The sequence below is a fragment of the Electrona antarctica genome (assembly GCF_951216825.1).
Source record: "Electrona antarctica genome assembly, chromosome: 5".
Lineage (NCBI taxonomy): Eukaryota > Metazoa > Chordata > Actinopteri > Myctophiformes > Myctophidae > Electrona > Electrona antarctica.
Genome location: NC_136810.1, coordinates 23,737,395 through 23,800,094, shown reverse-complemented (window position 1 = coordinate 23,800,094; position 62,700 = coordinate 23,737,395). Strand labels below are relative to the sequence as shown.

Below are 62,700 nucleotides of genomic sequence, written 5' to 3'. Positions count from 1 at the left end.
AATGGCAATAGCACAAATTTGGCATGCTACTATAGTCCTACATACTTACACCTAGAAACCCCATTCAAACCTATTTAGGTTCATCTTACGGTGGACATGTTTGCCTGAAAAGGAATCTTTGAAATGTTTCATAGTTTTAGAAATATAGTGCTTTCAAATTTGAGAAATGTATAATGGGGCTCAATGGTAGCTCTATGGCACGTCAAAAAATCACTTTCACCTAGAAACTCCATTCACACATTTTATAATTCAGCTTACTGTGGAGACATATGCTGGAACTTTTTACTTTGAAATGATTTGTAGTTTCTGAGTTATTTAACTTAAACGCCCAATGCATTCTCAATGGCAATAGCACAAACTTTGGCATGCTACTAGTCCTACAATGTAGGACTAGTAGAGCAAATGCGTTGCGTGGAGACCATTAAAAAAAATTAAATCTGCAATAGTGAGATAAACATGTAGCATGGTATAGCCTACAGAAATGAGCTTGTATGTATGACATGTACCACACATAGTCTTCATTCTCTCGAATCTGTCGCACAGCACCTGATAACCGCATGCATGTAGTCTCACCATGGCTGGAAACATTATTGTACCGATCCATTCCTCTCGAAAGATGGATACTGAAAATGACACTATTCATTCTCCAATTATAATAACTAATTATTACTATTTCAAAAGATTGGGTTGGGTTCAAAATAATTTCCTAAATAAATTAAGAAGGGGGAGGGGACTTTTAAGATGTCCAATGCATTGTGGGCTTATAGATCTGCTATTTTCACTAGTTTGGGTCCCAGGGTGACATAAACCAATTCTCTTTTGGGTCTCAAGCTAAAAGGTTTGGTAAATCCTGCCCTAGTCCCATGTGCGAGCACTGACGTGACATTTCTACTGTTGCGCTTTAGCACACAGCCCGTTTGGGTAGAGGATGAATTCATGCAATATCAACCAGTGGTGGTCCTGAGTCCTGCACTCCTGTTGACTACTACAGGATATCAGTGGTGGAAAAAGTACTCAATTGTTTTACTTAAGTAAAAGTACCAATACTGCAATTTAGAACTACTTAGTTACAAGTAAAAGTATGGAATTGAAAATGTACTTGAGTAAAAGTACAAAAGTATCGGCATCAAAATGTACTTAAAGTACTAAAAGTTAAAGCACTCATTGTGCAGATTCAGAATGTGCCATTTCACATGTTCAAAATGTGTACAAAATCTACTGAGAATAGCAGATCTACAAGCTCACAATGCGTCACGTTGCAACGCATTGTGAGCTTTTAGATCGGCTATTTTCAAATGGCCGAAATGTATAGGATTGGTTTTCTAATCAAAATTTAAATCTCCAAAGTAACTAGTAACTAAGGTTTTCACATAATTGTAGTGGAGTAAAAGTAAAAATGTTGGCTCTGAGATGTAGTGGAGTAGAAGTAAAAGTACTGAAAATTGGAAATACTCAAGTAAAGTACAAATACCTCAAAATTACAATAGATCATACAAAGAAAAATAGTACAATAGTATCAAAAGTAGCAGAATTTGCAGAATTCGAAACGCGTTTGAGCTTGTAGATCTACTACTTTTGCCATTTTTGAATTTGAATCCTGAAACATAACATAATGGACATAATGAGGTTTCCATGATATAAATGTCTCAATAGCAGAGCATGGATACCATTAACTACAGTTAAGTTAGTTATATTGTATTACAGATTGGTCAAAATAACATTTCATTCATACAAAGATACGTTATGGATAATCATAATGCCTGTTCTAGTTAGTGATGGTGTGAAATGGATCCCCATTGTCTACACATCCTCACTGTAGCTATATTAATGGTCAAACTTAATTTTAACGAATAACACCCATGTCTAATGAATTCGCTATCACTAAATGAAGCATTGAGGTAATGTTGAGAATAGGTAAAGTTGTCCCTCCCCATGTCACAATGTGCCCACTCTGTTAACCACTTTATATATGGCTACTTTTCTCCTATTTATGTTCATTGAAAAATATTTATGTTCATTCATTCATTATCTTTAGTGAATCGTTATTGTCACTGCTTATTGTAGTGGCAATAAAGTGAAAAATATTAAGACTCTTGTAGCTGAACCTACATAACCTAACTGTGATTAATTTATGTGACTGACTGGTCCATGGGCAGAGGCCATATGGCTAATGATGTATCGATTATTGACTACCATGGCCACGCAATAATTATGTAAATAAAATAAACATTGGAGACATATTAAGAGTAAATATAAATTTATTATCATCCTATAAAATCAACAGACACTCATAAATACAGAACTATGCACAAGCCACATATAATAAATTATTTAAAATAGTTTACATTACTATGTACAAATCTTTAGTGCATTGACTCCAATACCTCGGAGCAGAGGTGCGATACTGTAAGTGAGCCACAGATGGCAGCAGAGGGTATCTTTGTCTGAGTCCAGCTCTTCCTATTATACCCTGAATCTCCACTCTAATCTAGTTCACAAATAAACTGACCACCAAAGTCCACAACATGCTCATATCTAATCATCTTCTTGACTTTTGACTCAAGTCCATTGTTGTGTGACTCTGTCACTTCACAACATGTGCAGATTCACAGCTTCTTAATCTTTTGTCATTACTACTCCATTCAGCATCTATGGTGCCTCCATTTCCTGGTGGCCACAGTGATGTTGGCGTCCTTCTTGTGCCAAGGGAACAGGCGGGTGAGAACCACGCTGCCGTCATGCTGCACGCTGCCGGTGAGCAGGTAGAGCTGTGTCCGTCCGGGGCGCACCAGGGTGTCGGCACAGCGCAGGTTGATGAGCAGCCACTGCTGCAGGAGATGCCGAGTGTCGTAGGGGAGCAGGGGACCCTGGCGGATGAACTCCACACGGCCGTCGATCTCAAACTCCGGGTCTCCCATTGGCTGGCGACGGCGATACAGCTTGGCGCTCACCGCTGCAGAGAGAAAAGAGGAGTGAGTGACTTGATCGAGGATGTTATTTCATACATCAAATATATTCATAAATACATGCGCAAAAAAATAGCATTGTTATAAATCATAGATTGCAGTGGGGCTTACCGAAGTCATGCTGACACAAGGCATCCAGAACAGTTTTCTTTGCAGGGGAATTAACCACCTCTGGGCAATTTTGACATGCAGGTTTTGGTAAATCTGTAAAAGAGAGAAAGCATAAGATAACTTTAGTGGAGGTGATAATTATGAGCAGAATATGGTGTTCATCTTAAATATCGTCTTGAAAATCTTAAATTAAATGTACATGTCACAAACATACCTTTGGGAAAATGGCTGAGTTTTGGATGGGGGGATAGACACGTATCTTCCTGGGCAGGGAAGCGGTCACAGTTGAGGACCTCAGGCCAGGCGTGACCCTGGCAGGCCAGCACAGGGGCACAGCTGTCCCTCACTGCCACACACAAATTGCGGCATGGCTGGATAAACCTGGAATGAGATAATTGTGCAACCGTCAGACATCGAGTAACGGATAATTAAAGTGCACAAACTTAAATGAAATGGCAGGCTTGGATTTCAGCTCCCCACCAGTTTGGAGGGAAGCTGGAATCCACAGTGATGAGATAAGAAATAAAAGGAACAGAGCAAACAAATGCAAGGGTAGAACTAGAAATGTCCTTACGTGTCAAGGCAGACCGGAGCGATGAGGGAGCATATGAATTCCTGAGCCTGGGGGTGACAGCCGCTCTGCAGAAGGGGCCTCCAGTCCTCTGAGCGGGGGACCACCTCGAGCTCCACATTGCTGTGGCCCAGCAAGTTGGGCAGCCGCATCTCAGAGTAGCCCACGTCCTTACAGATCTTCATCTGGTCCGGGATGGGGACGCAGCGGGTCGACTGGCCCATGTCAAAGGCCATCGACGGGCATGCCAGTGCCAAGAGAGCCACCACGGTGAAGGAGAACACAGTCATTCTAATGGTCAAAGTCCTGGTAGTGCTGGAGGTAGTTCTGCTGAGGCTGTTGCTTGCAGGGGAATGAATGAATACTCTCACTCTGGCTGTCTTGGCCCTTTATATAGGGCAAGGCCAGCCAGCCCCATCAGAGGCCAGCCAGCCCCATCAGTCAGTTAGTCTGTTATCAAGTACCTATCAAAGACGCTGAGACGGCTTTGTTTTGTGATGACTGCAGACAGGGGGGGGGGGGGGGGCATGGTGTATATTATGCAGGGTGGGTGGAGGGACAATGGGCAAGCCACCAGCTTTCACTAGATTACAGTGCAGCCCAACCATGAGAATTTACATTTTCATGCATTTATGTCAGGCTCCAGAGTGACTGCAGTGATACTTTGTTATATGGTTTACACAAATCTTTAAAAAGAAAGGTGAGTTCATTCTTTGCCAAAGAATATTTGCACCATAATTGTATTCAATCAATTCAATTCAAAGGAGCTTTATTGGCATGAGAAAACATACGTTTACATTGCCAGAGCGATGTCAAAGTGTCAAAATATAATTAAAAAATGGGGGAAGTATATATATGCAGTTGGTGGGGGTACAGCATTTTGTAAATGAGAGCACAAATGGAAAGAATTCCTATCCAAACTCAAAAATGTCAAGCCATAGTTTGACTTGTTCTGACTCTTTAGGTGTGAATAAAATCTCAGAATGACTTAGAGAGGCAAAAGTAAAAACAACTCCTGCAGTGAGATTAGGAGAATAGAAAATCAATGATATGGTATGTCTTTTCTAGATCAACATAGGCTTTGGAGAAAAGGTGTGTTTAGACAGCCAGTCTCCTCCATATCGCTCAGCTCTTTCATGTCCCTACTTACAAATTGGAGGGGGGTTCTTCAAAAGAGAACTCATCAGAGCCCCTCGCTCTCATTAGCAGAGCAGTGTGTCTCCTGGCTTTGATATGCCAATAACACACTCAGATCCACATGCTAAATGTTACAGGCTCAGCTTGTTCAAAATAAACATTATTGTAAACTTGGATTGGCAGATATGCAGCACTGAAGCCGGCAGCTCCTTCCTTTGTGTCCCAAAAGTATCTGTATTAAGGGCAGCTCACACTGAGCATTATAACTATAACCGTTTCTATTTGTACTTTTTGTAGTCTTTGTTTCTTGTATGTTTTTTATATTTTGTATAAAATGTGTTCGAATCCGTTGAATAAACAAATAAAGTAATGTAAATAACGTTAAGTATTATATTTCTTTAATAGTTGGTGTGAACTTTGCCATCCACTTATTTAACGATTTTTAAAAGTATATAAGTATAACATTTATAGTTAGTGCTCAGTGTGAACGGTCCTTTATGCTGGCACACCAAATAGAAAGGTAGGCATCGTCAGCCATATTTAGTTATTCAGTAGGTTGAAATCAACTGCTGGTAATGCATCAACTGCACGTCACTATGTTTCTCCTATGTACAACAAATACAAAGTGGCAATAGCAATTCGGATTCAGATTTATTTAAAAAAAAAATCCACTCATTAATTTCCTTAGTGTCACTATAACTATATTTAATTTAACAGACTAATCATATTAAAACGTGTAAATCCAGGCATTGGTAAAGTGTGTAAGAAGCAGTCAGACACTCTTACAAGGGGAGGTTGTAGTGTCTCCAGGCAGAGATGTGTATCTTGGGGCTTGTGCCTGAGGGCTCTCTCACAAATTGAATCAGGTCTCTATTCCAGCCGCCAGCCTAGCTGTTGGTTTGGCTGGAGCCCAGTCTGACTGGCCCCTCTCATCATATCCTCCCTTCTAACTCCCAGCCCGTGTCTCCAATACTATCACTCAGCCAGCCAACCAACAAGGACCCTCCAATGTTTTACAGCCTAGTTATGATGAGTAGAGGCTGGCTCTGGCCAGGACAGACGAGGGACAGCCAGATAGGCTAGGGGTCTAACTGAGCAATTAGTGTCACAGACCAATTTGGGAGAACAATGGGGCCCCACACATATAACAAGCTCCCCCTGCCGGCAACCCAGTGGGGGGCTTTTGCTGGGCTTAATGCCGCCTTGTAGACGTTGTGTTTGTCTTGGTAATGTATGGTCTGCCCGAACCCTACCTATAAAACTTGATGCATTGAGCTTAGTGTGTGCGTGTCTGGGGGATCGAAGTGGTTTTCAATTGTATTGATGCAATGCCAATAATGGTGTTGTTACAAAATCCCACAGGACGGCCAGACTTTTTTCACAGCAAACCAGAGGTTTGCACCGCTTGGGAACCACTCATCTCTAAAAAGGACCTGCAATGATGACCTATGAACTTGATGAAAAATGTGTACTACATTAGTGATTATGATGGCAAACTGTGCAGTGTACAATTCTACACTGTACATGGGATGACAACTGTGTGCTAAAAAAAAGCTCTTAATGCTGTAAATGCATTGGGCTTATCTTCAAAAACACAAAGAACATGCAATTGAGCTAAATGCCATGTAATGAGGACAATTCAATTCATACTGAGACATAGACCGTCTCCACCAACAGAAATTGGGACAAGTGTAACGCTGGTTCTCAGCAGTGTGGGATTTAGGACAGGGACCCTCAGGGTTTCCTTGAAGTGGTTCCAAATGGAGCCTTACAGGGTATTTAACTGGTTTCAAATGGAGCCTTACAGGGTATTTAACTCGATAACATCTGTACACTCAGAGTTATCGGGGCCTGTGAAATTAAAATGATGAGAACCACTGGTATAAACACATACAGAGTGAGTGTGTGTTGGGGGGGGGGGGGGGGGGGGGTCGATGGCCTACCTGGCAGCATAACATACAGATAAAAGCTGTCTCCTCCGTGCCCATTAGACGGTCATTGACTTCTACAGATTGGACCCCCCCCCTGCAGGGCTCCAGCAGGGCTGACTGTCCCACTCAATTGTCACATGGGCCGTGTTAGGCAGACGGTGCCTCCACACAGAGGAGTGTAGACACTGGCTGGGCATCAGTCACTCATGATTTGATGAGTGACTGAGAACGTTTGAGAACGACCGCACCATGATATATCTATAGCCAACGTATAACATGGATAAAGTGGTTAAAATTAGTGAGATGCTGTATTAACACATCTATCTATGGGGACACACGCAAGGACCCGTGGTGCTCCCCGGATCCCACTTTGAGAACCACTGATGTAATGAATCAACTCCCTGGCTATGAATCAGACAGATTGTGTGGCAGTTTGATTACTTGCTATAGTTCCAGGAATTTTTATATTTTTAGCCAAATAATTTCAACATCATTACCTACCCTTCTTGACAAATGAACAGTGTAACTGCTCTGGCATAATATATCGTTGCAGTCAGGTGGAAACCTCATGTTTAAAACTGTTACTTTTCAAATAGCAAGAACAGCAGATCTACAAGCTCAAAACACAGGACATCGTGGCACGTTTTAGATCTGCTATTTTTGCTACTTCAGTGTTGTACAGGAACATGTATTGGTCTTAAAAAAGTATCTGTGTAGCCAAGCACATCAGTTTAATAACATGATGTAATCAAATGATTGTGCAGTAAGCATCGTTGTCTTTATTTAGCCGCAGTTGGTCCATGCAGAGGAAAAAACAATATTACAAGACTGCTGCAACTCAGAGAGGGGAGACAAGTATGCGGAGACAGCAAAGAAAATAAATAACTTTTAGTTAAATACAAACTAGTTGGAAGGTGGAATGGAGGCAGATGCATGTTGAGGAATGTCCGCTTTTGGGTTCCCTTGCCCCTCTGGTTCCCTGCGTCAGCGCAGAAAAAACTAAATTAGTCAAATAGTAGAATACTGTATGTAGTCTTTGATTTTAACCTGCTTGGATAATCATTTGAATCAGGTCTCTTAACCACATTAACCCGAAAAAAATAATCTATATATACTATTCATATAATATATTGTATTTTTATATACATTTCTTTATTTTCCCCCACATTTTCAAGAGATATATTAATTAATTTAGAGGCAACTCAGTCTCTACCTGCGTGACTCCCTGAGAAAGGCCGGAGGGTCACAGCCCATGAAGGCCCCGTTGTCAAAGCTGTACTGCAGCAGAGCTCTGAAGCACGGATCCTGAAGGAAAACCAAAGTCAAAATGAAAATCAATTAAAAAGAATAACATGATGTACTAGTTGCATTAGGGCGTCAGCCTAGTGTTCTGAGGTTGTGTTTAGGCATAGTTTCTGTGAGGTTAAGGTTATGGTTAGCCAGAGCCATCTAATAGAACAGTTACGATATAAATAGAGGGGGCAGAAACAGAGCGCTCGAGCGCTGTTCATGCAGCCTGAACTGAGACAAGCTGGAGTTGGAAATGGATTGTTTTCAACGAGGGCGGCGCAAATAAGAGCAATTTTAAGCATGTGTGCAACATGACAACTGTTTTAAAGTATTGTACAGTAACAACTAAAGTCTCTTTAATGTTTATGTTGTAGTACTACTACAACACAATCTAAAATAAAGGGATTTAAGATCATTAAAGCTGGGCTGTTGCCTGAGTCCAATGCATTTCTGCCTACTTCCGGTCCAGGACATGTCCCAGTTGGTTGTCCCCATGCTCAATAGAAGTCTATGTAGGAGAGCAGCCATTGGACTGGCTCCATGAAGTGAACGCAGTTTGCGTAACTGTCTATATCTAAGGCTCTGGGGTTAGCCAACTGGACGACACACCAAAGAAAGAGCGAGTTCCGTGGTCACTTACCCTAATGAGAATATGGGGGTTTCCAACAATGATGAGCAGGGCTTTGGGTCGGGTGATGGCCACGTTGAAGCGCTTGGGGTTGGCTAGAAAGCCAAGGGCATTCTGTATGTCATTAGCAGGTAACGACTCGTTTGAACGCACCTGTGTGTTGATGGGACAACAAGGAAAATGTCTCAGTACTGTAATGTACAGCCCCTAGGAGTACATGCAATGACAATTATCACCTTATCATAGATAAGTGTAAATTAACAGCTTTTGTGGCCAAGACATCCCCATCCCCACATGTCTTTATAAGTTTTAACAGTCTTGTCAAAACTTGACTATTGTAACTCCCTCCTCACTGGCCTACCGGCATGTGCACTTAAGCCTCTCCAACTGATCCAAAATGCCGCAGCTCGCTTGGTCTTCAACCAGCCAAAATTCTCACATGTCTCCCCCCTGCTCCGCTCCCTGCACTGGCTCCCGGTCGCTGCCCGCACAGAATACAAAACTGCTGGCATTTAAAGCAACCAAAGGTATGGCTCCCCCATATCTTGCAAGCATGATTGAACCCTACAAACCCTCCCGAGCACTCAGATCAGCCAACGCAGGGAAGCTGGAAGTACCCTCACTAAAAACGCCGGGACAACGCTCCACACGTCCCAAACTCTTCTCCCTTCTGGCCCCAAAACTGTGGAACGCACTTCCCGTTGCAATCAGAACTGCAGCATCACTCCCGATCTTCCGCCGTAGTTTGAAAACTCACCTTTTCAGACTCCACCATGGCCCATAGCACTTACCCTACCCCCTTAGACAGCACTTTTTTAGACTTAGATAGCATTTGAAACAGACTTATAGCATGTCATGTAGACAGCACAATAACAGTACAGCATAGTATAATATATATGTATAGCTTATATGTATAGTGTCATTATATATAGATATGTTCTAGTTACGTTCTTAGCTTACGCATGTTTCTTGATAAATGCTGTTTATATATGTGATGTTTTCCCATGCTTTTTGTTCTTGCTTAATGTAAGTCGCTCTGGATTAAGAGCGTCTGCTAAATGCCTAAATTGTAAATTGTAATTACACCCGTAGAAGGCCCATGACATGTGGAGACATCTTTAGGTCTTTTTTTAATGGTATAAAACTGGATCCCTAAAATCTATTTTTTGACAGGGCCGTTGCTAGTCAATGCCTTGTGCAGCGCTCTCGTACATGTTTTGCGCAGCATGCGCGCAGCCGTTCACTTCCTTGTTTACGGCCCGACAAAACTGTCCATTTGCTCTAAATCTACGTCGCTCTCCATGGTTTCGATCAGAACGGCAATGTTGTCCTCATTTCTGACTTAATCAAGTATCTTGTTTGGAATATTAACGCAATTGTGAACAATAGCCAAGTAAGATAAGATACATATCCATTGGCCAATCAAATGGTTCACTGCAGCTCAACAGTCAGTGTGAGGGCTGGTCAGGAGATGTCTATGAACTCTGCGTTTAAAGGCTTGAAGGCCATTGTCTGTGATGGAGTCCACTACATGCTCTGGTAGGGTGTTCCACACCTGGACAGCAGTGTGGAGAAAAGTTCTGTCCATTGTGCGTGTTTTGGAGCCTGGGGGGGTCGAGAGCATGTTCTGGTGTGGCTGTGCATATCCTGGAGGTCCCTAGGGCAGTGGGGGTGTGCATTTTGTATAGGACTGAGGTAGCACGAGGTAGTAATGGAAAATTATACCTCCCGGTTTTGGGGGGAAATGGAAGGCAGGGCTTTTCAGGGTAAAATCAGCTTTATCTGCTGGGCACTCTAGCGCCTTTATTCTGAAAGATTCCTGGGCAAAAAAAAAGTGTTAAAACCGCACTTGATCATCCTACAGCGTCACAAAAGCATTTAAAGTAATAGATTGAGGTGTTTTGAGCTTGTAGATCTCCTACTTTTGAATTTGAAACCTGAAAAGTAACAGTTTTGGACATATGCGGTTTTCCACCCGACAGTAAAAGCGTACTGTCGAACAAGGTTAATCCAATGGTTATGCAACCTTTTTGATATGAAAGGTTCTCTTCAGTAGGTGCATGTATCCCCCATGATGTACAATACATTACTGTGGCAGGGCTCAGATTGCATTCATGATCAAATCCACAAGGTGGAGCCAGAGACAACATGTCAGAATCCAATGGTATCACATTTATTCAAGTATCTGTACTTTACTCGAGTACTCTATATATTTTGTTACTTATGACTTTCACTCCACTACATTTCAAGACACATTCTATAGTTTTAACCATAACAGCCAAAGCTTTGAATAGGCCAACGCACAAAAAATATAGCGTCACAATCATTTTAACCACTTTATCAATTTATACTGTGGCTGTGTCTGCTATTTTGAACACATTTAAAAATCTAGCATTTTAATCTAGTAAGTATTTTAATTTATTTTGTAAGTTTAACACAAATCTTCTCTTCTGGAGGTCCCTGCAAAATATTTTCAATTTGGAGGTCCTTGACATGAAACCAATGACTTACAGTGCTCAGGATGATGACCAGGTACTCCTGTCCCTGGAACTCCTCCACAGAGCCCACTTTGATGTCTGACAAGCCCACCTTGCTCAGCAGCAGACGGATCTTCTCAGACTGAGAAGAGAGAGAAAAACTCATTGAGGATAGAAGATGCATGCATGTGTAATAAGACTGCACATTTATTGACGGAATGTACATATCGTCACTGTCAGGCTAGCCTCGGAAACTGCAGGCGTTTAGTTTTCAAAGGAGAAAAAAAAAAAGCCTGGGTGAGCGAAGCGGCATAGGAGGGAAGAGGCATAGGAGTTGGAGTGAACCAGCCTTGTATTTCACTACCAATAAGAGTGCAGAGGATCGTCGCTCCAAATTTGGTGACTTCAGTGTTCTCCACTGCGTTCTACTGGGGAGGAGGGGAGCGGGAGGAAGTCGCTTTTCCAGCGCTAGTTTGTTCCGCCAAAAGCATAGGGATCTTGCAGGCTACTGTCAGGCTAGTCTCGCATGGCCTGTTGACTCCCACAATGTTCTGGAGCACGGAAGCTCTGATCATAAAGTAAAGCGATAAAGTGGATGTGAAAACCACTGAAGCATAATATAGCTTGCTGCTTAACAGAAATGGAAATTAATTAAAAAATAAAATCTAAAGATATTTTAAAATTATATTTTCATGAACGGAAATGCCAGCTTCCTCTCGGATTTTGGGAGGTGTAGTTCCAGACTTGTCTGGCTACGCAAGACTACTGTCGAGCAGAAATCTCTTACCTCCATATTTAAGCTGTTTGTGTTAAATAACCACATAAAGTGGGACCTGGCTGCCATGACTACAAACAAATCGGTCCACAAAAAATGTATACAAAATGTATTCAATTAATACAAAACAGTTCATAACGCTTTTCTGTTTTGACATACATATGTATTTTACAGTGGAATTATTATTAATATTGCAGTGTTTCTTGTTTGATACCTGAACCAAATGATCAATAACGAGACCCAGTTAGAGTCTGCTCTGATATAGAACTGTAACTGTTTAACAGGATATAATAGAATTGCACCCCTGGCCTATTTATTTAAAGGCTATACAATTATTTGTTTTCCCCCCTCTCACCTTGGGAAGTAGGCTAAATGAATAAAACAATCCAGTTTAATGTAACTCTGCTATTTGATTTGATTGTGTTGTGTTATGTTTTTATAAGCAACAGAATAATAAACATTTTCAGAGCAGAAACTTAGCCTACAATACATTTGAAATGGGTGTTGCGGGGTTAAAGGACGCTGGCCCCAAAAAGTTTTAGAACCAGTACAAACTAAAAGGTTTGTCGAATCACAACGGCGTGTTTAAAGGTGTAGTGAAATGAAAAATACGTTTTTCACACGTTTAGACCATATGCGTGGTCATCATATGGGCATACCTAACAATGGATGCCAAAAAAAAAGGTAAAATTCTCATTTGTGTTTTTATATCAAAAGTCCATACAAATAAAAATGTAATTACTTCCTTAAAATGAAAACGTGCTGCATGATGACGTGTAGAGATACACATCGATAAAAGCCGATAAAAAAGAAGCTCACCCATTTGATTCCCATAGCTGCACGTCCTCAAATCACAGCTGCTACTGATTACAGAAATCCTCAGTTTTTAATCCAATTCAAGATGACATCCGGACAGTGTATTACTCGTTTTCAACTTAATCATCACACTACAATATGTATATAGGTTGTGTACAGGTTAGAAAAAAAATCCCCTGGCTTTTCTGCTGTCTCTGTCACTTTGTAAACAAATCACTCTGCATACACGTAGACCTAGGTCCCATAGCCTGGATGGATGTGACACTCTGATTGGTTCAGAAACTCAAACTGCTGTCTGAGGCTGAAACTTCAAAATAAAATGCCCAAAAAAGCCATTTCACTACAACTTTAAGAAAACACACCCTTTCCTTTTTACCCTCTACATTAAATCTCTTCACCGAAAATAGACTATCTCCAACAAGCTCAATACAACTATCACATCGCAAGCCTGTAAATCGGCTATTCTCTGTGAATGTTTTCTGTCCCCCACCCACCCGAAAGCATTATCCATTTCACATAACGTCGCCGTCAGGCAGAAAACTGTGACATTTCAGAAAATGGGGCAAAAGAAATAACCGCCATTCCAGTGGATCCAATTAAGTTATTTAGTCATAAGCTCTTGTTAATACTATTCATAGTAAATACACACTTAACCACTTCAAACTCACACACAAACTCTAAATAACTGTGAAAATAGCCGATCTGCGTCTTGAGCTTGCATTATGGGGATCTTTGCAGAGTTGTTTTTGGCAGCAAATTCAGTTTTAGTCAGTCTCTTCAATAGTTTATTTAATTTTAGTCACATTTTAAGAATTAAAAGAATTAAGATTTTAGTCGACTAAATCTACAGGTGATTTAGTCTACTAAAATGTATTTTGGTGGACATTGATGCCGTCGTAATGGCCGTTTTTAAACTTGCTGAAAATAGCCGATCAACGCTCACAACGCGCTGCGACGCGTTGTGAGCTTGTAGATCTGCTATTTTCAGCATGCAACCAAATGTAAAATCAAATGACTTATACTGGATCTCTTGTCCACTAGTCCCTTCCTAACATTTTAGTCTAGTTTTTATTTGTTGACGAAATTGTCAATACATTTAGTCATCGTAGCTTACCGGTAGTTGAAATCAAAACGTTTGGAGAACCACTGTGCTACACAAAATGGGACAGAGCCTTTGTATAATATTGGTTAAGACCTGTGAAGCAAAAGAGGCTCAATTTGAAAAGCTGTGGTTGTTGTACTTGTTTCCTGTAGGGGGCGATGACGCCTATGTCAGCGGCGTCCACAGGGTTGTACAGCTTCTTGGCCAGCTGGCAGCAGTAGCGCATGACCTGGACAGCCTCCGCTGGGTTGTACCAGGATGGGTTGTAACCCTCCCTCATCTCTGTGCCCTGTGGTGGAGGTACAACACGGATTAAAGCAGTGGTTCTCAACCGTTGGTTGTTCAGTTTGACCCACCAGTTTTGGAGATGTGGTTTATAGAGTAATGTCTTGCAGAAAACAGTGATTTGAGAAAACAGGCTTGAAAGGTTCACTTCTGTGGTCTCTAACATTACACCTAGCTACATTTATTTCATATTTACAAGTCAATTTCAGCCCTGACACTTATTTCAGACATGCTCTAGTATGTGAAGAGTCTGCCTGTGCTATTAACTATAAAAAAAAGGTTTTCTCCTCTGGTGAAAATCTGGATTTTGCGTGTTGGCAGGCTCTCATTCAAATCTGGTCACATATTTGAACTGGTGGACACAATCACATTTGAACTGGGGGACACCCCAAAATAAACATATTTGAACTGGGGGTGATCTATTAGGTCAATGGTAAAAATAGCAGCACTTTATAGTGACTAAAACATTTATAGTCCAGGTTCAAATCCGGGCTAGAAGAGGAAACCTACAGAGTGCAGCTTTGTTTTATGTATTTCTTATCCTTTTAAATAACAGTGTTGGCAGTAAATGAAAAAGTTTGAACAGTGTTCCTTCCGAGGCATCCTGTCCTCACCCTGAGCCCATGGAAGAGCAGTGGGAAGCCCCAGCGAGGCAGGCTCTTCCACTGAAGCAGAGAGTCCACCGTGGCCCTGTTAGCCTTCATACACAGCTCCCCGTGGTAGAACAGCTTGGATGGGAGACGCAGCAAGGCCTCATGGGAACGGTAGTTGTCAATCAGTTTGGTCACCTGGTGGCAAATGCATTTCATAAGATAAAAGGTGTGTGTGTTAGTGTTGGATTTGGCAGCAATATTATATTTTTGAATAGTTTATTTAGTTTAAGTCACATTTTAGTCACCTGGAATGTTTTAGTGTTAGTCTAGTTTTAGTCGACTAAATGTATTTCGGCGGGCCTTGATGCCGTCGTAATGGCTGATTTTACGCTTGCTGAAATAGCCGATCTACAAGCTCACTACGTGTAGCAGCGTGACACGTTGTGAGCTTGTAGATCAGCTATTTTCAGCATGCAACCAAGTGTAAAATGACTTGTCTTGTCCACTATTCCCATCCTAGCATTTTAGTCTAAATATATTGACAATTTCGTCAACAAATATAAACTAGTCTTAGTTTTAGTCATCAGAGCTTAGTTTTCATTTATTTTGTCAGTGGAAAAAGGTAGTCGACGAAAAAAGAATTGTCATAGTTTTAGTCGACGAAATCAACACTGGTGTGTGTGTGTGTGTGCGTGTGCATTATGCTGACCAGTTTAGGGTTGTATCCCCAGCTCTCTCTGCTGTACAGTGGATTGGTCATCAGCCTCTCCAGCAGAGACACTCCCAGGCCAAAGGCCAGAGCCTGCTTGGACTTCACCAAGGGCCCCAGCTGACGGGGGTCTCCGGCCAGGACTATCTGCAAACAATCCATTATAAATTAAATGTAACTAAAAAAAGTGCCCTTCTGGGCACAGGTCTCCACCAGGAGGATAGGAGTGTGTGTGTGTGATGCTTGGCCTGTTGTAGCGCCACCATGAGGCTGATTTGAAAACTGTCAAGTGGCATTTCTTCCAAAGCCTAGTGGGAATATGCATGCACAGTTTCACCACAATCGGACGCTGCGTTGAGTAGTTGTGGCGATTTGTACAAAACGGGTGCAAAGCGGGCTACTCCTGAAAAGTTTAGAAGCCAATCATGGCCAATGAGGGTGGATTATGAGAAATGAAACAAACCAGTCTTGATCACATGACTATGGAGAGCATGTGTACCGATTTGCGTGAAATTAGGATAAAATCTGAAGGAGTAATATTAGAAAATGTGTTTTACATATGTCGGCCTCCTGGTGGCGCTATAAAGAGCAGATGAGAAGAATTCCAGGCAAAGGTTTTTCCTTGGCCTCTAGGGAGTTGGCATACAAAGTTATCCACAGATCCGTGCAGTTAGAGGTAAAAACACTTTTCGGCCAGTTATAGCGCCACCATGAGGCCGAGTTGAAAATGTTCACGTGGCATTTCTTCCTCGGCCTAGTGGGAATGTGCGTGCACAATTTTACGGAAATCACACGATGTGTTCATGATTTGCAGCATTTTGTTTGAAACTGAGCACTCCTGCGAACTTTGGAAGCCAATCTTAGCCAATCAGGATGGAGTCTGAGAAATCTGAAAGACGCGTTTCGTTGAATGGCTCTAGAGAGACTGTGTACCAATTTGCGTGATGTTTGGACAAAATCTGTAGGTGTACTGTCCAAAAACTTGTTTTGCACAAAGCGGCCTCCTGGTGGCGCTATAACAGGCCGTTCTGGAAATTTTGGGGCAGAGGTTCATCGTTGGCATCCAGGGAGTGTGTGTGCAAAATTTGGCATCGACCGGGTTAACGGTGCCGGAGATTAGCTGTTCACAGACGGACGGACGGACGGACGGACACACGGACGGACGGAGTGCAAAACATACTCTCTCCCCATGCCTTCAGCCTGGTGGAGACAACAATAATCTATCAAACATGGGGAAACAAGAAGTGCTATAAGGAGTGAGGAGCGCTAGGGGGTGGAAGGAGAGTCTGAAGAGGTCTGAAAAATGGTGGAGTGAGTCATGTTTGATAGATTATTGTTGTCTCCACCAGGCTGAAGGCATGGGGAGAGAGTATGTTTTGCACTCCGTCAGTGTGTGTGAGTCTGTGTGAGTCCGTCCGTTAACCCGGTCGTTGACACACACACACACACACACACACACACACACACACTCCCTGGATGCCAACGATGAACCTCTGCCCCAATTTTTCCAGAACGGCCTGTTATAGCACCGCAGGAGGCCGTCAAAAAAACATATTTCTTTATATTACTCTTTATATTACCAGATTCTGTCCAAAAATCCTGCAAATCGTTACCCACTATCTCTATAGTCATGTGTTCAAGACTGATCTGTCCGATACGTCATATTCCATCCTAATTGGCTAACATTGGCTATCAAAGTTTGTAGGATTGACCCGTTTTGAACAAAAAACCTCAAACGGTGAACGCAGCGTGCAATTTACGCGAAATCTTTCAGACTTTCCTACTAGGCTGAGGAATATATTCCACCCTTTTCACATTAGCCTGTTATAGCGCCACCAACAGGTTGATTTTATCTAGTTATATCTGCTTTTGATAGATGACAGTTACTATACAGATGTATGTTGGTCACTTGTTCTCGTCGTTATTTAGTCCAAAAATGCGAAGAATGTTATTTAGATATAGCATGCTGTTGCAATTGCAATTAACTATGCAAACAGCAGTGCAAAGTAGGCCTTTATGCAAACAAAGTAAATTAAATAGCACCAAAATAAATAAAGTAAAATAAAATAAGTAAATGAAATACTTTGTGGCATACTCAGTGAGCTAAATAAAGTGTATGGTGCATTTATGCACAGCTCAATTGAAGTCTCTCATTTCCTCCTTTGTCATGTCCAATGACGGATTTTAGCCAAAATATGCAGGTCTAGGCCTGGGCCGTGGCTCAGCGGTCCAGGCACCTTGGCCGGTAGCCTACCAGTTCGACTACCGATCCCAACGGCCTTTACTGCATGTCACTCCCCCATCTCTCTCCCCCATTTCCTGTCAGCCTACTGTCTGTCCCTTTATAAAAAATATAAAATAAAGGCGAAAGCCGCGAAAAAAAAGAAAATGTGCAGGTCTACAAGCTCGGAAAAACACATTACCATTCAATCAGGTCTGCTCATGTCACGGCAGAGTTCCTCTGTCAAAGAAGTAAATAATCTTTGGTTTGAGACCGTCTGAGGCAGCGCCGTTTAGGTGAGAGTTGCGACAACTCCGTTCACTGTTCATTCATGGGTCACTGACCGAGCTGTTGTCTGGACTCTCTCTCTCTAAATAGCTCTGGTCTGAGGTGGCGTTCAGCGCTGCCTGTCTCGCTGAGCAAGATGGCGGCGCCCTGGTGTTATGATTATCAAACTACTATCGTGTTTCTACAACGCCGCTTCCTACGTGGATTGTATTGTTTATAACATAGGATGAGGTCGGATGCGGGTCATGTCTGTCGTTTATCGTTTTACCACATATGTTTGCGAAATTTGGTTTTTTAACGTGGATTATTATTACTGTACAGTAGTGAGTCCCGTGGATGCAGTGGCCGTTGGTTTAATGGGTTCATTACCTATATACTGTGTTTTGGGACGCAAAACGCAACAAATTAGGATCTCAAGACAGATGGAAGGTTTGATGTTTACCTGGCATCGTGCTCAATTGTTTTCTTTGCTATGTCAGGGGTTCAACGCTTTTGGCTGGGGACCCCCGGAAAATCGTTGGCCATGACTTTTGTTTTTATTTTTTAATAAATCTGGGGAACCCCCAAAATAATTTGGCGACAGATCCCTTGGACATTGAAGGTTGAAAAGAAAAAGATGAACAGAGAGAGAGAGAGAGATGCAGCAGACAAAAGCAGCTCCAACCTGTCCATTTCTCTCCGACACAAGGCTTATGGGGATGAGTGCCTCGGGCTCCGTTGCCTGGCCGGCTTCATCCACAAACACATGAGTGAAATGGCCCAAACTGTAGGAAGGAAGACAGGGTTTAGAATTAATGTTGCTCTTACATCTACACCTGGTCCCTGGCTGGCACCAAATAATGTTTAGATGGGGGTGTGTGGCCAAATACATATTAAAATGTGGGGGTCCTTGACACGCCCCCGTGTCTTACTGGAGTCCTATATGATGCAGCATGCCGGCACTGGAACAGGTGCTGACCACAATCCTGTGGAAAGCAGCATGGCGGATGTCGTCCCCTGCCCTGGAGTACTGTTTCAGAACCTCTGGGATCGACTGAGGAGAACAATTGACTGAGCAACTTTGATTTCATTCACAAGTATTTTATTTTTTTGTGGACTGGACAAAATTAATCTCCAACCTAGATCATTGGTTCTTTATTCTGGTCCTGGAGACCAAAGAACAGCTGTGTTTTTTTTTGCCAGATTTATTTCTGGCTGTGTTTAGCCACTGCCAAGTTTGTTTTGGTTGTCATTGAACTACTCCTTTAAAAACATTCTTACAGTTATTACAAATATCTGAACTGAACTGAACTGAACAGGGCACAATGAGATGGACTGAACTACCTCTTCATGCCTAGAGAAGGCGTTGATGCGAGCCAGGCTGGCGGCATGCAGGAAGCCACTGTCATGCAGACGAATGCAGACGAGGTCGGCAGCGCTGTTGGAGGGGGTGCACACCAGCAGACGGCTGCTGGGCACAAAGTGGTACACCTGGAAGGTTGGGAAAACAACAACTCAGAGGGGCGATTGAACAAATACCAACTATATGGGCATCTCAAGGGCAAAACAAATAATCAAAACAGTGTGCAACTTCTTAGCGATTCTTCGATTGATTATTTTTTACGGTTAATTGGATAATCAAAATATGTATAAGCAAGAATCGATTGACCACTTAATGGATCCCCTTTAGATACACATGAATGAGCCTCCAGTCTTCCTGGCATTCTGAACAAATCAACATACTTTTTTATTATACCTTGTCGCACAACTTTGTCATGCAAAAATAGCAGATCTAAAAGTTAAGTTGAGGGTGGGGGGGTAATTTCCTGTGATTAGCTTAGATTTCTTACAGGAGCCAGTTACAATTAGCAGCCATCTGCAGCAGTTTTGGCAGAGGTAACACATTTATGACCGTTGGTAGGAAATACCACATTTTTGCAGCATAGCAGTAGAACGAATTTAACCCCATCTGTGTGTCTTAACTGGGTTCAGTGAGATCAGTGGGGCTAATGTTGCAAACTGCTGGACCGGATTCTGGATCAGATCAAATCTCCCTTTCAAATCAAATATAATTTTATGAAATTATCCATTATGTTTAAATATTCGATTACACTTAATACTAATAGGAGTGGAGATCTGATTGGTTTGTGCTGTAGTGTGCACACATGTGAGAAGGTTGGTGGTGAAATGTGCCTTGTGGTTGACACGTCAAACAACAGCACCCTCTAGTGCCTGGTTGTTGAGCTATGTAATACCTGCAGTATAGTCTCTATAAGGGTGACAGTCTTGCCAGTTCCAGGTGGTCCAAAAAGCACATATGGAGTAGGCCGACATTCCCCTGTCAGGATCCTCTTCACTGCCTCCCTCTGAGAGGGGTTGAGGCTGGGGTTGAAGAGGTGCCCTTCCCTGGGTGTGGCAGGGGGCAGACCACCGCCTGGAAGACGACCAACACACGATACGTTTCACCCATCATTTTGTTATCGGATTCAGCATTGGCCATGTACACCAGGGGTTCTCAACATTGTGCCCTGTACACCAGGGGTTCTCAACCCCTCAGGGGGTCGCCAAATTATTTTGGGGGGGTCCCCACATTATTTTCCTTTTCTGCTTCCGCGAGACATGGCCAAAGCATTTCCGGGGGTCCCCAGCCAAAAACGTTGAGAACCCCTGATGTACACCACTGGTTAACGTTTTAATTTCACAGACCCCCATAACTGAGAGTGCACAAATGTACCATTTGTACGTTCTCAAGAGTTAAAGACCCATGATGCACTGGTTCTCAAAGTGGGGTCCGTGAAGGCGTTCCAGGAGGTCCCCAGCAAAATGTGTTAATACACATCACAATCATATTAACCCCTGCATCCATATTTTATATGTTGACTATTCAAAAATAGCAGCTGTACATCACATCACGGCATGCATTTATGAAAAATCTTTAAAGTGTTTGAAATAATTTCAACAATTTTGCATTTCTTAACACAAATCTTGATCTTCTCTTCCGGGTGTCCCTGGCACAAAAAAAATTCAGATGGGGGCCCATTTTCAGATGGGGGAACTACTGCCAAAAGGGGCCTCCCTAAGTACACCTGGGGGTCCCCAGACCCCACTTCAAGGACCACAGGAAACGTGTGTGTGTGTGTGTGTGTGTGTGTGTGTGTGTGTGTCGATTCAGTCACCTTTAGTCTGCGTTGTCTTTGACTTCATGTCGACTGAGATGCTTGACACCTTCTCCCCATTTTCCATGGTTGTCACCTGCAGATTTGGATAAAAAAAAAGAAAAATGAGTAGAGGTCCTTCTGTGAGATTTGATCCGATCGGTCCAGCAGGTTGCAAGATTAGACACATCCAGACCCTCTTGTAGACTGCTTACAGAGTAAAAAGAAAATGAAGAAAACCTTTTCATACTGAAAAACAATTTAAACTGTAGTAATGTCTTTTTTCCTAGTACATGAACCCTAGCATCCCTATACTGTGCATGTCAAAATAAGGACAAGTTACAACAAAGTTAGAACATTGAGATAAGAGGTTTCTGCCAGACAGTGACGAAATAAGGTTGGAGTGGAGCTTTTCACCTGATCGTCCTCTGTGGTCTTCTCTTCTCCGTCTGCCTCCATCCATGATCCTGTCCACTGGGGTTTCTGAATAACGATCTTGCTGGGAAACAGAACTGGACAACAGGGTGGTGGAGAGAATTATCTTGGGGTGCTAAAGAAAAATGCTGAGTCAGTCGATGGTTTTAAGAGAATGTTAGTTAACTGCCACCGGGTGGCGACTGGCGATAGAGGGTAATTAGCTGTGTCAGCCACAATAGGGCAGATTACCATGTTTTCACATCCGGGTTACAGAGCTCCATTGTAAGAAACTTTAATATGCCGGGAGCAATCACAAATCAGATCCGAACATCGGATGGATGATCATCACCACGGACAGCGCTCGTAGTTTCAGACAGGGGTTAAAGCAAAAAGACGGAAATGTATTTTCATTTTGAGCAGCTGATCGATGTACGTAAATATTATTTGAGAGGGAATGGATGCTTGGTAGTTTGGACTTTGGAGAGATCTCTTGACTAGTAGCAACTTAGCAAGTCTATGTTGCGTTTATGTCATTCACACCGTGGCCATGGCTACATACACGCCCCACCCCCCCTTATTTAATTATTTTTGCAGATCCGCACTGATCTCATAAATGGCCCATATGAAGTCCCCAGGACGGAGAACTTTAAGCCCTGGTTTCAGAGATAACAGCCAAAGAAGATCCTACTTTTAATGGGACCCTATGGAATGCGCGCGCACGTCTCCTGGTGCTGACGAAGGTGTTGCCTAGCAAACGGGTCAGTGTTAAGTTAATTTTCATATTGATAAAGTACATTAATTGACGAAGAATTCCATCAAAAGCAACCAAATTGTTAACCATTTTATTTGCTAAACATTTTCCCCATGTAGTTTATACCCGACTCACTTGTACATGCATGTTTTGGTTTTGTTTAATCTTTGTTGTACTGTATTACTATACTATTGTAATATTTTTCAGTTTTTAACTTGTTTGAACTTGACTGTTTATATTTATATTATGTACTTTACTTACTTACACTAATTCAGTTAATTAGATTGGGGCCAGGCGCCGGCCGATGGAGAGCATTATAGGTGATTAACACAATTTAAAAAAAACAATTCTACAGTCAATTGGTAGCCACTAGCCAGTGTAATGCAGCACAGGTGTGAAATGTGACCTTCAATATAGGTGCAGACCTCTCCTGAGGTGACACGCTGCCATCTCCAAAGAAGCAAGCCAATGAGAATGATGCATTTAATTCCACTGTGTGTATATATACACACACACACACACACACACACACACACACATGTAGAAAATTAGCAATGCAAATAAAACACATACTTACTCTGCCGAAATTGCGTGGCTTGCTCCATTGCCTGGTGACATCGTCTCATAGTCAATCTAGGCATATAATTTGGGGGGAGAAAATGTAATAAATCATGGGTAATGTGTATGGACCAAGGGTCACACCATGTGACCCTTTGTCAGCTTGCCTTGTAGATCAGCAATGTTTTACTAAGTATAATGACATGCCCAAAATAGAGACACCAGGTTGAAGGTGGAAAGTGCAATGGAACCTGCTTGTCCCTTTGGCACATTTTAGTATACTCATTTGTCAGTATAATTGATCTGTGCATTACTGCACTGGGGCTGCCACGATTACTTGTCACAAATAATTGCAATTGACGATTTAATTGCGTTTTTGGCATTGAACAAATTAATAAAAAAATATGTTGTGTTTTGTTGTGGCTTTCCTGCTGTTTTTCATGATTCTGAATCCATTCCAAGCATTAGTTTTACACGAAAAACACTCCTTGGCCTAAATTCGGCCATAGCCAGTTGCTCAAATGTGCCCAAATGTGCTGACCTCATCACATTTGTGATGAATGCTAAGGCCGTTTTAGCCCAAGGAGTGTTTTTCTTGCAAAACTAATGCTTGGAATCAATTCAGAATCATGAAAAACCCCTAGTTTTAAAGCATGATGAAAATTGGAAAATAGGTTGTCTATGGTGTGGTATACAAAAATGGTCATGATGTTTCCGGCAGAGCAGGCCTCTTATTTTGTGGACCCCAATGACCAAATTAATAGAAAAAACACAAATAAAAAGTATGGCATGACATCACAGGTCCTCTAAAATGTTGGGCCTGTGGCTCCCCGGCTATCTGTCTGACCTGTTGTAGGTGAATTCTACATCCAGAGGTTCTCCCAGATAGTCCCTCTGAAAGTCGGGGTTGACTCTCAGACTCACAGTCTCGTCGCGAATCTGTCGCACAAAAACAAAAGCACTGGTCATCTATCAAACTGAGTTTATTAACCACTTTAAAAAGCCAAAAATAGTTAATTTACAAGCTGTAAACTTGATCTACTAGATCAGCTGTTTTCAGTAAAGAGATGATCACACTTAAGGATTATACTAATCATGATTAATCACTTAACCCATTCAGGCCTGACGTCGAAATTTAAAAAAAAAAAGGTTTTCTAAATCATGACAATTTTCGGAAAGATTTGAGGCACATTTTAAAGATTTTTCAAAAATAGCAGACCTACAAGTTCATAGCGCGCCACTCGGTGGCGCGCTATGAGCTTGTAGATCTGCTATTTTTCAATAGCTAAATTATAACAATGTTTAAAACACCAAAACGGGTTCCCGCCCCAAAATGGGTTAATGGTTAATGTGGTTAAACGCTAACGTGACATGGATGCGTTCCAGGTCTCAATGGATTAAGCCCTATATAGGTCATCGCACTAAGAATAAAACAAGCTTTTACAGTTGGTTGATCCATTTCTAAATGGTGCCTAAATAAAGTGACTAAAGGGGTGCCCATTTGCACATAAACCGACTTGCGATTCACATAAACCGACTTACAGCCTTGATGTGTGTGTATTGCTGGTGTTCCTTGTTTTTGTCTGAAAGTCAGAGTTCACGTGGAAATGGTGTAATGGACTCATCTAGATATCATCCACTGAATCCTCATCAGATGATAAGATTGCGTTCATGGGATGTATCATGGATGTATGATACTTTATTATTGCATCATAGTTATAATATTGCATACAAGCAATAGATCGTTTGACATTTTGTCTTTTTTCTATTTTATGTGTTGACAAATGTTGGGCACATACACATTTTATTTTAGGCACCATTATCAGTCTAATGACAACAAGCAGATGCCAGTCCAAATTCAGGGACGAAATTAAAAAGATAAAATGTTGGCGTAACAGCTTGGCATAACAGCTTAGTGAATCAGGCCCATGTGCGTTTAAAACCATTTTCATGTTTTGACAGTGCTGAGCTTACCTCTGTTACATAGGCAAAGTATTCCAGCACCATTCCACCACTCTGTGGTTTCTTCAGTGTAAGGCGATCACCTGTTAAGTAGACCCAGCATGTATCATATTTGCAACATGCATGAAGTTACCAACATAAGACAGGCTTTGGGGGACTGGGCTGTGCCTCAGGCACCTTGGCCTCCATAACATTTTTTTAAATAAAGCGAAAGCCACAAAAAAAAAAACACATACAAAAAAAAGACTGGCTTTGGGACACAACTACACATTCTGTCTTAAGGCTGAGCGATACGACTTCAAAATCAATATCATGTTTATTTCAAAGTTTTGCCTCGATTACAATTAATGAATGATTATAAAACTGGAAACAAATTGAGAAAATAGAAGATCTACAAGCAGCTTGTAGATGGACTATTTTCACAATTTGTGTACGCCAACATTATGAAAGATCTATTCAATTTTTTTTGTGTAGATTCATTGATCATGTATAAGAAATAAAAAAATATCCACAAATGTCTTTCTATTAACCTTCAGTACATAAGCAAGATATCGGTTTTCATATATTTCCGGTTAATTGCCCGGCCCCATTCAGCCTCATCATCCTCACCTACGGAGAGGTTGGGTCGTCCCTCGGCCAATCCCAGCACTTCGAGGTGCAGGTAAACGGCTCCCTTCCGGAGGAGGGCTCCAGTGATGGTGAGAGACTTCATCTCTGCCACTGCGTTCAGCTCCTCCATCCACAGCAGGGCAGAGAAACGTGAGCACATGTTGGATGCAGACAGGACCTGAGCAGGAGGAATCAGCCATGGAAGAGTGTCAGTGTTGATTCCATTGACTATGACAAAAAATGTTCATCGACTACCTTTTTTCACTGATGAATACTAATAGAAATGAAATAAGAGCTAAGCTATGATGACTAAAACTAAGACAAATGCCTGCCAAAATAAACTTTTGGCTACAAAATCAACTGTAGATTTAGTCGACTAAAATTTGACTGAGATTTAGTCAACTAAAACTAGACTAAAACATTTCGGATGATTAAAATAGTATAAACCAGGCTTCATAACTCCCTGCAGGTCGTTACAGAACTCACCTCTCCTAGGCAGGGCTGGACTACCAGCACGTCCCCCTCGCCGTCCACGCACTCTCTCAAAGCATGGGGGATAGAGTAGTTGCCCAGAAACTGAGGCAGCCTCCGGCTAATGAGCCTGGGCGGGGGAGATCAAAACATTCCGTTAATCCAAGGAAAGGTTAGGCACACCTAGTTCATCAAAGCATGGAAGACATAAACGCAGCCATGTTATCTGCGGGTCAGGTACAGAACATTTCCATGAAGCACTGTTCACCGATATTACAAAATGTGACGGTGGGTATTACAAGCAAGAAATTGCTCACCAATCGTTTCTGTGCACAAGCATTTCGATATCATTCTCTTCCCGTTAGTGATCATACAAGGAATCCTGTTTACTGAAACTAGGAAAACGACCAGGTTGGTGGTCATTAGTGTTGATTTCGTCCACTAAAACTAAGACTAAATAGAAACTATAAGCTATGATGACTAAAACTAAGACTAAATATACTGACAATTTCATCAACAAAAAAAAACTAGACTAAAATGTTAGGAAGGGACTAATGGACAAGAGATCCAGTATAAGTCATTTTACAATTAGTTGCATGCTGAAAATAGCTGATCGGCTATTTAGCCGATTTATTTAGCCGATCTGTATTTTGTCGAACTTCACTCAATTAACATTAACATTACATGACTCCTGTTACACTCTCCCCTATTGAATAGCCGATTGGCTATTTTCAGAAAGTGAAATTACAACGGCATCAAGGTCCGCCAAAATACATTTTGTTTGACTAAATCAACTGTAGATTTAGTCGACTAAAATCTTATGACATTTAGTCGACTAAAACTAGACTAACACTAAAACATTCCAGGTGACTAAATGAAAACTATTCAAGAGACTAAAATTTGCTGCCAAAAAACAACACTGGTGGTTATTATTAGTGGAACCTTTGAGGAGGCGGAGCTGTAACAGTGATGACGTGGGTGGGTTCCTGAGGGATAGGGAAGGAGGGCCGCTGGGGATTGTAGGGCATACTGGGCTGCAGCAGGGTCTCCTCTTGGCTGGCCACCATGACCTCCAGGCGCCTCCCGATGGTGAAGGAGGAGAAGTGCAGCAACAACAGCTCAGCACAACTCCCTGGGTTTCTGAAGCACAGAAGTCCCCAAACACAAGTCACACACATTATTTACTGTCCACACAGCATGCCAAAACAACCTTCAGACATCTCATGACTCTGCCACCACTGCTTGTGATTAGAGCCCGACAACATAATCAAGCCATTATTTGACTTTTTTTGGACGATGTCCTGTTTTACATATTAATTTATTTTCTGAAATAGCCAATCTACAAGTTCAAAAGAATAGGGCTTAATTGGTAGAATAAAATAAAGTTCAATTTGTGTGTGTATTTTATATTTCCTCGTTTGCTTGTTGTGTACTTCGGAATCGGTCAGGCGCTCTACTTGTGATACAGCCACTACTGATGCAATCATGCAATCACTACTACAACAATTACTACATCTGCTTTTAACACAGTGTCTACTATGGCAGAATACTTTTTAATGATAAAAACGGGATCGCTGTAATCCATTTTTTGACAGCTCCCATTGCTGGCGGTGGCTCAGGGGTAGAGTTTCCGGATGGAAACCGCAAGGTCGCCAGTTCGAACCCGGGCTCCCCCAGAGTTAGTGTCGAAGTGTCCTTGAGCAAGACACTGAACCCCTAATTGCTCCTGATGTGCTGGTTGGTACCTTGCATGGTTTCCGACCGCCATCAGTGTATGAATGTGTGTGTGAATGGGTGAATGTAATGCACAATCTATGTAAAGCGCCTTGGATAAAGGTGCTATATAAATGCACCATTTACCATTTTGTCATGTTTTGCGCATGCGCACTGACGTTTACTCCCTTATTTACGGCCTCTTTACTCTAAATCTACGGTGCTCTGCATGGTTTTGATGTGCAATGTTCTAATGTTATAATTTCTGACATAATCAAGCATCTCGTTTTGGAATATTAACGCTTCTCCTCCTCCTCCTTCTCAGACGAGGTAGCGCAACGTAGTAATGGAAGATTTCACCTCCCGGTTTTGAGGGGAAATGGAAGGCAGGGCTTTTCAGAGTAAAATCTGCGCATCTGCTTGGCAGTCTAGCGCCTTTATTCTGATGAATTCCCCGGCAGACATTTAAGTTAAGAGTTAATTCGTTAAGAGTTAACTTACTTGGCAGTGCAATTCACTTCAATTGCCAGCCTCTTCCCTGGTTTCAGTTCCGCCTCCATCTCCTGTGTCCTTTCAGCAGGCTTAGGAGTGACCACGACCTCCTCCGGCTCAATGTCATTCCTGACCGACTTTACTGGACCGTTGACATTGTCAACAACAGCGGACCCATTTTTGGAACCGAGGGTAGTTAAGGCTGCGTTTTTGGGGTCCTGAACCTCACTGCCGAGAGACTGCAACACTACCTTGTCCCGCTTTGCTGAGGAAAGGTCTTTGAACTTACAGAAGGTGAACTGTTCTTGCGAGTCCCAGCCGGACAACTCGCAGTGTGTCAGAGTTTGGGTCTCTGTACCGTTGTTCCTTTTTTGGTGCAAAGAAGGGAATTTAATGAGAACACATTATGAGATATACATGTCGACTCTTATTATGCCATTTATTTAGATCATTTATATTTGAAGGATTTGGCTGAAAATTGACTACAGCACCTGTGATTATAAGGAGTCTAATAGTAGAATAAAGTTACATTCACTAAAATTACAAGCAAGCAAAGTGTTAAGTGGAAGGTGTCAATGCAGCTAGAAAGTGTCACTACAGGAGACATAGGCTAAAAACAATATACATGTTCTAGAATAAGAAAGGTATTTTCATAACACATTCAATAGTTACACTCACTGAATCCAGAATACCAGCCTTCCGCTTCCCCCAAGTAACAGAGTCCCAAAGTTACCATACATTGTGACCTCCAGTCCCTTTTTATTCTTTAGGAGATTCTGGATGTCAGCCTCAGGAGTAGGCTTAGCAAAACCATTCACACTGTTGCGAGGAAAAGCACACACAAAGCATGTTGTTTAGTGAGTTAGCATCATAAGATCTCATCCTGAATGGGAAATTAAGATCAGTGCAACCAGGGACTGTACATCTATTAGCAAAGTTGTATTAAGCAGCAGGCGAGTCTTGTGATTTAAGAGTCAATAGAAAGTTGGTAAACTCTTGTCTCGATACAACTTATTAATTTAGTCTTTTAAATAGCTGATCTACACGCTCATAGTTGTGAGCTTGTAGATGTGCCATTTTAGATATTTGCACGCCACCATTGAACAATACAAACATAACAAACATAACCAACATAACAAGTGGTTAGACTAATCAATTTAGTCGATTATAAAGAACACTATTAGAATTGAATCTGTGTCTCGATTCATTGATAAAGAAAAGAAAACCCTGCTTCTGAATCATTTGATTAACCTACATGAGCAAGATTAAAAGTCAGTTATTGGTTCAAAATGTGGGTTAATTGTCCAGCCCTAGTTGAAAGGCTTCTCTTGCTACCGTTGTTCGGTCGGGGCCATGCATAAGGCCCTCCAGCTCCACAAGGACTGACTGCTCTCCATGACCACCAGGTTCACCAGGTCCCCTGGCGTGGGCCGGTAGTCAGCAGGCAGCAGCAGAGAGTCCAGGCTGAAGAACACGTTGTCTTCTACCGTCCCATTATTACCATACATACTGGTAATGTGAACCTAGAGACGGAATTGAGCAGAGGACATGATCCCCCCATCTTGAAAATGTTTTGTCTCATGGACCAGAGAAGAGTTGTGTAACTTGTGTTAAAACAAATCAAATAGAACTAAATTATTAAACATTTTAAAATGGAACAGATGCTTTCCTGTTTTTAATGGGTTAAATGTAGGCCATGTGTGAGTGTCACGTCAACATGGTGCTTCAGGGCCTAAACACTAAGTACCTTAGTATCTGGCCTAACTATTCAAATATGGACATTACCTGATCTAAACGGCAGTAGCGTAAGGGAGCCACTGATTGAGCCTGGCTGGTCCACTGGGTTGGATTGACGAAATACTGTGCTTGGACCCAGTCTCCCTTCATTGGCTCATACCCTTGCAAATAGGGGAGGAAACATAAGACAATGTGTCCATATAGATCGGCTAGTTGTACTATTCGAAAATGTTTAGGGATAAGAGGTTTAGCATGGACGAAAATAGAGCCCAAGATGCGTATATCAAAAAATAAATAATGCAAGCTGAAAGTTATAAAACATAATTCAAAGCAGCATCAAATATGGTAAACACAGCAGGCAAAACGCCTTGCACTCCTTGTAAACAGTCTGCAAATGCTTGCGCCAAAGCTTAAAAAAATTATATATATTATTTTGTTACACCATTGGACATGATGTTTCGAACCTACTGGCTCTTCAGACTGAAATAAGCAATGTCTGATGAAAAACCGACTCGAAACATGACATCCAATGGTGTAAAACGGAACCAAAATAATTTTTTAAGCTTTGGAGCATGACACACACTGAATTCAGAAACCAGCACTTTTTCTGAATTCAGATCTTTACCATCCTGCAGGGCACTGCTTGGAAAGAACGTAGTCTGGTTGATATAGCCTCCATCTTGGTCATATTGTGTCACAGTGCCGATGAGAGGGCGCAGTTTCAGCCCGTCTGCCTCTACGGCATGTCCACCCCATTCCTCGGCAGACTTTTCCACCTAAAAAGAGAATGCAACAGAATGAAATCATCTTATCAACTAAATAAATATTAAACGTAGGATGGAATTTGCATTTCTAATTAAGGATGCAGAACAACTAATGCAGTTGATGTTAGATGATGTTCCAACTTGGACAACAAAAATTCACAAAACACAATGGTTTTTTCTCAGTTAGCAAGTTATTTAAATTACAGCTTATCAAGGTAGTAGATCACATGACAGTTGCTTTTAAACACTAAAGCATATTTACCGGGTGCGTGGTCGGGTAAGTAACTTTACATGAACATCTCTAAAGGAGAAAACCAGAACTCACAGAACTCTCCTTCCTCTTTAAGGAGGACTCAATCAGATGTGCCTTGGTGTATGTGTTTCAATAGGTTTGCCTAACTTCTGGGACTGTTAAAGGACTCTGATATTCGCACGCGCACACGCACACAAGGGGAGGGATTCACATAGGCGTGTGTCCGTGTCGCATGGACAAATACTACAGTTTAGTTTATAATAAAATATATCTGCATGAGGATTTAAGGATATTATGCTTATATTATTACAAGAAGGGTTCCTATCTACAGTCATGGAGTATTTCGTTGGGACTTTTCTGACGGAAATGTATTTTAATAAGCTCCTGCTAAGAGTGGAGAGAGAGAGCACAGCGTTAGGTAGGCTGATCAATATGCGAAACGGGACATGTTTCAATTAGCAAGCTTGCATCAGAGTATCATTTCTCGGCCTGACCTCAACATTTTAAAAATATTCTTCTAAATCCTCCAGTTTTCTAAAAATATTTTCACGATTTTTCAAAAATAGCAGACCTACAAGCTCATAGTGCGCCACTCGGTGGCGCGCTATGAGCTTGTAGATCTGCTATTTTTCAATAGCTAAAGCATAACATAATGCTAACACCAAAAGGGGTTCCCGCCCAAAATGGGTTGTGTTTGTTCTCCCTCAACGGTGTCTGTTGCACTCAAGTCAACAGCGAGTGCAGAAGCAGATCTGAACAAACTTACAAAGACGGTGCTTAGAAGCCTGGTGACGTGAGGTTACTCGCGTCACCAGTGTATAACGATCTGTGTATACACTGTATAGCTGGTGGATGGAAATTAAGCTCCTGCCGCGTCGGCCAGATTCCCGGAAGCGCTTGCCCCCGTGTGTGGGTGGAGCTTCATTTCCATCCACCAGCGGTCTAAAAACCCGGAAGAGACGCCTTTTGGCATCTTGGCGACGCTAAAGTGTTTTTTTTTTTTTTTTTTAAACAAAATTAAGAATCGTGGGAAAACAAGGCTTTTGTAGAATTAGCCTCAGGTCTTAATGGGATTTCTCACCCGAAGAGCTTTCCAGCCGCCCTCGACACCGCTCCTAACGGCGATGCCGTTGACTGTATCCCCTACTTTCAATGGCGTCCCTCCCAGCACCTCTCCACTGGTGAAGTAGATCTCCTCGTCTATCATGCCGTAGTCCTGACAAAGCTGGGTGACCACACTGCCTCGCAGGTGGCGGATCTCCTCCGTGGCTGGCACACAAAGGCACAAAGTATGCTACGATTCAGGCATGAAGGTAGCTGTAGCCCTAAAATGGACATAGAACGCTGCAATGCAATCTTTTTTGGGGGATTTTCTATGCCTTTAATGAATAGTATACAGTGGATATAGACAGGAAACTGGGAGATAGACAGGGAAAACATGCAGCAAGGGTAGTCAGGATCGGGATTTGTTCAACACGCTGTCAGGCTGCATAGAGCCTACATGTATGCGCCTGGTCCGCTAGGCCAGCAGGCAGTGCAATGCATTTTCAAGGAGGGATTCATCTCAGTGGCATTCTAATTTGTAGTGCTCTGGGTGTCCCCACCCAATAATTAATTGCTGTGACTTGGGGTCATCTCTTGTCATCTAGTATCATATTATTAATTTAAAAATGGAAACATGCATTTAGTAAAATGTCTTAATTGTCCACGATATTCACACAGAACACGTTCTCTTTGCGCAGTGACAGTAAAACTTCTTCAATGAGCAGCTACCGGTATGTATGGGGCACACAAATTGACAGGTGTGATCAAGTGACTCACAGCAACAAACCTGTCAATTTGTGCGTCCCATAAATATTTGCAGGCTCTTCGAAAGAAGTTCACATGTCGTACATAGAATGTGGTCTGTGTGAATATTGTTGAAACGTTGATTTTTTTTTACTAAAATACCTGTAAATGTTTTCTGCCAGAACTGACAAATGGATAGACAAGTGCTGACATCAAGTCACAGCATTTAATTTATGAGGCAAATACACAGGGAATGCAAAACCCCCAAAAGGAGATCCCAAAAATAAAAAGTGGCCCGCAGCCATTGGATCACATCTGCATTTAATTTATCAACATTACGGTTACACAGGACCTTCCTGTGACTTAAGTGCTGATCCTTTTAATAAGTTATCTTAAAAACAAGGTAACAACCAAACCAGGTAGACTAGCTTTAGCGGAGTTATCTTTATATAAGCAATATGAGTTGTTGATACCTTACCTGCACCAAACACATAAGCATCTTTCTCTTCTTCTATCACCACTGTCCTCCACAATGGAGCCAGGAGCTTGGACAGCACAGATCTCACTGCAGAGGCCATCAACATGTCTGCAAACTGTCAAGGAACTAAACTGGTGGAAGGAACAATACAAGGAAGGAAGGGTCAACTTCAAGCTTGATTTATACCTTGTAGGCCTAGTATGTAAAAGAGAACCTGTCTGCAGTTTTCAACTATGTTGTTTTTGTAAACACACTTTCACTGCTATTGTATTTCTTGAATACACAGGACCAAGCCCTCGGGGCTTTGCGTTATGATTTTCGCATCGATTATTGGGTCGCACGGCTCGCACCCATTGTTTTACAAACGGTAATATGCTGCAATCAGTCAATCAATACAAACGTCACTCCCTGTCCCTGAAAATAGCTAAGCTCACGTAAACTAACATGGTCTGACTACAACTGCACACAACTCATGTATTATTGTAAAAACAAATATATAGGCCTATATATATACTGAAAGGAAAGACATGATGTATGACTAACCACACCACAACCAGGCTAGCTAGCTAACGTTCGCTCGTCAACAAAGCAGCCAGTCGGGAAAATTACCATTAATAAGCAAAAGGCTGCATGGGGTGCAAAACATTATCTGAAGAAGATGTCTGTCTCCAAATATTACTTCACCAGTTAGGCCTGCTGATACATCGCTGCATGTTTCCATGCAATGAAGTTTCTAAACTCCCCCCAAAAAGTGTCAACTTGCCCTGCAATTCGGAAGTATAGCCTAGGCCTGTAAATAACAACACAATAGCTCTGGCAAAAACACGTGCTCTAATTAGTTGAAGGCGTCGTCGTTGCTCGTGCCTGTGTGTGCGCAGTCCCACCACCATGCGCGACACACAGTCACACGCACGCACACACAACACACGTGACACGCAGTGTACTAGTGCTGGAAGTGCACACACACACACACACACACAAACAGCTCACCATCCCGACGAGGAAATATAGCATATAGTGCATGCAAGTATATGCACTGTTGCACACACGCTCTTTATTTTTGTCTCCACCAGGCCGAAGGCATGGGGAGAGAGTATGTTTTGCACTCCGTCCGTGTGTGTGTGTGTCCGTCCGTGTGTCCGTCCGTGTGTGTGTCCTTCCGTCCGTCCGTTACCAGCTAATCTCTGGCACCGTTAACCCGGTCGATGCCAAACTTTGCACACACACTCCCTGGATGCCAACGATGAACCTCTGCCCCACATTTTCCAGAACGGCCTGTTATAGCGCCACCATGAGGCAGCTTTTCACATGTTTTACCTAAAACTGCACCGATCTGCGTGAAACGTTGCATGCACACTCCCTAGAGGCCAAGGACAAACCTTTGACCTGCATTTTCCGCATCTGCCTTTTATAGCGCCACCAGGAGGCCGACTTTTGTAAAACACATTTTTGGATATTACTCCTCCAGATTCTGTCCAAAAATCTCACAAATCGTTACAGAGTATCTCTATGGTCATGTGCTCAAGTCGGATCTGTCCCATATTTCATATTCCATCCTAATTGGCTATAATTGGCTTTCACAGTTTGCAAGATTGCCCCCTTTTGAACAAAAGCCTCAAATCATGAACGCAGCATGCAATTTACGTGAAATCTTTCACACATTTTCCTACTAGGCTGAGGAATATATCCCACCCTTTTCACATTGGCCTGTTATAGCGCCACCAACAGGTTGATTTTTGCAAAACACATTTTTGGAACAAAATGCCTCAAATCATCCAATTGCCATCAAAGGCAAACATGTTTATATTACTCCGAAACATGTTGCCAAACATCTCACACAGTCCTATCCTCCTGGTGGAGACCTGTGCCCAGAAGGGCACTTTTTCTAGTTTCTATTGAAAAACACCAGTAAAATAACGTTTATTTTATTTAATTTCATTAAATAAAGTCCACAAATATAAAGTTCTTCCTTCTTTTTACATATTTTCTTGCACATTGTTATAATGATCATTATAAATATATATCCCCCTGCAGTCAGAGTTCATAGTTTTAATGAATGAATGTGATGCATTGTGAGCTGGTAGATGTGCTATTTTCAAAAGTAATCTTTGAAAAAAGTGACAATTGTGGAATATTTTTGAAAAATGTTATTGAAACATTTAAAAACACAAATCTGTCATGGGGGTCACTGGCTTAGTTGGGCAAATGCATTCATCTGGGGGTCCTTGACATGGGAATGTCGCTGTGTGAGGATCACTGGTTTAAACAACATTAGGAGAAAAGCCCAAATAAGCACTTTAGAAACAAGAAAAGCAACCACAACTAACAATATTTACAAGCAACTTTACAGAAAAAGAAGCCGCTTACAGACATGGCAACACTCCAGCAGCACTCCAGAGCCGCTCAAGTGTAAAATCAAACAGTGCCTTTTGCATTTAAGAGGTGGTCAGACCCAGGTGGAAACGGTATGCGCTGAGGGTTTTTAGGTCAAGGGGCTTAATAGCAAATAGCGCAAAGCGAAAATAATTAACATATGGACACTCCCCCAATGCTAAAATATTCAGGAACGTGGTATTCCATATGAGTGAGCGTTCACCACGGCTTCCATAATACGAAAAGGCGCAGAGCGAGGCCAAAATATGTATTACCGCATGGGTTTTTCGACTTGCTTAATCGGGCCTAATAAGTTTAAGTCAAAGTGGTTAAGAGTGTGTGTGGGTTTTATAAACATTGAACCGATAAACCTATTAACAAGGGTTTATGACTAAATAACTATTGGATCCATTGAAACACTGGTTTGTTTTATTATTGTTTTTCATTTTCTGAAACATGTCCAAAGGTTTCCATCAGAGAGCTCGATATTGAAGGTTTAGAAAGGTATTATTATCATTTATTGCAAAATGGTTGAAACAAACTCAAACTGTCGAGCAACAGAAATAATCTGTCCCTGTCATGCTTTCACAACCACTTTAAATACAATAGTCTGTAACAAAGAAAAATGTGGGGTGGCGATGGAGTATGCATGGGGTGGGGTGTGTGTGTGTGTGTGGGGGGGGGGGGGGGGGGCATGGCAGTTGGAGCTTGGCATATACAAGCGTTTTAGCATCAAAATGTACTTTGAGTACTCACATTTTCAGAAAACATCAGATCAAGCATAACAAGTCACATTGTAGATTGGCTGTATGTGGTTACTGTAGGTTAATCTGCAAAGTAACAAGTAACTAATGCTGTCAAATGCTGGAATTATTGCATTGTAAGCAGTAAGCACTTGTATATACTTGAGAACATGTACAGTACTTAGTTACTTTGCAGTTTGCACCACTGAGCAGCCAAAGACTTTACCAAAGACTAGACCACCACACTAATTGCTATAATGCAGAGGGACACGGGTTGATTGATATTAATGGTCTTAACTCAAAATGTATACATGACACAGCTTAGGTTTTTGGATTAAATCTGAGAGCAGACCCGTGCAAACTTGGTGATGTAAAAAATATATCCGTAGTGTAAAAATTGCGGCCGCAGTGACTTTACAAAAAACATTGTCATTGCTCCTGTGTCCTCTCTCCCCAGTAGCAAACCCCTTTGGAAATGCATTGGGTGCTTTAAAGTTAAATATCTCAAACTACAAATTGTTTCAAAGTATCAAGTGTGCATTTCCACCAGTAAGGGGGATTGTTCTGTTTGTGAATCGAGTTTCTATGTGAAAGTATGAAGGAATAGTGCGGTTCCAAAGTTTTATCATTTAGTTCCTGGCAAACATTTAAAGTTCTGAATCTGATTTTGACTGTTTGATGATCCAGAGCAGACAGTGAGAGAGATGATGGTGATGTTGTTTGAATAAAATAAATAAACTTTGTAGCTTGCTTGTTTGTCCAATGTGTCCATAGACCACTCAGCAAGCGTGCACTTTGGGCATGTATTTTACAGCACAATCAGTTGGCCATTTGGTCACACTATAATTCGTTGCACAAAAGCAGCAGAAATAGCCGATCTACAAGCTTTTGAGATTGTACGTCTGCTATTTCCCCCCTATTTCTCGATAGAATAGATTTGAATTCTGAAAAGTGATGGTTTTGAACATTATGAGTTTTCTACCCGACAGAGAGGATATTATGTATTGTAACATTGGATTCAACGTGAATTGACACAGAAATAAATGTAGATTAATAGGTTTTTATAATGCCACATTGGTTTTATTGATTTTTTAAAATGTTTGATCAATACAGAAGTATATAATGAATTGGTTATATGCAAGTCTGTTGGCACAAAGTCAAAAACATAATTCTTTGCAAGAGTATATCAAAAGTAAATATTGATGACATCAAAGCTTATTCAACCAGCCTATATGTGCTGTTTGTTTTATAATAATCAGAAGCAAAGCTGCACACACATTGTCTCATTTCTTCTCATCCTCCTCCTACAGCTCCTCCTGAGAAGACAGGAGAGAGAGAGAGAGAGATCTGTGGAAGTATACACAGTGAGTACACCATACACACATGCTGACCGGCTTGTAGATTTTACTACATTTTTGAGTGGTGCAACCACTCCAAGGAACAGCTATGTTCCTATGTGACTATGTGACTATGTCCCGATGTTTAGAGTACCAGTAGGGGCAAAAGTGGCGCTGTTGTGCCAGAAACAGAGATAGAGAGATATAGTGTTGCACTGTTGCCTGCTAATTATACAGAGAGAGAGAGAGAGAGAGAGAGAGAGCCAGGGGGAGAGGGGAGTTGCACCACTCAGTTCAGGTGTGAATTTTCATTAATTAAAAACAATTCAATGATGAAAAAAAGAAAAAGAATATATATATATATATATATATATATATATATATATATATATATATATATTCAAAGGGTTAAATGAATACATAACAGTCTTTACCTTAATTTGGTTCCAAACTTCCATGATAAGAGGTCCTCTTATAGGTCCTCCATATTCTCGTCAGGGGGGAGCATGGGGTCAGATGTGCCTGTGGAGGAGATAGTACAGTCAAACTATACTATATAAACTGGACAAACACATTGGCCAACATTTTAGCAAACATTGAGAAAATAGCCAATCTACAACATTTATCTGTGGAACTGAGTCAAACTAAATGTAATGCCCCAACTCCTACATTCCAAATGCTTGTCAGGGTATGGGGGTCCCCCCAGTTCAATTATGATTATATGTTGAGGGTCCCCAGTTCAAATATGATAGGATTATTTTGGGGGGGGCACAGCCTGAAAAGGTTGAGAATCAAAATAGTTAAAAAAAAAAAAGGCAAAGTAGTTTAGGGATAAGGGGTTTAGCATGGACAAAAATAGAGCCCTGGGTATACTTACTGCATTGGTAGAGGCGGTTGATCCTGAGGATGTCGATGGTGTCCATCTGGGTGTTGCCCAGGCGGACGTTGGGGTTGGGGATCGGCACGATGGTGGGACGGCCGTTCCGGGAGAAGGCGGTGCTATACCGTGGAGGGAAAAAACACAACTTTTACTGTGAGCTGCATGAGGACATTATAGGACTGCGATTCTTAGAGCTGTCGCCATTACAACATTTAAAGTAGTAGTTTGTTTTTGTCATATTCCTAAGCCAATTATTTTAATGACCGTTGGAGTCTCAAGACTCAAAGTGGAGTCTCGAGACCAAAAGAGTCTCCTACTGAGTCACCTATTGGCCGATGATCCGGTCATCAAATTATTTGCTTATATAGGAAGGTGACAAAAACGAAAATATCTCCATGAATTCAAGGCTTCATGGGTGTGTAATTGACAGAAAATAGGTAATTTTTTGGATGAACTACTGCTTTAAGTTGACATTTATTTGTCGTAAAATTATAATTGCAATTAACAATTTAAATTGTGTTTTTGGCATTGAACGTTGGAACATATGAGTTAAAATTATATTTCTGGTTGACTGTTATGTGTTATAGGATCATACTCAAAAATTGCACGGGTCAGATATGAGTCAAATAACATAATAAATACAAAGACATCACTGACATTTTGAATAATTGTATGCTTTCGGAATTTCTTTAAAATAGGGGAAATAGCACATCTACAAGCTTACAGCACGTTGTAAGCTTGTAAGATTAGCTTATTATGCTATTCTTATATTTGAAAATATATTATATTTGTCGAGCGATGCCCTGTATCACCAATGTATGAATCAGGCTTCATTTATGCTCTTTAAAACTATAGAGTTTGATTTACTGCACTTCTCTTTTTTTATTACGCCTTAATTATAATCAGAAACTAGAAAGGTCGCAATTTTAAAAAATTGCAAAGTGTGGTTGCCGCAGTGGCTTACATATGCCCCTCCCACTGATATTGCCAGCCAATTACAATGTCGCGTCACCCCTGCGATCATGCGTAAGTAATTTGGAGGGGATTTAACCCCCAAAAATCATGTTTTTGCGACAAACGGTTACATTTCTCGCATTTGCGGCGCCCCCTATGGATGAAAATGGAATTGCTTTTGGAACTTGGTTGATTGAACCACCCGGGACATGTGATTCAAATTTGGGGTGGATTGGACATTCCGTTCGTGATTTGTGGCATTTTGTGTAAAGTAGGCCCCTCCCACTAACTTCGGAAGCCGATTACGGCCGAACGATACGCACTATCAAAATTCCGCCTGTGGTGTCTTCATCGGAAAGGTCCAGAGATCATGTGGACCGATTTGTGTGAGATTTGGACAAAATCTGTAGGAGGAGGAGCAAAAAGTGTGTTTTGGAGAAAATTCAAAATGGCGGAAAATCTATCATGACGCAAATGGGCGTGGCCTATATGGGGAGATGCGTCATGACCCAAGGAATCCAGGGAAAAAATAATTTTGATTTTACGACCTACGGTTCAAGAGTTATAAGCCAAAACGTAAAGTGGGCTGTTATAGCGCCACCATGAGGCCGACCGATATCATTATAAGTTAATTAATTTTAGTAATTATTATGAACCTCCCCTCCAAGTTTTGTAACTATAGCCCTTACAGTCTCTGAGGAAAAAATACTTGAATGTGATTTTTCGCACTTTCCCATTCATGTCAATGGGGAAATTTAAATCACTAATAAATTCATATCAATTAAACAATACAACATTTCTCTTAAAAAAATACAAGCACAACCTTCCCGATGAAGCCGGTCAATTTGAGATATGGCTCAAGTGCGTACAGTCAAAACAGTGGGTGGAGTAGTGCATCAAACAAAAGACTAATCCAGTGGAATAATAACTAGAAAGCAGTTCCTGTAGAAACTGCGTGGGCTCGCTAAAAACGCAATGTATAAAGTTATAGCTGTGTCTGTGGGACCACCCACCAAGTCTGAACACTGGTTTTTCATTTTTAAGTTTTCTTTTTTAAGTTTTCTTTTTTAAGTTAAAAAAAAAAAAGTTTTTAAAAAAAAGTTTAAAAAAAAAAAAGTTTTTACAAAAAAAAATTAAAAAAAAAAAAAGTTTAAAAAAAAAAAAAACTTTAAAAAAAAAACTTTAAAAAAAAGTTTAAAAAAAGAAAAAGTTTAAAAAAAAAAGTTAAAAAAAAAAAAAAAGTAAAAAAAAAAAAAGTTTTTAATTTTGTTTTTTTGTAATTATTATAGTGTTCCTATTGGTGGTGTAAGTCCATAAACAAATTTTCAGGACTGTATCATGCTGCAAACAAAAGTTAGAGCTGTGTAAAGGCCAGCCAATGGGAAGACAGAAGGGCGGGGCTTAAGCAATTAATTAAGTACAGCGTGCTCCTATTGGTGGTCTAAGCCCATGGAGCAAATTGCAAGACTGTAGCATGCTGCAAGCAAAAGACAGGGTGTGTGTGTGTGTGTGTGTGTGTGTGTGTGTGTGTGTGTGTGTGTGTGTGTGTGTGTGTGTGTGTGTGTGTGTGTGCGTGTGCGTGTGTGTGCACGTGCGTGCGTGCGTGCATGCATGCATGCGTGTGTCTGTAACTCTGTGTGTAGAGCCTAATTGCACAAATAGCAAATCTACAAGCTGCGTGCGTGCGTGCGTGCGTATGCATGCGTGTGTCTGTGACTGCACAAATAGCAGACCTACAAGCTCACAAGGTTTCGCAGAGCAACTCATTGAGATCTTGTAACTCTAATGTCAGCCCTGTAATTAAGCCCTTATATGTCTCAGCTGTGGGAGAGTAAAACAGTGCTTCACTATGACTGGGAGATTTCAATGGGCCTGAATAGGGAAAAACCTATGCCCGAACAAATTGCTCTATCGCAAAAAGTAAAAGTCGAATGCAAATATTTTTTTCACTTTGAGTGGCCTGAGACATTGAGGTACAACATGTGCGATGGTGGTGTTGGTACGATCGAAAATGTGGTTATAAGAGCGAGTTAAGAATTGTCTTCACAATACTTTCCTCGTAAGAATTATACAATGGAGGTCAATGGGCAGCTTGACTGTATTTGTGTCACTTAAAAGGCCGTAGTTCACATTCTGTATGTATCTGTGCTTTGGTGGTTACATTGTGTGAAAGAGGACATGTGTGGCTACAAAATGACCAAAGAACATCCGTGTAAAGTGAATATTTTGGCCAGGACGACAATTTGTTTGGTAAATTTCCAAGGAAAGAATTTCAGTTTCCACACTCTACACAAGGAGGCCCCACACTCTAAGGGGACACTGATTACGCGAAACGGCCTGCGATTGAACTGCGATTTCGGAAAAACCGTGTAACATATTCGAATACGGTATGAACCACGAAAAAGTCAACAGTCGTGTGAGCTAGCTAAAGTTTAAATCACGTTTCTACGACAAAGTATGCCAGAGTAATGAGGCTGCAAAAGTGAGGTTGATTTAGAGATAAAATCCCATACATTGTCTATGAGAGAAACATTTTATAAATAAAGTTAAATATTTTAAAAAGTATAAACGTTTTCAAAAAAACTTTTTCACCAATGAAAATTCAAAGATTGATGAACATTTTAAAGTTTGAATGGAGTTTCAAAGTGAAAGTATGACAGAGTAATGAGAGCACAAACAAGTCAACTGTGAAAAATGGGACGTTTCTCCCATCGACTCTCATTATAAAGAATGTAAAAAAAAGTTTAAAAGTTAAACAGTTAAAAAAGTATAAACAATTGTAAAAATAAAAATACAAGCACACATAACTGCAAAGAGCTGAACAGTTTGAAGTTTGAACTAAATTTCTAGTATAAAGTGTGTGAAAGTAGTAGGAGTGCGAAGAAAGTGGCGGAATAAATAGGAATAATAACTAGAAAGCAGTTCCTGTAGAAACTGCGTGGGCTCGCTAAAAACGCAATGTATAAAGTTATAGCTGTGTCTGTGGGACCAACCACCAAGTTTGAAACCTGGGGACCGGAGTACAAAAAGTTGTATAACAATTTGTAAAAAAAATAATATACCGTAAGCAGTAAAGTATGTGGAAGTAGTATGATGCCCAAAATGTGGCAGAATAAAGTAAGTAAAGTTATAACTGTGTCTACTAATGATTTGTAATGTATGAATAATGCTTTACAATGTATTATTGATTAATTAAGAAAAGGTAAAAAGAAAAAAATACAACATCAATGGATATGAAAGCATTAATGAGCAGAAATTGTATTAAATAGCATACGTTTACATGTAAAAAAAGGGTCAAATAGCATATAGGCCTATCTTTAAAAGCATAAACACAATGATTATTGACAATGGTCTAAGACTTTTCTTTCATTTTTGTGTTTTTAAGTTTTTTTAAGTTTTTGTTTTAAGTTTATTTTTTTTAAGTTTATTTTTTAAGTTCATTTGTTTTAAGTTTTTTTTAAGTATTTAAGTTTTTTTTAAGTTTTTCTTTAAATGTTTTTTTTAAGTTCTTTTTTAAAAGTTTTTTTTTCTTTTAAGTTTTTTTTAAGTTTTTCATTTTTAAGTTTTCTTTTTTAAGTTTTTTATTTTTAAGTTTTTAAAAAAAGTTTTTAAAAAAAAAAAGTTTTTAAAAAAAAAAGTTAAAAAAAAAAAAAAGTTAAAAAAAAAAAAGTTTAAAAAAAAAAAAAGTTTAAAAAAAAAAAGTTTAAAAAAAAAAAAGTTAAAAAAAAAAAAAAGTTTTTAATTAAAAAAAAAAAAATATTATAGTGTTCCTATTGGTGGTGTAAGTCCATAAACAAATTTTCAGGACTGTATCATGCTGCAAACAAAAGTTAGAGCTGTGTAAAGGCCAGCCAATGGGAAGACAGAAGGGCGGGGCTTAAGCAATTAATTAAGTACAGCATGCTCCTATTGGTGGTCTAAGCCCATGGAGCAAATTGCAAGACTGTAGCATGCTGCAAGCAAAAGACAGGGTTTTTGTGTGTGTGTGTGTGTGTGTGTGTGTGTGTGTGTGTGTGTGTGTGTGTGTGTGTGTGTGTGTGTGTGTGTGTGTGTGTGTGTGTGTGTGTGTGTGTGTGTGTGTGTGTGTGTGTGTGTGTGTGTGTGTGCGTGTGTGTGTGTGTGTGCGTGCGTGTGCACGTGCGTGCGTGTGCGTGTGCATGCATGCGTGTGTCTGTGACTCTGTGTGTAGAGCCTAATTGCACAAATAGCAAATCTACAAGCTGCGTGCGTGCGTGCGTGCGTGCGTGCGTATGCATGCGTGTGTCTGTGACTGCACAAATAGCAGACTTACAAGCTCACAAGGTTTCGCAGAGCAACTCATTGAGATCTTGTAACTCTAATGTCAGCCCTGTAATTAAGCCCTTATATGTCTCAGCTGTGGGAGAGTAAAACAGTGCTTCACTATGACTGGGAGATTTCAATGGGCCTGAATAGGGAAAAACCTATGCCCGAACAAATTGCTCTATCGCAAAAAGTAAAAGTCGAATGCAAATATTGTTTTCACTTTGAGTGGCCTGAGCCATTGAGGTACAACATGTGCGATGGTGGTGTTGGTACGATCGAAAATGTGGTTATAAGAGCGAGTTAAGAATTGTCTTCACGATACTTTCCTCGTAAGAATTATACAATGGAGGTCAATGGGCAGCTTGACTGTATTTGTGTCACTTAAAAGGCCGTAGTTCACATTCTGTATGTATCTGTGCTTTGGTGGTTACATTGTGTGAAAGAGGACATGTGTGGCTACAAAATGACCAAAGAACATCCATGTAAAGTGAATATTTTGGCCGGGACGACAATTTGTTTGGTAAATTTCCAAGGAAAGCATTTCAGTTTCCACACTCTACTCAAGGAGGCCCCGCACTCTAAGGGGACACTGATTGGGCGAAACGGCCTGCGATTGAACTGCGATTTCGGAAAAACCGTGTAACATATTCGAATACGGTTTGAACCACAAAAAAGTCCACAGCCGTGTGAGCTAGCTAAAGTTTAAATCACGTTTCTACGACAAAGTATGCCAGAGTAATGAGGCTGCAAAAGTGAGGTGGATTTAGAGATAAAATCCCATACATTGTCTATGAGAGAAAGATTTTATAAATAAAGTTAAATATTTTAAAAAGTATAAACCTTTTCAAAAAAACTTTTTCACCAATGAAAATTCAAAGATTGATGAACATTTTAAAGTTTGAATGGAGTTTCAAAGTGAAAGTATGACAGAGTAATAAGAGCACAAAAAAGTCAACTGTGAAAAATGGGACGTTTCTCCCATCGACTCTCATTATAAAGAATGTAAAAAAAAGTTTAAAAGTTTAAAAGTTAAAAAAGTATAAACAATTGTAAAAATAAAAATACAAGCATAAATAACTGCAAAGAGCTGAACAGTTTGAAGTTTGAACTAAATTTCTAGCATAAAGTGTGTGAAAGTAGTAGGAGGACGAAAAAAGGGCGGAAATTGGAATAAAGAAGAAGTATAAATATAAACTGGCAATAACTAGTGTGTGCTCGCTGTTGCGAGCCCACAACTAGAAAAGCAGTTCCTGGTGAAACTGCGTGGGCTCGCCAAAAAACTCAATGTATGAAGTACAGTAGTAAATGTATTAAAGCTGAAGGAAAAAAAATACAAAAAGTTAAAAAGTATAAAAATGTGTAAAAAGAATAGTATAAGCATAAGTAACTGCATAAAGCGGAGTAAAGTATGTGGAAGTAGTATGATGCCCAAAAAGTGGCAGAATAAAGTAAGTAAAGTTATAACTGTGTCTACTAATGATTTGTATTGCATTCTTGATTAATTAAGAAAAGGTAAAAAGAAAAAAATACAACATCAATGGATATGAAAGCATTAATGAGCAGAAATTGTATTAAATAGCATACGTTTACATGTAAAAAAAGGGTCAAATAGCATATAGGCCTATCTTTAAAAGCATAAACACAATGATTATTGACAATGGTCTAAGATTTTTCTTTCATTTTTGTGTTTTTAAAAGTTTTTTAAAGTTGTTAGGTTTATTTTTTTTAAGTTTATTTTTTAAGTTCATTTTTTTTATTTTTTTTTACGTATATACGTTTTTTTAAAGTTTTTCTTTAAATGTTTTTTTTAAGTTATTTTTTAAAAGTTATTTTTTTCTTTTAAGTTTTTCATTTTTAAGTTTTCTTTTTTAAGTTTTTTATTTTTAAGATTTTTTTTGAAGTTTTAAAAAAAAAAAGTTTTTTAAAAAAAAGGTTAAAAAAAAAAAACTTTAAAAAAAAAAAGTTTAAAAAAAAAAAAGTTAAAAAAAAAAAAACTTTAAAAAAAAAATATTTTTTAAGTTTATATTAGTGTTCCTATTGGTGGTGTAAGTCCATAAACAAATTTTCAGGACTGTATCATGCTGCAAACAAAAGTTAGAGCTGTGTAAAGGCCAGCCAATGGGAAGACAGAAGGGCGGGGCTTAAGCAATTAATTAAGTACAGCGTGCTCCTATTGGTGGTCTAAGCCCATGGAGCAAATTGCAAGACTGTAGCATGCTGCAAGCAAAAGACAGGGTTTTTGTGTGTGTGTGTGTGTGTGTGTGTGTGTGTGTGTGTGTGTGTGTGTGTGTGTGTGTGTGTGTGTGTGTGTGTGTGTGTGTGTGTGTGTGTGTGTGTGTGTGTGTGTGTGTGTGTGTGTGTGTGTGTGTGTGTGTGTGCGTGCACGTGCGTGCGTGTGTCTGTGACTCTGTGTGTAGAGCCTAATTGCACAAATAGCAAATCTACAAGCTGCGTGCGTGCGTGCGTATGCATGCGTGTGTCTGTGACTGCACAAATAGCAGACTTACAAGCTCACAAGGTTTCGCAGAGCAACTCATTGAGATCTTGTAACTCTAATGTCAGCCCTGTAATTAAGCCCTTATATGTCTCAGCTGTGGGAGAGTAAAACAGTGCTTCACTATGACTGGGAGATTTCAATGGGCCTGAATAGGGAAAAACCTATGCCCGAACAAATTGCTCTATCGCAAAAAGTAAAAGTCGAATGCAAATATTTGTTTCACTTTGAGTGGCCTGAGACATTGAGGTACAACATGTGCGATGGTGGTGTTGGTACGATCGAAAATGTGGTTATAAGAGCGAGTTAAGAATTGTCTTCACGATACTTTCTTCGTAAGAATTATACAATGGAGGTCAATGGGCAGCTTGACTGTATTTGTGTCACTTAAAAGGCTGTAGTTCACATTCTGTATGTATCTGTGCTTTGGTGGTTACATTGTGTGAAAGAGGACATGTGTGGCTACAAAATGACCAAAGAACATCTGTGTAAAGTGAATATTTTGGCCGGGACGACAATTTGTTTGGTAAATTTCCAAGGAAAGAATTTCAGTTTCCACACTCTACTCAAGGAGGCCCCGCACTCTAAGGGGACACTGATTGGGCGAAACGGCCTGCGATTGAACTGCGATTTCGGAAAAAACGTGTAACATATTCGAATACGGTTTGAACCACGAAAAAGTCCACAGTCGTGTGAGCTAGCTAAAGTTTAAATCACGTTTCTACGACAAAGTATGCCAGAGTAATGAGGCTGCAAAAGTGAGGTGGATTTAGAGATAAAATCCCATACATTGTCTATGAGAGAAACATTTTATAAATAAAGTTAAATATTTTAAAAAGTATAAACTTTTTCAAAACAACGTTTTCACCAATGAAAATTCAAAGATAGATGAACATTTTAAAGTTTGAATGGAGTTTCAAAGTGAAAGTATGACAGAGTAATAAGAGCACAAAAAAGTCAACTGTGAAAAATGGGACGTTTCTCCCATCGACTCTCATTATAAAGAATGTAAAAAAAAGTTTAAAAGTTTAAAAGTTAAAAAAGTATAAACAATTGTAAAAATAAAAATGCAAGCATAAATAACTGCAGAGAGCTGAACAGTTTGAAGTTTGAACTAAATTTCTAGCATAAAGTGTGTGAAAGTAGTAGGAGGACGAAAAAAGGGCGGAAATTGGAATAAAGAAGAAGTATAAATATAAACTGGCAATAACTAGTGTGTGCTCGCTGTTGCGAGCCCACAAATATAAACTGGCAATAACTAGTGTGTGCTCGCTGTTGCGAGCCCACAATAAAGTGTTACAATTACAATAGTCTGGTTGCCCTTTAGGGCAACCACACTAATAATGACTGCAATTACAGAGTTATGGTTGAATAGCATGTTATTACACTATCATACAGGGGTCTTCAACGTCTTTCAGGCCAAGGACCCCAGCTGAGAGCGAGTAAAATATTTGAGTACTTTTTCCACTAGTGTCAATTAATGTATTATAGTGAAAGCTTAATGGAGTTACCCTGAATAGTGCATGATAGATCTGTAGTTATACGGAGTGTTCAGATTCCTGGTGTTGATCCTGCGGAAATTCCCCTCCATTCCTGAGAGAAAATCAAGATTGATTAGAATTCACAGAAGTGCGCACGCATGCACGCACGCACGCACGCACGCACGCACGCACGCACGCACGCACGCACGCACGCACGCACGCACGCACGCACGCACGCACGTACGCACGCACGCACGCACGCACGCACGCACGCACGCACGTAATAAAGGATTCAATCAATCAATCAATCTAAGCGGGGCTCTGCAGCCAGTCAGAATCCACCCACCAGGCTGCACGTTCTCCAGAAGGATTCGTACGTTCTGGTCACGGTCGGAGCGGGTCTGCTCGTGGTCGAAGCCCAGCGCGTGGAGCAGCTCGTGCTGGATGGTGCCCAGGAAGACACACCCCCTGCGCTGGAGAGACAACGTCTGAGCGTTGCCCGTGCGACCTATAAACGAGAAGCACCTGCGTGTGGTGTAGGAGGAGGATGGAGATCACATGATTAGGTTCTGGGATGTCAAATGTCCTCTGCTTGTTTCCCAAGCAGTGGGTCTCGGGACCCATTTGTGGGTGTTTATGGGTCACAAGTAAATAGCCCTAGCTTTATATTTCTTGTTTTATTATTAATAATTTTCTTTTAATCGCAAAAGTATACATTCCCTTTATTTTGTGGATTTCAAATATTTTTAGACACATAGGCCTACTCAAATGTGTTATGGTCTTGATTCACAAGGGGCCTGGATGGCTTGGTTCCACGCTTAAAAGAATTGATATAAATATTTTCTATTTGCGGCACCACTGCTATGCCATATTGAGGGAAATGATGGGTTAAAAAACCCAACATATTCATGAGCGTGTGTGAATTGGGTTCATTCCTACCCTTGTCGAGACTGGATGTTCAGGAAGGCTCTCTCGTTTCTTCGCTGGTAGAAACGGATGCAGGTTGACTGAGCGAAGGAGTTCAGACCCTGGAGGATGAGGTTCCTCTCGTTGGCCGCTGGAAAGGTTCATTACAACTGTGATGATCCTATTACAATGTGATCGCAACTGTAGTAATGCTATTACAATGTAATTATTTGCGCAAGCAGAGCGCGCAAGTAATAGTTTTCGTCCAGGACGATGTTTGATGCGTATGCGCCGTGCCAGCGTATGACGTAATGACTACTTGTGCTTGATATGACAGTGGTGTCAGATTACATACATGTATACATGGGGGCATTACCTTTAATCCTCCCGACACTAAAACATATCGTCCTTACGTCACCATCGAAAACCAATTACACCCTGGCATTGGGTCCTTTAATCCACATCTTTATTACGTCATCATTGAGAGCTAGTTATACCCTGACGTCATATGCTGGCACGATCAAACGGGCGCTAGTAGACACTAGTAGGCCATTTATGGCCTACTTGTGTGCAACAAGCAAGTAGGCATTCGACAGAGTGCAGTTCTAGTTACAACTGTGATGATCCTATTACAATGTTATCACGACTAATAATCTTATAATGTTATCAAAGCTGTAATAATCTTATTATAATGTAATTACAACTGTGATGATCCTATTACAATGTTATCACGACTGTAATAATCTTATTATAATGTTATCAAAGCTGTAATAATCTTATTATAATGTATACAACTGTAATGATCGTATCACAATGTTCTCCAAATTGTACTTACAGTACTGGTTGGAGATGGTGAAGGGTACATAGACGCGTCCGTCGGTAGCCTTGGGCCACAGACAGCTGCGTGCTCGTCCCGTGCACGGGTCGGCGTTCCCCAGGCCTGTCGGCACGGCGATGTCCATGTCCACTATCGTTAGGCCTAGCTCGTCATCGCCCACTCCTGGGAACAGGAGGAACATCAATGTCATGTGGGCAGCCACGCCCACACCGAGGGCCATTTAGGAGGTTGGCAACCTGCAGTACAGATCTGGGGCTTCATTTAAAACAGGGGTTCCCAACCTTGCCATTACCACAGCACAGACCGGCTGCCAGTTCATAAAATGTTCGCGGACCGGCATGGCTAGGAGCGGTGGTGCGTCGCAGTCGCGCATCATCGTACCAAAACACTATACCATGCATGCAGATTGTATAAGTTAAGTTATATTGTATTAACATACTCTACCATGCAGATTCTATTAAGTTAAGTTGTACTTTTTTTTGTATTTATTTATTTAGCACAGTATAAAAACAAACAATCAACATAGAAAAGGGAAGATGTTAGGATCTACGAGGCAAAAAGCCCATGAGGGGCTTATACGAGGCCTCTGTAAGACACAATAAAACATCCAGATTGTATTAACGTACTCTAGTCATACAGATTGGACAAAATTACATTTTATACATAAAACAGTTGCATAGTGACGCTTAAGGCAAGTGATTTGATATAGAGGGAAATACTCATGGACCTAGAAGAGAGCCCTGGGGGACTCCGGTCATCTAGGTAGATACAGGGTTGAAGTGGTTGTGATTGAGGACATGTATATCATTACAGTGGAGGTGAACATACCGATGTGAGCATTGGCCTTCTCAATCATGGAGGCTGCAGACAATTCTTCTTCCATAGTGTACTGCACACACACACACACACACACACACACACACACACACACACACACACACACACACACACACACACACACACACACACACACACACACACACACACACACACACACACAGATTTGGTGAAACAGGAATGGTGAAACAGTGACAGTATGCTACTTCTTTCTATAGGAACTTATACAGTAACAACTGTAAGTACATTTACTCAAGTACTGTACAATTTTGAGATACTTTCACTTTAGTGGAATATTTCCAATTTGAAAAACTTACACAATTACATCTGAGGAAAATATTGTACTTTTACCCCACTACAATTATTTGAACATTTTAGTTACTAGTTACTTTTTAGATTCAGTTTTATTACCATAAACATACATTAACCACCTATAATCACTTATTTTGTCTATCAATATTACTCACTTATAGAGACTTGAATTCATGGATATTTTTAGTTTTTGGCGCATTAATAATTTGATGACCAGTGGTTCCCTATGGAGTCACAAAGGAGACTCTTTGTGTCTCCATAGGAACCACTGGTCAACAAATACAATTAAGTCAATTCTGAATGCCAGAATTTTATACTTGTAACCGGCACCGTTCACACAACATTATATTAATCTTACTATAAAACAAAATAAATTAGAATAATTACCTTTATTATGACAAAGCCATGGACAGAGCAGCAGAGAGAGCCAATGAGCACAGCAACCTGGATGAAAGACAACATGGTTGATATCTGTCTGTCTGTCTGTCTGTCAGTCCGTCCGTCCGTCCTTCTGTCTGTCTGGTACAAATCACCAGAAGAATATATACTGTCTGATCAACTGAATGTGGACCTTATATGGAGCCCAGCTCTCACTCTGTTGTCACATTTCTCCAATGTGGAAACGGTTGCACCTTTCGTTTGTTGCATTTAAACGAACCGACGCAACTTCACTGCTGTCACAACAACTGTCAGGCACATGCAACTTCCTTTTGCCTCAAAGTGTGCCCACAAAGTGTGCCCAAGGCCTACTACATTTCATGTGCGAAATGGCACGAGCTAGGGACGGACCCCACAAAAAGACCACACCCAAAGATCGGCGTGCGCTATGCGCACCTGTGCCCTTTCCTTGGGTTTGGGCAGCTGCCCCCACAGTGCTCTCTGCACGGCCCTGACAACTCTGGATGCTTCTCCTAATAGGTCTTCAGGCCTTCAAATCTGATCCTGCGTGTTGACACTGATCAGAGAAAGGACGTACCGTTCATTTGTAGTAGGCCACTCTATATGAGGACGTTAACAGCATTTATTTAATATTAAAGTAGGCATATTTATTCACTCTGAATGAAATAAATAATTCTGATTCTGATGCCGGTAAAGCCAATTAAACAAATGATCAACGACATTTGTTCTCCCAGATCATGGGATGAAGTCGAGTTGAGTTGCATACTTTAAGAGCAGATCTAGTACTACAAGCTATATAATACTTGTGCACCCTTGGTTGCAGACCATATAGAGAACTTTGAATTTAGGCTACAAATTTGGCAAGTCCCGCACTGAAAGTAATAGAAGTGTCGCGTGACGTGTCCGCAACCAGTTGTGAGCTGTAGAGTGGCTATTTTTACTTGGTCGGCAGGCACAGGTAAAAGGACAACGGGTGCGCTTTTTTACCGTAGAGATATGATATGATATGAATATGATATAGTACTGTTGTACTCAGTTTGCACTGAAATTTGTTTTGCGACCCGGCGGCCTTGTATGCAACACATATACACACATTTGACATAACACAGGACAAACTAGAAAAAGTGCCCTTCTGGGCACAGGTCTCCACCAGGAAGATAGGAGTGTGTGTGATGTTTGGCAAAATGTTTAGGAGCAATATAAACGTGTGTGTGTGTGTGTGTGTGTGTGTGTGTGTGTGTGTGTGTGTGTGTGTGTGTGTGTGTGTGTGTGTGTGTGTGTGTGTGTGTGTTTGTGTGACGCGGCTTGGCCTGTTGTAGCGCCACCGTGAGGCTGATTTGAAAACTGTCAAGTGGCATTTCTTCCAAAGCCTAGTGGGAATATGCATGCACAGTTTCACCACAATCGGACGCTGCGTTGAGTAGTTGTGGCGATTTGTACAAAACGGGTACAAAGCGGGCTATTCCTGAAAAGTTTAGAAGCCAATCGTAGCCAATGAGGGTGGATTATGAGAAATCAAACAAACCCGTCTTGATCACATGACTATGAAGAGCATGTGTACCGATTTGCGCGACATTTGGATACAATCTGAAGGAGTAATATTAGAAAATGTGTTTTACATAAGTCGGCCTCCTGGTGGCGCTATAAAGAGCAGATGTGAAAAATTCCAGGCAAAGGTTTTTCCTTGGCCTCTAGGGAGTTGGCATACAAAGTTATCCACAGATCCGTGCAGTTAGAGGTAAAAACACTTTTCGGCCAGTTATAGCGCCACCATGAGGCTGAGTTGAAAATGTTCATTTGGCATTTCTTCCTCGGCCTAGTGGGAATGTGCGTGCACAATTTCACGGAAATCACACGATGTGTTCATGATTTGCAGCATTTTGTTTGAAACTGAGCACTCCTGCGAACTTTGGAAGCCAATCTTAGCCAATCAGGATGGAGTCTGAGAAATCTGAAAGACCCGTTTCGTTGAATGGCTCTAGAGAGACTGTGTACCAATTTGCGTGATGTTTGGACAAAATCTGTAGGTGTACTGTCCAAAAACTTGTTTTGCACAAAGCGGCCTCCTGGTGGCGCTATAACAGGCCGTTCTGGACATTTTGGGGCAGAGGTTCATCGTTGGAACCCAGGTAGTGTGAGTGCAAAATTTGGCATCGACCGGGTTAACGGTGCCGGAGATTAGCTGTTCACAGACGGAAGGACGGACGGACACACACACACACACACACACGGACAGACGGACGGAGTGCAAAACATACTCTCTCCCCATGCCTTCGGCCTGGTGGAGACAACAAAAAAAGAAAATACAGTTGCATACATAGAAACATACCAGCTCAGTGGCCTTGTGGTTAGAGTGTCCGCCCTGTGACTGGGAGGTCGGGGTTCAATCCCCGGCCGGGTCATACCAAAGACTCTAAAAAATGGGACCCAGTGCCTCCCTGCTTGACACTCAGCATCAAGGGTTGGATTGGGGGTAAGTCCCTGTGACATACTAGCGTCATGTCCAGGGGGTGTACTTGTACATCAAGCTGCCTCACGCTACAGAAACAGGAGATAGGCTCCTGCCCTATGGGCCTCATGGCTCGGCAAGGCTACTTACTACTACTTACATAGAAACATAAGGGCAGAGAGCTACTGTATGTCCACAGCTCAGTCTAGTCCTGGCCAAAATCCTGATTAAGCCTCAGAGTCGACTGATGGACAAAAGACCTCTTCAGCCTGACCTTATTGTATGCTGGAACACCATGGGCCCGATTAAGCAGGTGAAATCTAATTACATATCATATTACAGTTTTTCAGACGTGGAGGCGTGGGCAATGTCATATTACAATTATGGGCCTGGTAAGAAGCGCTTTCGACACCCCGTGGTGTGAGCAAAACGGCCTTGAATTAGTCATGGGAGTATTTTAGGGAGTTTTGAGGCTTTACCCAATCAACATGTCCGTACTATTCTCTTTACGAGTCAGCTGATGTCCTCATACGGAATGCGCCCTTTTCTGCAAGTGGTATTACATTTCTGCAGACTGGCACCATAGACATGACATGACTTTGTCACATTTGGGTTAATTATTCCTATTGCACTGCATGCTGTCACCTTTATGCCTCAAAAGAACAGATCCACAAGCTGTCACAGCCATGATGTGCATAGCTTGTAGGCCTATGTCTCTATTTTGTTAAGTAACTTGCAGTGTTCATTGGAAAGTCATTACAGCGGTGCAGCCATATGCTAAGGGAGGGAGATATACGCACATCATCACTTCATTTGTTTCTGTTCTAAGCATGAAAAACAGCTGTACAAATCTTTATTCTAGTTAATTTGATTCATAAATGAATAACTAAGCCTTTGAAATGGCACCTACCTATACCTTTCAGATCGGAATGGAACTGCGAGTAGATACGCAGCATTGGCTGGCAAATTGGCAATCCATGCGTAATGTTCCCAGAATCGTCTAACCCCCGAACATACAAGTTTGTTTGATATTGTTTAATTCGATAAAAATAGAACCATGTACCATACAGCAAATGAAAGCAAGATTCCTAAGGAATATGGGGATTTTTACATTTTAAAAAACGGTTGAGAAATGAGAGAACCATGAGTGTTTATAATATCAAATATTATAAGAATAATATGAAAGACAGAGCTGTGAAGAGCTCACTAGGGTTGCCACCTGTCCCTTAAAATACAGAATCATCCCTTATTGGAGAATTAAATGATGCGTCCCTTATTGATCCAATAAGGAACACAGTTTGTTCCTTATTTTCCTAAATAGCCTCTACACGTCAACACTGAATTTAACAATAATGAACAAAACAAAACAACACAAAACACAGGAAATATTAAAGTCAGCACAATTGTTCTAGCAGGAGGCACACAGTACCTAAAGTAGCCTAAACCAGTGGTTCCCAAAGTGGGGTCCGGGGACCCCCAGGGACCCCCAGGGGTCTTTGAAGGAGTTCCAGGGGGTCCCCAGCTAAATGATAGTTTGGAACCAAATGGACCCTTATGGGTCTGTAACTCTGAGAGTGTACAAATGGAACCAAATGGACCCTCAGAGTTAAATTAACATTGATTTTACAATATGAATTGGGGGCCCAGAGATAGAAATGCCATTAAATGGGGGTCCGTAGACTAATGCATGTCAAACTGGTACTTATGGGGGTCGCTGGCATATATTTTCTAATGGGGGTCCGCGGGCTCCTAGTATAGAGTCCTGTAGCCATTCCAGCCAGGTGGGTTCGGGGAGTGAGGCCAAGTAGTAGCCTGACCAGTTTGTTTTGGGAAGTCTGGAGCCTTGTTTTAAGGGCCTTTGAGGTGCTGTGGTACCGTCCAGGAGGTGCATGCATAGTCGAGGAAACCTTGTACGAGGGCTCCTGTTAGGGTCTTCAAGGTGTTTTAGTTGACCAGTGAGGAGATCCTGTATAGGAATCTTGTTCTTTGGTTGACTTTTTTGATGACGTTGGTGGCCATTTTATCACCGGAAAGATTTGACTTCATGATGGAACCTAGGTAGGTAATTTCATCTTTTCGTGTTCTTCATGTTCAGTTCATTTTCAGTTCTTCATGACCCAAACATCCAGTAAGGGCGAAATCCATTTGACATTTGACAAACATCTCCTGAGATCGATTCGGTATGGGACCTTATATTATTTATCATCTTATTTATCCGTGTTTTTACAAGATGTCATGTCAGTAGTATTTCTAATACCTGCCCAATAGCCCACATCTTGGCTGCTGATGTGGGGATAGGTTAGCCTGCTATTTCAGTAGACTATTATAGTTGATTGTTTAATAATGTTGAGTTTTAAAGTCTAATATAAATATAAATCAATATAATTAAATATTGTGCCCATTTAAAGAACCACTCGGATTCACAATCAGAACTCTTTATGTTGTTATACTCATTTGGAAAACAAAATTCTACTTCAAAAGTTGTGGATAGCATTAACAATAAGTTGAAGGGAAACTTCAACCTATTGCTTCAACCTATTGCTTCAACCTATTGCTTCAACCTATTGCTTCAACTTATTGCTTCAACGTATTGCTTCAACCTATTGCTTCAACTTATTGCTTCAACTTATTGCTTCAACCTATTGCTTCAACTTATTGCTTCAACTTATTGCTTCAACCTATTGCCGGCCTTGCCGCACACGCCTGCGCCGCAAGGCCGTAAAGAGTGTCCCTTATTTCAAGATCTCAAAGGTGGCAACCCGTCACACACGCACACATGTACACGCGTGACACGCAGTGTACCGGTGCTGGAAGTAATTTTCTGCTATTTCACGTAGACCAAATATTTTCTACTTGGGTTTTCTTTCTCCATTATTTTATATAGGCAGGTAAAAGTGGCAGTAGCCACACGCCTGACCGAACACCCTCTATATTAAATACCTTTAGTAAACACTAACTATAGTGACATTTGACATTGAAATGAAGCAACGGAGACTGGCGAAGCACATTTGCCAACCTTGTTCTTTAAGAACAACTTTTTATTTTAATTTGATTTATGTTTACTAAGACTGATACAAACTTTTACAAGCAGGCGAAAGGTTTGACAAAATATGGTAGCTGCACTAGCGCCCTCTACTGATTCTCTCTATGACTACTAGGGAAGTTCAAGAATAACCACTTAATCAACTCCAGTACAAATGTATAAATTATGTCCTAATGCTGTGTTCTGGCTCAGTCAGTTTTATTCTCTCCTGAACACATGGAATCCCAACCTCAGATTTGCTGTCAACAGAAAGCATGAATAACGTTCTTGCCTCATGGACATGGACATTCTTATAAAAAAAAAGAAGAAGAAAAAGAAGACAACAATGACCCAGGACAGGGATAGACATGTTCATATCCCCCCAAAAGGGATACATAATATATTGCAGTTATGCTATCTTCAATTACATTTCTCCTTAAACATCATAATCTGTTCTAATCTTCTATTCTGTTTCGATGACCTGGTATGAAATGTTCACCTTTTGACACCTTTTGTCACTGCGTGTTTATTTGCTCAGTGCAAACAACAAGACTTGGCCTGGGAACAGCTGGACTCTTCAAAATGCGACAGGAGTTGTTGCCAAATCTGTATCCTGGCAGCTCTCCATCTCTCTCTCTTATGTCATAAGAGTAATGGATTCCATTTCGAATGGCCGCTGTGGGCCTAACAGCGTTGTTGAACTTGAGAGTTGTTATTGTGAGTGACTTATATGCTCTGGGAAGCCCGTGGTCCTGGGCAGTGGTGTAAAGAAACTAAGTACATTTATTCAAGTACAATTTTGAGTTTATTTTTGAGTGGTGCAAGTTGTGCAACCACTCCTATAGACTATAGCCTATGTGGGTCTCTGGCTGGCTGGGTCTGTCTGAGCACGAAAATAGCATTTGGTTGGTTTTCACAACCAAGTGTCACTGTTGCGCAGCCTAACACACACACACACACACACACACACACACACACACACACACACACACACACACACACACACACACACACACACACACACACACACACACACACACACACACACACACACACAGTGTACACACACACACACACACACACACACACACACACACACACACACACACACACACACACACACACACACACACACACACACACACACACACACACTAACTGTAGGCCTATATATGATGATTTGGGGTGTTACAGTACAGTGACAGTACAGTACAGTACAGTAGAGGGACCCCCTGGGGACCCCCACATGGTAACTCTGTCATTTCTCAACCATTTCGGACGTGGGGCGGTACCTTTGGCACTTTAAGTATAGGCTACATATTGATGCCAATACTTTTGATAACCAGACTTTTAGTTTCTACATTGCAGTATTGATAGTTACCGGTATATAGGCTATAGCCTACTTAACTAAGTAAAAATGTAGTACTTTTTCCACCACTGTTCATAGAGATCACAAACGAAACAGTTGGGCAATACCAAAAACTGTTCATATTATTGTCTGTGCAGTGTGCATTTTATTCAGCCAACATTTTCTGCGGTTACGCAATATATTCTGTCATGTCTTTTTATAACTTGTTTAGATAAATAGCAGGGATATTGACATTTGGCGCTTGGCAAGTGACCCTGGATTACATTTCAAAGCTTACTAAAATTAAACGCAAATTGACCTGGCAAGCATATGAGTATGACTCCTTCTCTGTCAGGCAGTATTCTACCACATTTCTGTACTGATGGTGTCCTTTTAACAACTTTTATCCTGGCATTCCTATGTATAAAATCAACTTTAAGCCTGATTCATATACTTCAAACTATTTCCTATGTATTATTCTATGGGCAATGTTCCTCACTAATGCTCATTATAATATGGTACCATTTTTGTCTACTATTGTCTCAGAGCCTCTAAATGGTAAATGGTAAATGGTGCATTTATATAGCGCCTTTATCCAAGGCGCTTTACATAGATTGTGCATTACATTCACCCATCCACATACACCGATTGCGGCGGAAGCCATGCAAGGTACCAACCAGCACATCGGGAGCAATTTGGGGTTCAGTGTCTTGCCCAAGGACACTTCGACATGTAGACAGGAGGAGCCGGGATTCGAACCGCTGACCCATGGATCATTGGACGACCTGCTCTACCTCCTGAGCCACAGTCGCCCCTCTGTGACAATAGTAGACAAAAATGGCTGTGGACACCTGCAGAAACCCACCTAACATCATCAATGGGAAATCCAAGCTAAAAGAAACTTCATGCTTTCTATGACATGTTCTCGTGTTAATAAAAATAATAATATTAATAGCCTAATAAAATCTTGATTAGGCAGGTTTCTGAACTGTCCACAGCCTTATATGAGACACAGACCTAGATCTGCTATTTTTTGCTAGTTTGGGTCCCTGCGGGGAGACATCAAATTTCTCTTTTGGCTCACAGGCTAAAAGGTTTGGGAACTGCTGCTCTAAACTACCTTAGTGTCCATATTCTGGGGGTGAACATTATGTGAAAATAGCATTGCTATACACATGCTCTGTAGATCGGCGTAGAGATTTGGTGTAGAGGGAAAATAAGAGCAGACCAAGTACAGAAACCTGGGGAGTGGGGACCCCGGTCAACAGTTCCTGGTGAAACTCAGCAAGACTCGTCTAAATAGGGTAATTGCATATTACCAAATTGTTAATCTCTAAAAACAAATTATTTTCTGCCAACAGCAGAATCTGTCAACACACCACTGCCCTAAACATGTAGTGTTGTTGTGAGTAGAAATAAACATAGAAGCACCCGGGAGGAAGTGAACTAAGAAAGGGAACTAAGAAAGAACTAAGAAAGCCAAACCGAGTTCCTGTTTTTACAGGGTATTCCCTATAGGCAAAAACGAAGGGGATGTGTTTTTTTGTTGCCAAATTGTAGAGAAGACAATGTCATAAATGCTACAATAACTTATGTCACCGGCAGCTCAGCTTTATTTTTCTCTCTCTTTTTTTAGCTCAAATGTCGTAACCAGTTACCCTGGTAAAATGTCAGGAAGGTATGACAATGTATGAACAAATAGATAGGCCTACCACCCTAAGCTGCTGACTTTGTTTCCACAGCCACAGGTACTGCCCAGATTCTTTGTTTTATGGGCCTTTGGCTTCCATGCCCTGCAGTTATCTCATTGGGCTCTAGATAGGAACAGTTGATCCAGTAGGTCATAAATCAAAAGGTTGACTCTGTTTTTTGTTTGAGGACGCCTGTAATGTTGTTTGTAAATGGTCAGTATGAGTTTGAAACCTTTATATTAGACTTTGCACTGGATGCCATTGGTGCAATTCAAGCTGTTGTTGTTGTTGGTGTGTGTGTGTGTGTGTGTGTGTGTGTGTGTGTGTGTGTGTGTGTGTGTGTGTGTGTGTGTGTGTGTGTGTGTGTGTGCGTGCGTGCGTGCGTGTGTGTGCGTGTGTGTGCGCATGCGGGGAGTGCACGTGCGTGTGTGGGCGAGTAGTTTATGGCATCTATTGTTGTGTGGTTTATTGCTGTATTTTATTGCTCATTGTTCCACTTTTTTACTTGCTGCTGTAACACCTTGAATTCCCCGCCCGGGGGATTAATAAATAGTTCCTCCTCTCCTATCTCCCCATCTCCTATAAACTTACTTTACAGTCTCCTATCTCCACAAGGGGGCAGCGGTAGTACTGTTACAAAGAGAACTACCGGTATGTTTGCCCATGGAGTGCAAATAAGGCCAATTTAGCATAGGATTCAGATAAGAATCTCAGAGACTTGAGTGTTGCTATAACGGGATACTCCACTGACCCTTTTTTAATGAAAACAAATACCACGAGTGCTCTAAATTTATACCAGCTATCATGGCGATCATAGGGGAAAAGCAGCTCCCCTCAATCAGATTCTTAACTTCCCCTTTGTAATTATAGAATAAAGTATAGGATAAAGTACCACAAAACAAGCAGGAGTAAAGTCCAGACAGACTATCTGATTGTCAGGCCATGGGCCGCCAGGGCTGGCCTACATTGGGTCGTCTTTCCAGGGCTCCTGGGACTGCTTAACCTGGTGTCCCTATTTTGGACATGTCATTATAGGAGAAAAAACAATTATTCAAAAATGTTTGAAAATGTTCAATTTCTTTTTTTCTTTTTTTTTAAAAGTAGTGAAATGGCAGATCTACAAACTCACAATGGCGTCTGTTTCATTAAGGAGACCGATGCAAAACTACATAAAAGAATAATATAAACTCCAAAACAACTCTCACAGAGCAATCACTGATGATGATGATCCAGGTTCAAAGAGAATGGTTTCCTATTAACTTAAATTAGGAATGCGAGAAAAACAAACAAATCTAAATCTCTGGGGTAACTGAGGGCTCACTGTGGTTCACCTGAAACCAGCCAGGCTTGGACCATACTGGCACCATGGAGGACGCCACACCACACCATCTGATGAAGATGCTTAGATGCTACTGATGATGACATAGCAGAAGGAGCTAGAAAATGTCCTGTATGAGGTCATCAAAGAAGCATCCAGATGCCAATTTTGGGGGTTCTTTAAGTTTGTGAGAGGGGCCATTCCACTGGAGTCAGTAAAAACTACACCTGGGGGTATTACTGAAGATGCTTGCTCACACTAGCTGGTGTAGGGCTTGCTTAGCCCACACTAAAACAATGGGATTAATTGGATAATCCCTTTAAAGATTCCTATGCTGCCATGTATCATTCATTATGGGAACCAGATGCAAGTATTGTATATGCATTAATTTGGCATTATGAATGTAGCCTGGGTAGGCTAGGCTGAACCGAGGGAGATCTATAGGAATATTGCAAGATAGCAAGCAGAGCCAAATTGTGCACTATACCTGTTATCCATGTTAGCCCGTTTATTCTGCTGTATATGCATGGTTCTCTTTCGTTTATTGCAATTTAAGCTCCATGGGAGCATGGCAGTATCTTCATCACCAATGTAGTTAGTTATGTGCATGAAATGCAGTGTTGGCTTCAAAAGATATGCAGCCTTAATTCAGAAATGTTGCCATAGATTGTTTGCCAGTTTATAGCAAAGGATATGGGAGTGAATCATTTTAGACTCACTCAGGCAGATTTTCATAACAGCACTTTCTTTTGTTATTTTTCAACAATAGCTGGACCGTCTTCCCTGCACTGAATGCTGGCTGGCTGGGGCGTTTTTTATTCTGAGTCATTTTCTATTGTTTAGAGAGACGCTGCCCTTTTGAGTGACTAGTGCTCCTCAATGCCATATGTGGTGGGGCTAAATCACTCAGTCTACTATCAAATAAGTGTTAACATTTGTAACTCTGAGGGGGTATACAAATGTAACCAATGCCATTGACCCACAAATGGTCCATTTGGTACTGTAGTACGGTAGTGGTGTAAGAGTATAACTAAATACCTTTACTATACTGTACTTAAGTAGGCTACAATTTTGATTTTTAAACTTTACTGGAGTATTTCCTATTTTCTGTACCTTTACTTTACTCCATTACACCTCAGAGGTAAATATTATCAAATAATATTATAGAAAATAGCCAATCACAAGGTCACAATGCGTTCGTTGTTGCAATGCATTGTGAACTTGTAGATCTGCCATTTTCAAAAGATTTGTAATACATTTTATTCATTTGAAAACGTGTGAAATGGAACATTCTGCTTCTGCATACACTTTCTACTTTTGGTACTTTAAGCAGGCACTTCAAATACATTAACAATCCTGTTACACATATACGACCTAGTACCTACGTTTTGATATACCAATACTTTTGTAAGCTATAATTACTCTATAATTACTTTTAATTCTGGACTTTTACTTGTAACAGGGTATTCCTAGATTGCAATATTTGATACTTTAACTAATTAACTCAAGTAAAATCACTTTAAATAAGTGTTGGGCTACATTGTAACCAAATGGATACATTTGTACCCTGGCTCTCAGTGACTGTGAGTCATAGTTAAGAAGAGTAGAGAAGAGAGAGAGAGAGAGAGAGAGAGAGAGAGAGAGAGAGAGAGAGAGAGAAGAAGGGGGGAGGGAGGGAGGAGGTCTTGTAACTCCGCCTCCAGACGCAGGGATCATCTCGCATTCCTCCTTCACACAGACAGCCCCTCACGTTGGAGAATAGAGAGAGAGAGAAAGGGAGAACGAAGAAGAAGACGGGCACAACAAGAAAAGACGGAGTAGCAAAACGAACCATGGCAATGTTCAAAACACTTCAGCAGCCTGATATCTCCGACCACCACCACCAACACCACCACCACAGCGCATCATCATCTTCTCAATCTTCTCCACCGTCGACCACCACCACCGCCAGCTGGGCTGCATGCATTGGCACAACATCCACGTCTAGTACCCGCACCACGACCACCT

The 62,700-nt window shown here is 41.1% G+C and overlaps 4 protein-coding genes across 5 annotated transcripts in view; 1 reads left to right on the top strand and 3 right to left on the bottom strand.

Moving 5' to 3' along the window:
- Positions 1-2,545: 2,545 nt before the first annotated feature.
- Positions 2,546-3,938, bottom strand: szl (sizzled; the record flags this gene model as incomplete). Its single annotated transcript, XM_079500859.1, has 4 exons — positions 2,546-2,953; positions 3,078-3,170; positions 3,292-3,458; positions 3,652-3,938. The coding sequence occupies 4 exons, from the start codon at positions 3,936-3,938 to the stop codon at positions 2,643-2,645; spliced, it is 858 nt and encodes a 285-aa protein (XP_079356985.1). The 3' UTR covers positions 2,546-2,642.
- Positions 3,939-7,469: 3,531 nt separating this feature from the next.
- Positions 7,470-33,950, bottom strand: mov10l1 (Mov10 like RNA helicase 1). 2 transcript variants are annotated; one of them, XM_079501420.1, is made up of 27 exons: positions 33,637-33,950; positions 33,028-33,158; positions 31,843-32,030; positions 30,370-30,520; positions 29,793-29,905; positions 29,343-29,530; positions 28,686-28,826; positions 28,017-28,373; positions 26,745-26,942; positions 25,818-25,932; positions 25,332-25,509; positions 24,735-24,805; positions 23,608-23,699; positions 22,780-22,835; positions 21,452-21,546; positions 21,056-21,131; positions 20,135-20,313; positions 19,224-19,370; positions 18,812-18,933; positions 18,565-18,664; positions 15,392-15,538; positions 14,704-14,877; positions 13,944-14,093; positions 11,146-11,253; positions 8,647-8,787; positions 7,930-8,021; positions 7,470-7,695 (listed from the first exon to the last, which is right to left on the bottom strand). In XM_079501420.1, the coding sequence occupies exons 2-27, from the start codon at positions 33,131-33,133 to the stop codon at positions 7,620-7,622; spliced, it is 3,561 nt and encodes a 1,186-aa protein (XP_079357546.1). In that variant the 5' UTR covers positions 33,134-33,158; positions 33,637-33,950; the 3' UTR covers positions 7,470-7,619. The 2 variants fall into 2 exon arrangements, with proteins under 2 accessions (XP_079357546.1, XP_079357547.1); XM_079501421.1 differs by lacking the exon at positions 33,637-33,950 and adding an exon at positions 33,571-33,624.
- Positions 33,951-37,946: 3,996 nt separating this feature from the next.
- Positions 37,947-50,200, bottom strand: LOC306923905 (low choriolytic enzyme-like; the record flags this gene model as incomplete). The annotated part of the gene is made up of 7 exons (XM_079502251.1): positions 37,947-38,002; positions 38,358-38,479; positions 47,604-47,685; positions 47,920-48,098; positions 48,513-48,630; positions 49,315-49,479; positions 50,146-50,200. The coding sequence occupies 7 exons, from the start codon at positions 50,198-50,200 to the stop codon at positions 37,953-37,955; spliced, it is 771 nt and encodes a 256-aa protein (XP_079358377.1). The 3' UTR covers positions 37,947-37,952.
- Positions 50,201-62,500: 12,300 nt separating this feature from the next.
- Positions 62,501-62,700, top strand: part of nuak1b (NUAK family, SNF1-like kinase, 1b) — a 25,217-nt gene continuing 25,017 nt past the window's right edge. The window contains exon 1 of the mRNA XM_079501683.1: positions 62,501-62,700. This exon is cut by the window's right edge and continues 1,226 nt beyond it. The gene's annotated coding sequence lies outside the window, so the exon portion shown is untranslated.

Bases quoted from the DNA above. Each gene is read 5' to 3' on its own strand.
- mov10l1 (XM_079501420.1), bottom strand. From the start codon at position 33,133: ATGTTGATGGCCTCTGCAGTGAGATCTGTGCTGTCCAAGCTCCTGGCT. The intron at 32,031-33,027 runs GTAAGGTATCAA...TTTGTGTGCCAG, and splicing joins TGCTTATGTGTTTGGTGCAG to CCACGGAGGAGATCCGCCAC. The intron at 7,696-7,929 runs GTAGAGACTGAG...GCGCTGACGCAG, and splicing joins TTTCTCAGGGAGTCACGCAG to GGAACCAGAGGGGCAAGGGA.